Source organism: Miscanthus floridulus, chromosome 16 (assembly GCF_019320115.1).
Source record: "Miscanthus floridulus cultivar M001 chromosome 16, ASM1932011v1, whole genome shotgun sequence".
Lineage (NCBI taxonomy): Eukaryota > Viridiplantae > Streptophyta > Magnoliopsida > Poales > Poaceae > Miscanthus > Miscanthus floridulus.
In genome coordinates, this window is record NC_089595.1 from 5,331,303 (window position 1) to 5,402,558 (window position 71,256).

Below are 71,256 nucleotides of genomic sequence, written 5' to 3' on the forward strand. Positions count from 1 at the left end.
TCCTAAATGCATATGCAATGAGTTAGAGCATCTAGTGGCAGTTTGATAACCGCATTCCGATACGAGTTTCACCTCTCTTAATAGTACGGCTATCAACCCTAAATGTGATCACACTCTCTAAGTGTCTTGATCACCAAAACAAAAATAGCTCCTACAAAATATACCTTTGCCTTGAGCTTTTTGTTTTTCTCTTTCTTCTTTTTAAGTTTAAGCCCTTGATCATCGCCATACCATCACCATTGTCATGTTATGATCTTCATTAGCTTCTCCACTTGAAGTGCGCTACCTATCTCATGATCACTTGATAAACTAGGTTAGCACTTAGGGTTTCATCAATTCACTAAAACCAAACTAGAGCTTTCAGCCGGGACCATGAGAGCATCTATCTGAGCATGAACCTGGCCACCAGTCATCTTCTGAGGTGCAGGGTCGGTCCCCGTGACACCTTTCATGAAGTTCTTGGTGTCTTCTCTGAATGGATGGTCAAGAGGGAGGAACTGTCGATGCTTGTCGAATGACGAGAACTTGCCACCCTTCTTCAACCAAATGAACTATAGAGCTGCATTGCATACCGGGCATGGAAACTTCCCATGGACACACCAGCCGGCGAATATCCCATACGCCAGGAAGTCATGCATGGAGTACAAGTACCAAACATACATTTTGAAGTTCTTTGTAGCTCGGTCGTAAGTCCATACGCCTTCATTCCAAACCTTGATCAATTCATCATAAACTGGCTCCATGTACACACCCATTTTATTTCCTGGGTGTCTAGGAATTATCAATGTCAAGAATATGTTTTGCCGTTGAAGTAGGGCCCCGAGGGGGAGATTGAGGGGGATAGCAAACATGGGCCAACAAGTGTATGGGGCCGACATCATTCCATAAGGATTGAACCCTTCCGTTGCTAGTGCAATACATACATTACAGGCCTCTTCATCTTTGCCATGATGGTTGCCATTAAAGCTTTTCCATGCTTCACCATCTGCTGGATGTACCATCTTGTCAGGATTGTATCGAACGCCATTCTTGTGACATGTCATCTGTTTTGCGGACTCCTCGGACATGAATAGCCGTTGGAGCCTTGGTATGATCGGAAGGTATTGTAGGACTTTCATGGGGATCCCCTCATTCTGCTCCTTCTTGCCATCACCTTTGTCTACCTCCACATACCTAGAGGATTTACACTTTGGACAGTACTTTGCATCCTTGTGATCTTTCCTAAATAGGACGCACCCCTTCGAACAACAATGTATCTGCTCATACGGCATCTTCAGTGCCCGAAGGAGTCTTGTTGACTCGTACAAGCTGTTTGGCAGATGATGACCCTCCAGAAGAAAATCCCCAATAATTGCCATCATAGCATCGAAGCAGGCTCGAGTCATGTTGTGCTGGGACTTCAACCCCAGTAGGCGCCCAATGGCATCTAGTTGAGAAACCGTTGTCTTCTCATGTAGGAACTTCTGTGCCAATTCCAACATGGCCAAGAACGCCTTAGTGCTTGGCTCTGGCTCCTCCTCCTCATCCTCCTGCTCGACCTCCGGAGGTCTTTCAGCGAACATCGCATCGTCATAGTCACCTAACCATCCTTCTACCCCGCCATCACCATCAAATGCCTCCAAGCGTCGTCTCACGACCTCCTCTCTAGGACGATAGGCTTCACCATGGTACACCCACCGGGTATAGTTTGGCATAAATCCAAACTTGCAAAGATGCTTCATCATGACTTCCTTTGTTTTTCTTTTCTTGTTTTCACAATCGCTGCAGGGACAGAACGTGTCTCTCGCTCCCTTAGCTTCCTTAAATGCATGGTCCAAGAATTTCTCGGTCTTATCCATCCATTCACGGGTGATTTGAGCCTGACTTGGGCGTCCCATGTACATCCACTCATGGTTCTCCATCCTCTAGCATATACACATAACGGAGCAATATCATATACACATAACGGAGTAATATAACCATTAGTTGCATCTGCACGGCATGCCTGCTGTCTAATAGGTGAGGATAGGTCCTAATCCCACCTGCGGATGCGTAGATGAGGTTAGTTTCCATGCTCTACTGTGATTCGGGACAGAATTTCGGCAGCACCTCCCCGCTGTTCTCCCGATACACATCCTGGAAGGGAGAGTGTGTATCCGGAGAACAATAGGAGGTGGTATCGAAACTCCGTCTCAGATCCGAGCAGAACATGGAAACTAACCCATCTACGCATCCGTAGGCTGTCCAAAAAACGTGGACAATCCGAAACAGATACGGTCATAGATATGCAAAGATCCGCATACCTCCAACCGTATCTGTTTCAGATAGGAGATGCCTAACTGGGTTACGTACGACAACTGTAAGCAAGAGAGGTCAATTATACCTAGGGTGGCGGTGGAGAAAGGCTAGCGATGCAGTGGTGAGACAAAGCAGTGCAGGCACGACCGCAGCGCCAATGAAGACGGTCGAGATCGCCGAGGTGCTCCGGGTCCCCTCCGACAGCTCCTGCTCTGCAAAAGAAGAAACACATCACTATTACTTGAAAAAATCGGCAGAACCTCCCCTGTATGGGGAGGTTTCCAAAACCTGCAAGAAAAAGCCGGCACGATGGTCGACATCCACATTTGGGGCACAATGGCCCACACATACACAAACCCGGCACGAAGGCTGTCAACACATAAACGGCACCAAGGCCGACACCCCTGGAGCCTTTACCTTTTCTTCGGCAAGGGACGGGGATGACGGCGTGGATGAACGGCGATGTGCGGGGACGACAGAGTGGACGAACGTCGTCGAAGAATGGCGTGAACGGTCATCGGACCGAGGTCCGTCTCCTCCTCCCCTTCTCCTTCTTCTTCCTCCTCCTTCTTCTTCTTCCTCCTTCCTCCCTTCTCCTTCTTCTTCTTCCTCCTCCTCCTCCCTTCTCCTTCTTCCTCCTCCCTTCTCCTTCTCCTCCCTTCTCCTTCTCCTCCCACCTCCCTTCTCCTCCTCCCCTTCTCTTTCTCCCCTCCTCCTCCTCTCTACAAGGACGGCTAGGCCGCGGGCAGGGCACCGTGGCTGGGCTCCTCCTCCTCTCTGCAGGGACGGCCGGGCTAGGGGCAGGGCCGGCCGCCAAGGGGCAGTGTGGGGCCGGGGCGTCGCCGAGGCGGCGGCGTGGGCCGAGGCCGGCCGCCGTGGGGCGGCGTGGGCCGGGGCGGCGAGGCCGGGCGCGTGGGCCCTTATTCCAGAAGGGAATTTTTTTTCGAAAAATCCTTTGCCGAGTGTTGCGGCCTGGCACTCGGCAAAGTATTTTTGTTTTTTTTTTAATTTTGATTTCAAATTTTTTTGTAGACCTTATCTATTGTTTACAAGCACATGTTAAAATTTGGGGCATTTTTATAACTTTTTGCTATATTTCTTGAATTAATTTTGTTTACTTGCATTTTTTTCCAAAAAAGTAAATTTGAACTGCAGGTGCATGAAATAATGAAATGTAGCCATTCAAAAAATGATAGTCATATTGTAGAGTATATTTTGAGGCCGTATGCAGGAACTCACCCAAAATTTTGAACGCCTTGTTCTCCAAACATGACGACCCGCTTGTGGTCGGAGCGTATTTAAATTATAGAAAATGCAAACGAAGTCCGAAATTCACGAAACTTATCGAGGTGTCGTGTGATCACATGTGGAGGCTATGATAAAAAATTGAGAAGGTTTCGAGCAAGTTGCGACGTCGGATGCCTAAAACCCAGACATCTAGGTCCAAAATTTTGAACGCCTTGTTCGCTAAACATGACGACGTCGCATATGGAGATGTCTGGGTTTTAGGCATCCAACGTCGCAACTTGCTCGAAACCTTCTCATATTTTTATCATAGCCTCCACATGCGATCACACGACACCTCGACAAGTTTCGTGAATTTCAGACTTTGTTTGCATTTTCTATAATTTAAATACACTCCGACCACAAGCGGGTCGTCATGTTTGGCGAACAAGGCATTCAAAATTTTGAGTGAGTTCCTGCATACGGTCTCAAAATACACTCTACAACATGACTATCATTTTTTGAATGGCTACATTTCATTATTTCATGCACCTGCAGTTCAAATTTACTTTTTCGAAAAAAAAATGCAAGTAAACAAAATTAATTCAAGAAATATAGCAAAAAGTTATAAAAAGGTCCCAAATTTTAACATGTGCTTGTAAACAATAGATAAGGTCTACAAAAAAATTTTGAAATCAAAATTCAAAAAAAAACAAAAATATGTTGCCGAGTGCCATGCCTGACACTCGGCAAAGAGGACCTTTGCCGAGTGTCAGGCCGCAGCACTCGGCAAAGGGCCTCTTTGCCGAGTGTCAGGTTAAGCGCTCGGTAAACATTTTTTTTAAAGATGGTAATGGTGTGGGCGGGGTAGGCGGGCAACTGATGGGCATTTTACCGAGTGCGTTTTTTGCCGAGTGTTGCGCTCGGCAAAGAGTGCCTTTGCCGAGTGGCGTGCTTTGCCGAGCGCCGGGCACGCTGCGGCACTCGGCAAAGCCACTCTTTGCCGAGTGCAATTCTTTGCCGAGTGCAACACTCGGCAAAGAGTGGCTTTGTCAAGTGCCCTATTTTCAGCACTTGGCAAAGCATGCGGCACTCGGCAAATTTTGCTTCTCCCGTAGTGAAATTACTTTGGGTTATTGGGTCAATTGAAAAACTTGTTTAAATGAGCTAGAATGGCATTTTACGTAGTTTAAATGAGGAAAGAAATAAAGTAAATTTTATTTGACTGTAATTTGTTATTAGCTGAACCAAAAAGACACCATTAGGTAAGGCAGATCTAGGAAGTACTACTAGATGGGGTTTTTCTCATCACCTTGTATCTCTAATATCTAGTTTTAATCTTTGTAGAAGGGGCTTCGCATTTCGAACTGCGGTAGGAAGGCTCGAGCCCAATCGACCCGGTGCATGTATGGCGCAGGTTTTGGTCTTGATGGTTATCTCAGCAGGTTAGATGGCTGACTAGGATTACTGATTATTAAACCATGTTATTAAATGGACTGTACGTACTGGGCTAAGTTTTGGCATTGCTGATGGAAAAGACAAACAAGAGCGCACCAACCGACCAGGTTTCATTTGTTTGAGCTTCTTCATCAACTAACGATTCAACGTCTCAGATTCTCAGTATCTCACGCTATAAAAAAACATGTTTTGGACACTCCTTCGATCGATGGCAGCACAAGACATGTTTATATGGAAGCGTGTCGAAAACGTTTTTTATATATACAATTAGTTTTAAATTAACTAGTGATGAAGCAATGCAAGCTGGTTTCATATGCTTAATACTACTATATTGTTAGCTCGTGTCGGTGAGTACGGCCACGCGCTTATAATAATAAAAAACACTCTAACAGCACGTGTATAGTTTGGAAATCTCCTGCTTGTTAACTGGCAGACAGTGATGTAACTTGTACCTAGCTACTTCCTCCATTTCAAAATAGAGGACACTGTTTATTTCTCGGTGCAATAATCTGATTTATATATATATATATATATATATATATATATATATATATATATATATATATATATATATATATATATATAACTAATACATTTTAGCTAGCTACAAAATAACATATTCTGTAGCCGAGTCAGAACTCGAGCCCGAGCGTCACCCAGCTTCGTCCATTCACCCACCACACTAGTAAAGACGGCATCAGTAAAGAGAATAAATACTAGTCCATTAATTAACCCAAAAATTACGCTTATTTCCATCTCTCCAGAGAAAAGTCTAGATTGGGTCCTGTTCAGATACGTCCGCACCATCGCAGATCGTGGCCCTCGCGGCCTGCCTCCTCTACTGCGCTGCGTCGTCAGCGACGCTGGCCTCCGCCGGCGCCGAGCCGACGGACCTCGGGGCGCTGCGGGCGCCGTGCGACGGGACGCTGGGGCAGTGCGCTGTGGGAGCGACGAGGGCAGGAGGTGGGCGGCAGCTACGCGTTCCTGCGGCAGGCGCTGGCGCAGCGGCAGCCGACCAACCGGTACACTAGGCTCCGCCTCAAGCACGAGGAGCAGGGGAGGTGCGGTGGTTGCCGTCGAGCACGAACTGCTCTCCCTGCCGGCGACACTTAGCCGGCGGCGCACCCTCGATCTGTGCGAACGACGCGCTTCGACAGTCGCGGCCCGCCCTCGATCTATGCGCACGACGCGCTCCGGCGGTGGCGGCGCATCCTCGATCCGCGTGCACGACGCGCCCCAGCGGTGGCACCGCACCCTCGACTCGCCGCACATGGCACGCCCTGGTGGTGGCGGTTGCAGCGCACCCTCAACTCGCGCGCATGGCACGCCCTGGTGGTGGCGGTTGCGGCGCACCTCAATTCGCGCGCACGACACACCCGGTGATGGCGCGGCACGTCCAGTGGAGATGGCGGCCCCCGGTGGTGCGGGCGGGAGGCGAGTGCGATGGCGTGCGCCAGGTACACCTCGGGATGTCGCCTGCAGTTCTGCACATCCAGCAGCAACCGATGGTGTATAGCCTAGTGGCGGCGGTGGGTCCTCATCGGCGGCAGGTCTCGGTGGGGTGTACCCAACAGCCAGGCCTGTCCTTTTGTTCCGGCGGCGCTGCTTCGTTGACAAGCCCGTCCGCACCTTCACCGGTAACTCCCTGATGTCGGGCTCAAGCAGTAGCGCTCTGATGACTGATGTAGGCGGCGGCGGCCAGAGGTTCTATCTTCTATGGTGGCAAGATCCTGTGAGACGATGTCCTGTTTCTTTCTCGTGAAATTGGAGCATGCATCCAATCGCTCTCGAGTAGCAATTCTCGTAAATATTATTAGTGCAAATTCTTCTAAATAGTATTAGTATTGTTGTAAACATAATTTTCGTAAATATGCAGTATTATAGTAACTTGTTCATGAAATTATGGTAAATCTTTTCTTAATGCTAATTTTGTCCGAGACATTCAAATTATTTTAATCAGCTTATGACAAAATTGGTTTAGTCACTGTGCTCAAATTCTTGTAACACATGAACAATTACATTAGTTCAACTTGTATACTACTCTTCAGTTCACTACCGGACTCCTTGAGTTTGCCGAGTGCCCGAAACACTCGGCAAATGGTTCACCGAGTGTAACACTCGGCGAACAGCACTCGCCAAAAACAGTGACGGCAAAGCCAACTTTGCCGAGTGTCTTTTATCGGGCACTCGGCAAAGCCTTTGCCAAAGTTGAAACCGAAAAAAATCCGAAAAAATGGGAATTTTTACCAAAAAAAATGGAATTTTTTTTATCGATGGAGGCCCCCACCGGCCAACGCCTACCCATCTACGACATTTTTCGCGTGAATTTCATGGCTACGCGGCCGACGCGATTCGAACCCGAGACCTCCTGCTGTGCAGGTACCTCCTCTACCACTACACCACACTCTAACTTGTGTCTGGATTCCATTTTAGTTCCCAATATATTATACTAAACCGAGTGTAAATTGCATGTTTGAGGCCCTAAACGAATTCAAATAAAAAAGTTGTAAACTACAAAGTTTCATAACTTTTCGAGATCTACACTTTTAGTTTAGGAAGTTTTTCGATCCGAGGTCGTTTACAAAATTTGAATTTTAAAATTTTGAAATTCAAACACAGTTTTGCATGACAAGATGTTTTCAAATCAAAAAGTTGTAAACTACAAAGTTTCATAACTTTTCGAGATCTACACTTTTAGTTTAGGAAGTTTTTCCATCCGAGGTCGTTTACAAAATTTGAATTTTAAAATTTTGAAATTGAAACACAGTTTTGCATGACAAGATATTTTCAAATCAAAAAGTTGTCAACTACAATGTTTCATAACTTTTCGAGATCTACAGAGTTTATTTTGGTTGTTTTTTCATCCGAGGTCGTTTGAAAAGTTCGAATTTTAAAATTTTGAAATTCAAACGCAGTTTTGCATGACAAGATGTTTTCAAATCAAAAAGTTGCCAATTACAAAGTTTCATAACTTTTCGAGATCTACAAAGTTTATTTTGGTTGTTTGGTCATCTGTTCATCCGACATGGTCGTTCTAACATTGTTCACAAATCTTATATATCTCTCTTGTAGTTTCATAAACTACCAGAGAGATATGTTAGATTTATGAACAAATTTATTTTCACTTTATCGTATGAAGAAAAGACCAAAACAAACATTGTACATCTTGATGAGTTATACAACTTTGTAGTTGAAAACTTTTTTATTTGAATTAATTTACTGCTTCAAAATGTGCTTTAAAATTTTCTTTGCCGAGTGTCAAAAAAAAATAACACTCGGCAAAGAGGCTCTTTGCCGAGTGTAAAAAAAACACTCGGCAAAGAGACTCTTTGCCGAGTGTTAAAAAAAACACTCGGTAAAGAGCCTCTTTGCCGAGTGTCACAAAAAACACTCGGCAAAGGCGTCTTTGCCGAGTGCCCGAAAAACAACACTCGGCAAACCACCTGGCACTCGGCAAAGAGCCGGTCTCCGGTAGTGGTTAGCCCATATAGCATGCATGTAGAGTATTCTCGTAACCCATTCCTATTTACTAGAATATATTCTTTACTATTTTTTCGCGGACAATAGTATTCTCGTAACCTTACTATTTTAAGGTATGTTGTATTCTCGTAACAAGAATATTTTGCATACGGTATTCTGGTAACTACCTAAATATCTTGTCTATTTACCATAGTCCATATACAATAGTTTATTGCACGGTGCATGCATACGCTAATTCACTTGTATGCTCTCGGTACGGTAATTCATGTATTCTCGTAACCACTCATTCCACTATATTTCTTGCATGCGTGCACACGGCAGCTCGCCAGATCCAAAATCACGCCGTGAGGGGGGTGGGGGGGATCTACGTTTAGTTTCCAAAAATTTTCACCCCAAACTATCACATCGAATCTTGCGGCACATGCATGGAGTATTAAATATAGACGAAAAAAAACTAATTGTACAGTTTGGTTGGAAATCACGAGACGAATGTTTTAAGACTAATTAGTCCATGATTAGCCATAAGTGCTATAGTAACTAACATGCGCTGATGATGGATTAATTAGGCTTAATAAATTCGTCTCGTAGTTTCCAGACGAGCAATGTAATTAATTTTTTTATTAATATCCGAAAATCCCTTCCGACATTCCCGAAATATCCGATGTGACGTCCAAAAATTTTCATTTCGTGAACTAAACACAGCCTAGCTACCGATCCGGTAAATGCTCGCGCGCTTGCGTCGGTTGGCAGGATGGATCTGTCTGATGCGGTAGCTTGGTCTGGCTACAAAATAAGCTACCCTATAGCTAGCTACAGAGTATAATATATATATATATATATATATATATATATATATATATATATATGGAGAGTATATTCAGTAGCCAGCTACAAAATAAGTTATTATATAGCCACATCCATTTACGATAATTTTATATACTAATTTACGATAATGTCAATACATATTTACGATAGTTAGGTTACTATAACACATGTGGATATTTACCATAACGTTATAGTAAACCACTTAGCAAGGAGTTACTATAATCTCGTAAATTAATATAGTAATTATCGTAACTCAAAGTGGCTATAGAATAAGTTATTTTATAGCCAGCTACAGAGTAATGGTTTTATATATATATATATATATATATATATATATATATATATATATATATATATATATATATATATATATATCACATGGTTTCACTGTACTCATACGTGCTTCCGTGTTCCTCCGGTGTACAGGAGCAGAATAGAAAAACCATTCCTCTCCCAACTCGCCTCCCCCTATGTCTCCTCTCAAATCCCCGTCTTCTTCCATAGCGCATCCCAAATCCGTTGAAAATCAGAGTTACTTGTGGAGCTGTGGGACTGGATCCAAAGGCAAAAGAGGAAGCTAGTGCCGGTCGCAGAAGGGGAGGGCGATTCAGTACTACGCGCGCGAGTCTGTCCATGGATGCCGACGACATCCATGAAGCCGCCACTACGGGCCACGCCGGCCGAGCGAGCTCGACGACGGGCTGGAGTGTCAGAGGCAGTGCTTGTGGGAAGCTCGGTGGCCGTGGTGGTGGGGAGCTCGGTCATCGTCGGCGCAGGTCAAAGGCAGTCCGGAGCGTGAGCGTGGGCACGCCGTCGAGCCGCCGGTGGATAGAAGAAGAGGACGGGTGGTGATAAGGATGCTGGGTAACGCATAGTTTTTTTTTAACATGAGTTCCTGTAGATGGTTCACTCATTTAGCCTATTTATTTGTTGGTTCGGTGTTTTCCTCTCATAATAAACCAGTATTGACCGAGCTTATTAGCCAGAAACCAAGAGCCAATTGATTTCCCGTGTGTTTCTTGCGGGAGCACCGTACACATACTGACACGGTATTCAGAAGATTTGCAGAGGTTCTCAGGCTTCATACATGATTATCGAATGCGAGGCGCTAATTTTTTAAGGAAACACGGAACGAATCTTCGAGCGAATCCAACGTCCACCGGTTCGTGCGCAGCTACATCCGGTAGCAGGAAATCCACAATACACACACACTGAACGTCGCTCTGCTCGTAACAATAAATCATGATCACATCACATCAAAATACTTAAGGCCCGTTCGGCTTACCTTAAAAACAGCACTATTTAGTTTTTTTTAGCCGAAACAGTATTTTTCTCTCACAACAATTCAGCCAGAACAGTATTTTTCAGCCAGTTTCAGCCAAGATTCAGCAAGCCGAACGAGGCCACTTAATTATTGATACTAGTTTGTACCATAAAATGAGATAGATAAAATGTTGAGGTAATTGTAGATCAAAGATTATAATACTAATTAAATAAAATTCAAAAAATTTAGTAATGCTAACAGCTAACTTACTTAGAACTTACCCAAGCCTCTCATTCTGCAATTTGACCTCAGCCTCTTTGCACTTCACTCAACACTTGATCTTGACATCATGCCTCTGTTATTACAAGAAGGAGAGAATCTTTCCAATGTGTGGAGGTATATAAATGCAGCTTCGTGCCTATTCCATATATACCAGAAAAAACGTTAAAACTATTTACAACAACACAAAAAGATGTTTGCATAGCATGAACACGCTATCTATTTGATTCAATATCAAATCCCTCTTGGTACCAGCTGACTAATAAATCGCGAGAAATAATGTCATGAGATTGGACAAACATAATTGTCTAATAACTACAAGACTAGATAACGCAAGCGTTTAAATATTTTAGGAGCCATGTAGAAAGTGCTCAGCCCATGTGGTGACTTCATTAATTTTTTAGATTCGCCAACTAAATCTTTTGGATGTGCTCATAGAGATAGGATGTATACACACGTTCATATCGCGATGAGTGTGGATGCATGTTTTATGAGTGCTCGTGTTTTATAATGTGATTTTTAAAATAATACCTAACTATATATAGTGTATCCTATTGTATATAGAGGGGCACATACAATGATACTCCTAAAACAATTTTCACTGGTGTCCTTTTTTTACAGGAGTGGTAGTGGTAATTGGTTTCCACAAGTACAGTAAGCTAGAGGGGCTCTCGTCAAAGCCCACTACTAGAGATAGCTTTCTAGAAGCGGACGACATAGGGCCCTGTTCACTTGAACTTATCATTAGGCTTATCAGCCATACTTCAGCTTATTATCTCTCACAGAACACTATTGAATCAGCCAAAAATCAGCCGTGAAATGTACCAGCCAAACAGCCCCCATCGCTAATGAAAATGTCCCTATTTCTAGCAGTGGTTGACATAAATAACTGCTACTAAAAATGGGCATTTTCGCAGGCAATCGCTTCAGAAGACCGACCGCCATCGGAAATGGATGCATTGTCAGATGCAGTCGCTTATGTGATCCACCACTGAAAACCATTATCACCAAACATTCAAAAGAAATGGTTCTCATAATGATATAAAAAAAACCTAATGGTGGGATGGTAAAGATGGCTTAAGCGAGAGAAGCGGTCCTAGCTTTGAATTCTAGAAAATGCACACGCATTTATTTTCACAAGAAAAATTGCCTGACTTGCTATGCGTGACTGAGAGGTTGCTCGGTGGGAATTACAACACACTATTTAAATGGGTAGATCTATCTATATTGGAATTACAATCGCATTTTGGGATAACAATTTCAATTCGGGACATTTAGTGGAAATAATATTGTGGGGCTCAACCGATTCTGTAACTATAACATATTAGGGTCCTGTTTCATTAGAACTTTTCTGCTTTTGATTCTCAAAGGAGGTGATTACTTAGCTGAAAGTGATTCTCAAGGATAATGATTAAAAAGTGACTCTGTGCAGAAAATGAATGAGAGAGCTAATATTTCATTTTAGATATAATTGCTTCATGATAAATCACCGTATACATTTGACAAAGATCCTCTTGGAATCGGCCTCGGAGCTGCTCTGAGCTCTGCCAAATAGGCCGTTAGTACTACATTTCAAAAGATTTAGAAGACATAATCATAGCATTTTCTGCGGAAGGAAAAAAAAGGCACGTGTACTTGAGAAATTCAGAGAAGGGGACTAGTCTATCTAGTGTGTGGTACATGCAATATTATTTTGGCCTTGTTCGCTTCGCTGAAAAAATTAAGCTAAAATACTATTCCGATTAATTTGTTGGGAGAGAAAAATACTATTCCGACTAAAAAGATAAGTCGAAAAGTACGAATTATAACCCAAGCGAACAGGGCCAAAACAAAACATGATCGACGCCCCCAGTTTGGAGCACCTTATTTTTTATCATGAAGCTCCAATCGCGGCGGCAATGTTGGCGCCGAACAGCCTCACGACGCGCTCGCCGCCGTCAGGGCAATCACCGCCGTCGTTGCCGCTGCAGCCGCCGTCTCTCCTCTTCTGCTTCCTGCACTCGATGAACATCCGCCGCTTCACATCCATAGTCTCCCCGTAGGTGATCGCCGCCTGCGACTGCGAGAACGCGACGGTGTCACCGGCGGCAAGGCCCTTCTCCCTGACGAAGCGGCTCCAGCCCCGGGTGAGCACGTAGCTCTGGCTGCTGGTCCAGTACGAGTACCGGAACCGCCACACCTTCCCGCCGCCGACGCCGACGTCCTCGAAGGCGAGCAGCACGGGCGCCGCGTCGGCGGCGGCGCCCTCCTGGAGCGGCGGGAAGTGCTTCTCGGCGTGGAGCTTCGGCACCACCAGCCGGTTGAGCCGGCCGACGTCGCTTGGCGTCACCGCCTTCTCGAACAGCGCCACCCGGGGGAGTACCACCAGACCCAGGGAGGAGCGGTCACCGCCGCTGCCGCCGGACCGCAGCGCCTGCCGGAACTCGTCGTCGTAGGTGTGCTTCCGTAGCATGTCGACGACCTCGGCCTTGGGCCGCGCGGAGAGGAACGCCATCTCGGCCGCGTCGGCGGGGCCTGGGAAGTTGGCGGCGGCGCCGCGGCCGCGGAAGCGGAGCGCGGCCACGTCGTAGGCGCGCGCGGCCGCCGCCTCGTCCGCGAACGTGCCGAGCCAGACGCGCGCGTGGCGCTCGTAGATCTGCGCGCCCCACCGCCCGTTGGGCTGCGGCACCACGCCCTTGTACCGCGACGACGGCGGCGCCCGGGCATGGGGCGACGGCGACGCAGCCGTGGCCTCGTCGCCCTCAAGCAGCCGGCCCTGCGCAGTCGACACCGACATGACGGCGAGCTCAATGCTCAGGCATGCCACCGGGGACGCACGCAGACACCACTGAGGAGATGCTTTCTTGCTTGTGATCGATGACCTACTGGCTTGCATCGGTGCTCTCGGCGTCGGCGGCAATGTCAACATGTACTAGCAACTAGCGGCGTGGAAGCTGGGGTTGCGCGTTTCACGTGCCGTATTTGCACACTAAGTTTACTAAGGGCAGTTCCAATAAAAAAACCAGTAGTTTCTATAACATAGGATATCGTATAAAAAAAGTATTGCTTTCCAATCTATGGTTTCTATGAGTAATAATTATTTTTCTCTTTCTCTCTCCCAACTTTATCTTCTTCCTCCAATGGTAGTGCGACACGAGCCCCCTAGAAACTGGTAGTTTCTCCCCAATGGCGATTTCATGGTTTCTTAGTGCATTGGGTAAGAGAAGACCTGATTTTTTCATGAGGAAACCATTTCTAGGATTTTTGCTCTCTTTCTTCATTAATTACGTTGCCATGTCAGCGTTTCGCCTACGTGGCAAGTCATTTAATGAGGATAGAAACCATCATCAATACACCATTGGGACTGCCCTAATAATACTAATAAGGCCTTGTTTAGTTCCAAAAACTTTTTCCAAAAAGTGCTATAGTAGTCATTACATCGAATCTTGCGATACGTGCATGGAGCATTAAATGTAGACGAAAAAAAATAATTGCACAGTTTGGTTGGAAATCGCGAGACGAACGTTTTGAGCCTAATTAGTCCATGATTGAATACTAATTGCCAAATAAAAACGAAAGTGCTACAGTAGCCAAAATCCCAAACTTCACCCAACTAAACAAGCCCCAAGTGTTCTAAGTTTCTAATACACATTTCCCGAGGTCCATTCTCCGGCCAAAATATGATCTGAGCAACCCTTATATAAAAAATTAATATTATGGATAAATATTTGGAGTTAGCAACCCTTGTAAAAATTCAACATTATGGATAAATATTTATAAAAACTCAATATTATGGATAAATATTTATAAAAAAATCAATATTATGAATACATATTTATAAAAGTTCAATATTATGGATAGATATTTTCTGAGGTCAAAACCTTATAAGAGGTCAGCCAGGCACACTTTTCTTTTTATGAACAAAGAGAGAGAACACTTGCCGTTTAAAGTGACAGTCCTGCTCACAAGTTTACTAGGAAGATAAATGCGTTTCCATTAATTAAATTGTTCTGGAATTAGTTTGTTCTCCAAATATATTAAAATTTTGAAATTGGGGTCAAATTTTGGATCTTTAAGGATTGCAGCCAGTGCCTAGAGGTGACAATTGTTTGTGACTGCAGTTGGATGGAGTGTAGCACGATTGTCATGCAAGCTGTATAAGTATGCAAACTGGAGTTACCTCAAACCACATAAACTTGACACCAGACATTTCTGAACTTAACTAGTGCATTAATCTAATCGGAGCACGACACGGTTGCAGCGTGACTTCATTTGTCATACATAGCGTTAGGGACACGCTTGGTTCAGAGTTGCAACATACAAGGTAATAGTCCTAAGCAAAATGCACCAGGTTCACTGCACTTCCAGTTTACTCCAAAATAGAATAACTATTTGGTTAGGACCTCCATCCATTCAGCATGAAACAATGGCGTTGAAGTCAGCGGCTTCTCTTGCCCTTCGTCTTGCTCACGTTACAAAGCTTCAAAGCAAACCGAACTCCTTCCACCATATTTGCTTTTCGACCCTCGTCATAGTTCCACAGCTCAGGGAATGGATCCTTCCTGCTGCCATTGCCGTCCTTCAGTTCCAGCAGCGCCTTTGTTACGGCAGCATAGGGTTCTTTACCCAGCTCCTTTAGTTCTCGGAGCTTCCTGTCATCCTCCTTGAGTACTTCCTACACAGGCACGTGCAGCACCAATGCTCCATTATAAACAATTCATACCAATATAGATACATGTTCAACAAAAGGCAAAGATTCCATCTTACCGATGCTTTTCCATCAACAATAATAACCTTGAAAGGCTGCCATTCTGGATTTTCAATTTCATTCTGCCACTTTGAACAAAGACTAGCACTTTCAGCTTCTGCGTCTGCTGCTGGAAATTTCCGCTTGCACAAGCTTAGAAACACACTGGGGTCAAGCTCACCAACTTTCTTGACGCCTATGTGTGTCCGGCAGCTTGTGGTTCCAGGCAAACTCTGCAGAGACTGCAATTGGACCAAACATGAGTTCTCGTAAACAAAAACACTCATTGAAACTGAGCAGTACACTGGTATGACATAAAAATGATCATACATTTATCAACGCTTCTCGAGCTTCTCGCAACTCATCACTGATCTTGCTTTCCCTACTGATTAAAACTTGGCTCCAGCTTTCCGCATCTTTCAGTTCTTCGATCTTCTCATTGAGCTCCTCCTTTAGTTTATCTATTTTCACTCTGGATTCTGGATCTTCATCACCTGGCTTGAGATCCATCACTTGCAGTTTCCCACTCAGGTGCTTTATTTCCAATTCAAGTTTCTGCTTCATCTCCAACTGTGTGTTCAACCTCAAAAAGTCGTCTAGAATAGTTTTTGTTTCTCTCTGCAGTTTCCACATAGTACAAAGCGAACAAGACGAATGTCATTCAAAAGAAAACCACATGCAAGCACGCCAAGGGAACAGGGGCTAACCGTTTGTTTATCCACAAGCTTTTGGACATTTTCATCAGCTTTCTCCTGCTCCAATGCAGCCAACCTAAGATGACTGGTCCTCATTGCATTCTGTACAGCAGAAGTCAAAAGTACGTTATACAAGTTGTACAAATATTTCAGCATATAAGTGGCCTAATTTCATTCAGCCTTCTGCTATTATTTTGCCCGGTAAGAACAAGAAAATTGATTATTTAATTCATTCTATATAATAACACCAACAGTAGGAGACTATTTTGACTAGGATACAATTCCTTAAATTTTACAATAGATTTGAACAAAAAAAAAGTCATATACAAATACACCTCTTGCAAATTCACCCTAATAGAATTGTTCAACCATCTCGCAAGTGGCAACTAATTGTAGAATGATCTGTCTTTTCATACCATAAAATCACCAAGTAACAAAAAGATTTCATTTTCAAAGAAATAGCAATCAAAATTATTTATCCTTCTTAGAAGACATACATGACTAGAGGATTCTAATTACTGTAAGGAGCAGAAAACTACACTGTATATACTAATCTCCAAGCTATTACATAATTCTTATTGATAAAACATTTTGCCTCAGATGAAAGCAATTGCCCACCTTTAGCTTCTCCTGCTCAAGATTCTTTTTGTCATGTTCCGACTCCTTAATTTGTTTGTTTCTTGCATCAAGTGCATCCACCATGTCCTGGATATCGGACCGTAGCTTCCGGTTCTCCTCAACAACTCTTTGTGTGTTTTGTTGACCAAGCTGTCTCATCTTTAGGATTTCTAGTAAAAGTGGGGAAAAAAACTGTTATTATAGTCATAGATAGCACAACATGATTGAAAATGGATAGTAACCACTGCATGTATTTAGTCACTCCTAAATGTATCATGCATAAATAACCAGAATATTGCCATGTACCTTGATTGTATGACTGGAGTCGTTGCTCCCTCTTCTGCATCATTATGTTAAGTGAAGCAGATCGCTTGTTGTACTCAGACTCAAGTTGCTCTAAATAAATTTCCTTTTCTTTAACTTCGCAGGCCAAATTGGACAGAAGTTTTTCAGTTTTGTTTGCCCCTTCACTCCCAATATCTTTTAATGTCTTCAGGTCACTATGTTTTCTCAGTAGTTCACCTATTGCCCCTAGAGAATTGTAATCATCAGCCCTTGCCATCCACCCAACAGGCTCTGTACCTTCACACTTCATCTCCTTCCAGCAATCTTTGCTGTACCCTTTCTTCGCAAAGTGAGCATCAAAGGCCCGTGCATTCCTAAAACTACTCCAGTCATTCCCGAACTCAATAACAGCATCACGAGTGGGACGACCTTTGCTATATACAGGATGCACCTTCACTGGATGGAAAGATGAGTAATGCTCCTTCAGCCGATTCGCACTTTTACCAAAGAATTCATTTGGCATATTGACTAGGATAGCCATCCACGGCCAGACAAATTGCTCATCTTGGGTATGCTCAGAATCCTGCACATCGGTAAGCATTGGCTGCAAAAGTGCGCCAGATGATTCAAGAGGCTTACCCTTCAAATGCCTTGCAATAGCACGGTGGTCCGCCTTCTCTTTGGCTTCCCGATCATGTGCAGCCCCTACACCAGAGGCATGCTGCAGCAGATCATTTAGACTGTGGTCCTTCTCATCATCTGAACAAAAGGGGCATCGGTACAAGCCTTCATCAGTCATCACTTTTAAATCTCCTGATTCCAGAAGCTCAAAAGTGCCGGATACATAAGCTTCGACCTCAGAATCTCCATCCGATGTGTAGTCCATTGCTGAAGGTAAGGGAAATGGCAAACAAAGTATGAAAAATGATGTTACCATTTGTCAGTAGTACAATATGTTAAAGAAGCACACATAACAGAGAAATACTATAATGACGGATAATATAAGTTTATACAGGACCAGTTGAAGAAATGTTGAATCAGTAAGTAGAGCTCAATCATATAAGCTGAGCATAGATTGAATTAGTAACAGAAGCTCAATGACATACATTTCTACCCCCTAGAGGGTGTTCCAGTATATAACTCAAAACTTCAGGTGTCCCAATAATACTACAATCTGATAAACACCTTATACATGATAATATAGCATCTAGTCTGGCAGTCGTGCCACTGTTCTTGGTTCCAACAAGGTTTATCCTGTGAAATTAAGTTATACGAGTACACATGGAAAGATAAAGGTTAAGGTACAGCACGCCTCAGGGCTTGTTAAGAGCACGAGAGCTCGGGGATTGGGGTTTTATATCCTACAAAAGCGGTGACCTCAGGAACAGAACACCAAGAAAACCAGAGCACCTTGGAATCACGTGCTTAAGAGCACTAAGAAAACCAGAGCACCTTGGAATCACGTGAAGCTAACTCAGCAAAGGTTGCGCGTTGATTTGTTTTTTTAATAACAAGGTCCAAGAAAACCCCAAAATTGTGTTGGTCACCTGTAAAACCCTCTTCCACCAACACCAAAATCGATTTTGAGGAGCACACGAGCATTCATCCCAGGAAAAGGGAGACTGGACCCAAGAATCGAAGTATGAACGAGAACGGAGGTACAGACGAAAAAGAAAAAAAAAAATGAAATTTTGATAACAAGCTCCAAGAAAACTCCAAAATGTGTTTTTTCTTCCTCTTCTTTTGCAGCCGACTCCACGCCGCACCGCAGGACACGCCGCCGGTGGAGAGGCCACATTACCTTCTTTTTTTTTTTTTGAGGATAAACAAAAGGAGGGGAGAAAACCCCAAAACAAAGCTAGCATTCGAGGGCTTTGCTAAGGGGGCAACGGAATTGGGGGAGGAGGGAGAAGGGTTTGCTCCGGCGCATTCTCACCTGCAGCGGAGCCGGAGCGGGGGAGAGCGGCTGCGTGCCCCGCGCTCCGGCTTGCTTGGTTTCAGGCGACGATCGCTTGGCTTGGATTTGGGTACTTGAGTCAGCCGCGGCGAGCGCGAGGTGAGAGGGGAGAGGAGCCGACGGGGAGAAAAAGGCGAAATGAAGGAAGAGGAGGCGGCTGGCGTTGAAGTGCGGAGATGGCTGGTGCTTTTTCTCTGTTGAAAAATGGATATATACACTCTCTCCGATTAAAATTACAAGGTATATTTTAATTTGAGGGTAAGCTTTTAATCAAAGATTTTCTTATTGATATGTTATTTTTATATTATAGTACAAACTTGATACCACTAGAAAGGCCCTGTTCGCTTTGCTGAAAAGATAAGCTAAAAAGTACCGTTGACTAATTTGTCGTGAGAGAAAAATATTATTCCTTCGCTGAAAAAATACGACTCATAAGAAAAAACGAACGGGGCCTAAGTACAACAATAAATGTGTTTTATGTCCACGACAAACCATCACCAAACAAGCTTAAAAGATCAAGCATACAACAACTTGTCTCTTAGCTATAGATTTAAAGTATTTTTTATTTCTTATGGGCCTACATATTTTGTTTCCAACCTGGCGCATCCCATCGGTCCATGGACATTCACGACCGGATATAGATGGAGGTTATGGTGGGCCCAATAGCTGTATTGGAGATGCTGCTGCAAGCAACGTAGGCCTATTCTTGTGACTAGCCTATTCTCTCCAAGTATTCTCTCTCTCATCCATAATATGATTTTGTTCACCTATCTTGGCTATTAGCCAAGCTGATATGATTTATTGTACTAGCTCTTATGATTTAAGGGTTTCTCCTACTTTTGAGAGGTAGCCCCCAAATTAAAACCGTTATTTTTTAAACATACTTATCAGTCACATTATTCTTATTATTTTTATTTTCTCCCTCTCCTATTCCCTAGTTCCCATCCCAGCCTACGGCGAGGAAGAGCATCTCGCTAGGGAGAAGGCAGGACGAGGGGCTCACTAGGAGGGAGGCCTCGACAGGGAGGAGTGATCTTAGGTTTGGGGGCGGCGTGGTAGAGAGTCGGGACGAAAAAAAGATGTCTAAGAGAGAGTTTGTGTGAAAAAATTTACGAAAAAGAATTAAGGAGCTCCCTACGCACCCTTAGGAGATATGATTTTTATGACCGTACCATCATGGCCCATATTTCATTATTAGGAGGAGGTAGTGTTAGAGAAGGGAGATCATAAAGTAGGGACTCAAGTTAGGAACTTGTTGAATTAAGTTGTTTTGCCTTGGACCAAAAAATATAGTGGAGCCCTCTTCGGGATCCCTATTGTGGAGATGCTCTTATTTATATTGAAAGCTATGAGATTATGAATATGATTTTATATCACATAATTGATATAATAATAAAGCAATTGTCGACCAAAGTACTGTTCTAATGAGATGAATCTCTACTACTATAAGGAGCGAAAGAGCGACATCCACACCCTTTGTCCATCGCTCCTCGTCATCTATACATACATAATATTAAAGAGGTAAAATTTCTTCCTCTAAATAAATTTTGGTCCATTGCACTCTTGAAAGCCCTAGTTTGGTTTCGGATAATTGATGAAACCTTAAGTACAAACCTTTTGCTCTAAGTGTTATATGAGATAGGTTGGTACACTCCGAGTGGTGGAGCCAAATGGCACTCAAGTGAAGGAGTTGGCCAAGTCATGATGATCAAGTGCTCCAACTTGGAAAAGAAGAAAGAGAAAAACAAAATGGGCCCAAGGCAAAGGTATACACCATAGGGCCACTTTGTTTTGTCGATCAAGACACTATAGAGAGTGTGATCAGGTTTAGGATAGATAGCCGTACTATGAAGAGGGGAAAATCATGGTACTTGCAGTTATCAAGTGCCACTAGGTAATGTCATTCATGTATATGCATTAGGACCTAGTGTGTGCTAACTTGACCCTTGAAAAATGCTTTGAAAAATGCTAACCCACGTGCACAAGTGGTGAAACACTTTGGTGTTAGCACATGGAAGCAAGGGTGGAAGAAAGGAGTTGAAAAGGAGGCGTTTCAAGGCGTCAGACTCAGGCTTGGGAAGGGTCTGGACCATAGTGCATGGGTCCGGTACTTAACCCTAGCTAAGTGCAATAGCGGCATAGGCTCCGGACTCTGCTCGGGCAGAGGTCTGGACCTTGGTGCCTCGGTCCAGTGGTGACACGTGGCATAGCGAGAGTTGGCATGGGAGGTTCGGACTCTGGTGCTTGGTCCGGACGACGGCGCTGGACTCTGGCCGGAGGCATTTTTGCTCTCGGGAAGCTCTCTGGAAGTCTCTGGACCCTAGTAGAGTTTGGTCCGGAGGTGGCACTATGCGCGTTCGGAGCTTAAGTCTGGAGCGTGTGTTAGTAGCCGTTGCGCGAGGCAATGGTCGACTGAATTTGACTGGGACATGTGGCGGCTCGTGGTTCGCTGTTGGCACGAACCGGACCCTGGGCTCTTGGTCTGGAGCCCCCGTGCTCCTGAGTCCAGAGCTCAGTCCGGCCATGTCCAACGGTCACTTGGACACGTGGCACATGGAGGTTAAACGCGAGAAGGGTCCAGACCTGGGAGGCATGGTCCGAAGCCTCCAACGCCGGGTCCGAAGGACGGGCCCGACGGCGTTTCGAGAACATAACGGCCAGTGAGCCCTTGAGGCTCTATAAATAGAGCTTGGCCGGGCTTGGCTCACGCTCTTAGGCATTTTTACATGTGATAGCATCCTTTGAGCTAAACCAACCCTCTCCCACTCATCTCCATGCTTGATTATGCATTCAAAGTGAGATTGAGTGATTCCAAGTGCATTTGCTTGAGTATGCATCTAGTGGCACTTGGGGATCGTTCTTGCTGTGGTTTTCTTGTTATTCTTGGTGGTTGCCGCCACCTAGACGGCTTGGAGCAGCGGTGGAGCCTTGGCACGAGTTGGTGATTGTTCGTGGCCATCTCCGACATTCTTGTGAGGGGTTCTTGGGCTTATTCCCTAGTGGAGCGCCAAAAGCCACTCTAATGAATTGCTCGTGGCGTTGAGTGCCCTCATTTGTGTTAGTTCTTACGGTGCCCAAGTGTGGGCTAGGCGTGTGATGCCTATTAGCATGTGAGCCACCAAGTGAATCGACCATCACAACGGGGACTAGCTTGCCGGCAAGCAAGTGAACCTCGGGATAAATCTTTGTGTCCACTTGGCATTTTTATTGTGATTGATTTATCTTTTGTCGGCTCGGTATCACACTCTATCACTCTTGTATTACATTCTTAATATGCATGTGTTGTGGTAGTTGTACTAAATAGAATAGCAATTAGTTGAGTAGCTAGTTGTAATTAGTTCTAACCTTCTCCCTTGCTAGCTCACTAGTAGTAGAGTAGTGAGTTAGCCTCTTGCTTGTCTTAGAGATCATAGCTCACTAGCTTTGTGGGTAGGTGGCTTGCAACACTCTTGTAGAGCTAGTGTAAAATTGTTTTTCGCCATTTAGTTGTCTAATCGGTTGTTCTAGTGTTTTTGTAGAAATTTTTATTAGGCTATTCACTCCCTTCTAGCCATTTAGGACCTTTCAACTCTCTCTCCACGTTCGTGTGTCCCTCCACTCTCTAGGGCATAAGAGTTCTAGTCGTTTTTACAAAGAGTAGTGCGTGTGTCCCTTCACACTTTGGAGTATAAGAATCATAGCTAATTTTACTAAGAGTAGTAGTACATGATGAATTATAAATTAGAGTCCTAATTGATTTATTGTCTCATCCATGACCCTAACTTTATGACTAATGCTCATGCAAGTTAGAATAGCATACATCCAACCACGGTATTTCCAAAACATATTAGAACATATGATGCAAGATGTAATTTTTGTTGAAACGCACGAACATGTTTACTAGTAAAAAACAACAAAAGGACTAGAACACCCCTTGCCTAGCTTGCCTCCCCACCACTCCCCTGCCGCTACCACTGCCTGGAATACCCATTTGGGTTTTGGTAATTAAAAAACAACATTTGTGGACTAATATGTTTGATGTGAGCTGAAAGGTCAAGTTTAGTCCACAAGCTAGAGTTGAGCAACATGAGGCCATGGTGGTGAAGATGGCAATGACCATGAGGGTGCAAAGGCTCAACAAGCTCAAGAGTAAAGATGATGGATGCTAGAAGAGCAAAGGATGCAAACAAAGAGAAGGCAAAGGTATATATGTATAGGTTTTTCTTACCAGCCATGAGATGATTAGAGATGTTGAATGGCCGAGTTGATATGATAGATAGCCATTTGAGTGATCTAACATTGCATTTGCACTAGCATCGAGTGGCCTACTGAAAAGCAAGTGAAAACCTTTGAAAAAAGTTTTGAAAATGCTAACTCGGTGCTAAAGGTGATGGTCATCATGTAGGAGACCTATTGGTGTTAGCCATTTGAAAGGTTCGAAAAAGAGCTTGGTGGACGGTTTTTACCCTCACTAGAGATCTGTGATGGTCATCGGAGCATAGATCACAGACCTAGCACAACATTGAAAAAACAAACCCTAACTTCTAGTGCCACTAGAGAGCAGGGCATCGGAGTTTTGGTTAGGCAGGTTGGCAGTGCACGACCGCGTGTGGGAAGTTTGAAAAGGGGCATAGCAGCCCTCCAATAGTGTCACTAGAGTTTAGTTACAAATAGCTATGTTTTCGCATGTGGCGGCATTAGATCTCACAAGAAATATCAAGTGATCACCAGAAACATAGCAACAGAGCTTAGAGCATGGCAACAACTAGTTCTGGTAGTGTGTCCGTGACCATTAGGGAAACTCAAGTGGTAGTCTCCGATGACCCACCAGAGCTCTCCGATGGTGTCGTTTTTAGCCCACCAAGTTGGTAACGACTAGTTTATTAAGAGGGACTGTAAATTGAGTGTGGCCAAGCAAGTTAGAACCCTTGGGCTTCCATATTAGAGCTCAAGAAACATCCCCGCTCTCCATTCCTTGCTAGAGATTGCATTCTCAGTGAGATTGGAGTGATTCTAGTGAATTTGCTTTATGAGGTTGCATCTTGTGGCAGATCATTATGGTTGTGGGTTTTCTTGTCACTCTTGGTGGATTCCACCACCTAGATGGCTTGGTGTAGTGAGTCTCCGTTGAAGCACTCCATTGAAGATTGTAAGGTGCACCAAAGTTGAGTGTGATGGGCTATTGGGTTCATTGCTGCTGGAGAGGCAAAGAACAACTCTAGTGGAATCGAGCCTAGGATAAGCACCTAGTGATTGAGCCAGCTCAAGATCAAGCGCTCACATCTAAACCAACCTCCCGGGGTTGTTGATCTTGATAGAGGAGTGGTGATCTTTGGGCTTACCTCAACGTGGACGTAGGTAACCGGCAAGTCAATGAACCACAGGGGGTATATCTTGTGTCTTCCTCTTGTGCTATTCATTTGATCACTATCTCTTGCATTACTTGTGCTGTTCAATTCCTAGTGTAGAGATAATAGGACTTGTCATCCTAGGGTGCAAACCGAGCTAGCTCCTTCAATTCTAGTTAACTTAGCTTAGTGTTTATCTTTTTACTAGAATTGTGTGGGAGTTGATCACCCTAGGCATGCAATACATATATAGTAGTGCTGGTTATTAGGTCCTCCTATGTGTCTAACAAGTTTGCCTCGTGTTGTGCCTTACTAATTTTTTAATTGGGCTATTCAACCCCCAAATCTAGCAAAGTGCTACTGCCCCTATGCTATAGAGTCCCACATGGCAAGCCGAATGGGCATGATCCAACCACAAGAAAGGGAAGTAGGCTATGGATTGGCCATTAGGCTAGCCCACTTAAGGAGCGCGCCGATGGCAAAAGGTGAAAAATTGACACTAAAACTTAAAATGTTCTCTTTCTGTCACCTATTTCGTCTTTTGTTCCCTATTTGACACTTTCATCACTTTTTGGATGTAACGACGTTAAGACTAATGAAGCATGCATAACAAGGATTGTAGCAAACTTCTGGCACTTCATCATGCACAAGGTTCATAAAAAATGGTAGGTACTTCTGTGACATTAGCGAGCTAGTGACAGGGGACAAGTTCAGAAACCTTAGAGTGTGGGAGAACCTAAGGATCAAAGATTACAAGATGCCAGATATGGTTTAGAGCTAGCTCTAGCTTAATCATGTTAGGATTGTACAAAGACAGATGAAATATAGGCTCTTCCAACCCAATATATGGTTTAGTTTAGTTTAGTTTAGTTTGTAATGTCCTTATTACTCCGATGACGAGACACATAATCTATATATTGCATGCATATCATTTGGGTCAGTATTGGTTGTTCTAAGTATCTCGTATCTAGAGAAAGAAGTTTTTTTCGCGTACAGGGACCTCTTGCTTCGTGTCTTTGGCCCCTAACCACTCCACCTGCAAGCTATTTGTGTCCAAATGAGATTTTCGTCCTAGCTATTTTATGTTCATCTGATTTTGAAATGAATATTTGGGACCCTAAACGAATTCAAATGAAAAAGTTGTCAACTACAAAGTTTTATAATTTTTCGAGATCTACAACTTTTATTTTGGTAGTTTCTCCATCCAAGATCATTTACAAAATTTGATTTTCAAATTTGAGAAATTCAAATGTAGTTTTCCATGACAAGATGATTTCAAATGAAAAATTGTAAACTACAAAATTTCATAACTTTTCGAGATCTAAAACTTTTATTTTTGTTGTTTGTCCATTCGAGGTCGTTTAAAAATTTTAAATTTCAAATTTTTGAAAATTCAAACATAGTTTTTCTTGAGAAGATGATTTGAAATCAAAAAGTTGTTAACTACAATGTTTCATAACATTTTGGGAAATATAACTTTATTTTGGTAGTTTCTCCATCCGAGGCCATTTACAAAATTTGAATTTCAAATTTTAAAAATTCAAACGTAGTTTTCCTTGATAAGATGATTTCAAATAAAAAAAGTTGTCAACTACAAAGTTTCATAACTTTCCGAGATCTACAACTTCTATCTTGGTCATTTGGTCATTTACTCATCCGACATAGTGGTAGTAACATTGTTCACAAATGTTACATATCCCTATTATAGTTTATGAAACTATAAGAGAGAGATGTAAATTTTGTGACAATGTTAGTACCAATTTATCGGATGAAGAAATAACCAAAATAAAAGTTATAGATCTTGATAAGTTCTATAACTTCTATGTTCATGACTTTTTCAGTTGAAATCATTTAGTGTTCCAAAATGACGTTTGAAGTTGCCATTTTTTGAAATTCAAAATTCAAATATATAAAACACAGTCACATGAAAAGATAGATAAAATAATAGCTATAACAAAATAATAAATTGATAGAGCATGATTTTAGAAATTTTTAGGAAAAAATCATCAAATTTAAAGTTAGTATGAGGGAGAAAGACTAGTTACAAATTTTAGCCAGAGATTAAAAAGACAAATTAGAGTTCTTCAACAATTTCAAAATTTAATTTTAATCAATATTTTGAAGTAGTAAATGATTTCAAATGAAAAAGTTGTCAACTATAAAGTTGTATAACTTTTCGAGATCTACAACTTTTGTTTTGGGCGTTTCACCATCCGAGGTTGTTTGAAAAATTCAAATTTTAAATTTTAGAAATCAAACGTAATTTTCGTTAGATAGACGATGATTTTAAATGAAAATATTTTGACATCCAAACGATCTCAAATTAAAAAAGTTTTAACTACAAAGTTGTAGATCTCGCCGAGTACTACAACTTTGATATAAAGTTCGTCTTCATCGAACATCATATGAGAAACTTATGAAGTTTTCTTGCAGCATATCACTGTCGGTTCAAGCCATGAACCGACAGTGATAGTATCATTATCGGTTTTTTGCTAAAACCGGCAATGATGACCCAATATCATTGCCGGTTCTTAGTTAAAACCGACAGTGATATGAATCGACAATGAAGACCCGAATATCAGTGTCGATTGAGCTATCAGTGTCCTATCACTGTCAGTTTTAGCCAAAAACCGACAGTGATGGGCTATCACTGTCAGTTTCTCAAAATCTAGCAGTGATGAGGTCGATAGTGATGTCCAATTCTGTAGTAGTGTAACAAAGACGGTAGAATTGGGAGGGCTGCCTCTGTTAATTAATCATTAACAAGTCAATGTCTTAGTGATGTCGTCTCTGTTGCATCTCCAACGGTATCTAAAAAAATACTCCCAAAAACAGGTTTTTCAAACCTTTGCAAAATATATTGGGAAACATAAAAAAGCTACAACTCTAACGGTTTACAAAATCTCGCGTCTAAAAGATAGAAGATAATTTTACATCAGGAATCCTAAACAATTTCTAAATCATACTAACCACTTTTATGCTTTATTTCTCTCTATACATTTGCATCAGAAACCCTGTCCTACTTTTTTTTCTTCCTCACGTCCTTTCATCTCCGATTGAGGCGACGATACACGCGCGTAACTTTACGCGCGTGGGGGGTGGTTTTTTTTCAAGTGCCAAAAGATTGGGATGTGAGTTTGGTAGTCGTTAGAGATGAGATTTTTTCAATCTTGTCAAAATTCCTATATTAGGAGACTCTTTTGGGTAGTCTTGGGGATGCTCTTAAACATTACCAGGCAGGCCTCTGTGGGCCGCCATCTCTGTTAATTGGGCTACCCGACCGCCTATGGAAACGTGTTTTGACCGCTTTGGTACTCCTTCCACTAGCAATGCTCGTTGAACAAATCTATTATCTATTATAATCCACCAACAGTGCGTGACATTCAACGATTCCCCTCCTCCAAAACTCAATTGTTGCTTTAGTTATGTTGCTGAACATTATGTTGTGCTTGTACAAAGAAAACTAATTAACTGAAGAAATATAGATGCCCACATCAGCTCAGCATCGCAACTGCAGAACCAACAGAAAACCTAGCTAGTCGGTCATTTGCATGTTGCAGTCCATCAGGCAGGAATGGACCATGCATGCCGGTGCGTAGCGGCTAAATGCACCGCGGCGCCACAGCCCCACTGCCGGTAAGCGGGAGCCGCAACCGGCCGAACTGCTCGCACCCGTCAGCGCTAATCTCGGTGAACGCCTCAACGAGCCTCGGCACGATGCCGTTGAGCGCGAGCCTCAGTCCTGCCGAGCACGGCCGCCGCCCGCCCTCCCCCTCCACCGTGGCGCGGGCCTCGGCGTCGAGCGTGCCGACAGGGCAGCCCTGCAGGTACGCCTCGCACGCCCGGAGCACGAACCTGCCGCGGCGGCGGAAGTGGCCTGCCACGAGCGCCTCGTACCCCGCCGGCAGCCGGCGCAGCAGGTGGAGCATGGTCCGGAGCGTGAGCACGTAGGCGTTCTCGGCGTAGGGGAGCGCGTTGCGGGCGCCCTGCGGCGTGCCGAGCTGGTACGCGTACTCGGACTCGTTGTAGTAGGCACTACCGGAGACTGTGTAGAGTGCCCCGACAATTACCTAGTGTCAAAAGTCGGGGCACTCGAAAAAAAGTACTTACCGAGTGCCAACACTCGAAAAACATAAACACCTGGTAGTCAACCGCTTTACCGAGTCAGCACACTCGGTATATTCAGACACTCGGTAAAACTACAAGTTTACCGAAGGGGTGCACTCGGTAAAAACGGCCACTCGGTATTGACGTGCCACGTCACCTAGGATAGCAACCGTGCCCAAACGGCGTCAAGGCATGACATGTTTACCGAGTGTTATGATCATACACTCGGCAAACATGAAAATTTTACCGAGTGTTGGGCCAATACACTCGGTAAACACTATCTTTTACCGAGTGTATTGGCCCAACACTCGGTAAAATTCAACCAAATTTCTTGTTTTTTCCTTCATTCTTTTTCCTCTATCCACATATGATATTTAGTACTCCATTCCAAAATATGGTGTTTATTTCGATTTATTTACTATATTTCACAAAATTTTCATTCTTTATGAAAATTAGGAACATATCGTGTGAATTTAATTGTAATAATTAAAATCAAACTCGATAAATCACAAGATTGGAAGAATTAACATTGAAGCATACATCTATGTTATAGAAAAAATTTCATAACGTTTTGGAAGTATTTTTACATTCGTCGCTGCCGAACCGGTACATCTCCCAAAGAGACGCTAAACATTCACAATGACGAGTAGGATTTCTATTAAGAGTGAAATTCAACATTATGATTTGAACTTGGAATTTTTTAGATAGTAAATAGATGACATGAAATAGTTCATGTGAAAGTTTGGTGAATTTTAGGATTAAATTGGCATTTTTTTCTTTTTTGTTTTGCATGAAATAATGGATACTTTTACCGAGTGTGACCTCAAACACTCGGTAAAGGTTAGCCACGGCCCACCTGCCTGCCACAGTGGGCTGCCATGCTTATGTTTACCGAGTGCCGTAGATCGGGCACTCGGTAAACATGTACCAGGGCTGCGGTGCTTGAGTTTACCGAGTGCCGTACATCTAGGCACTCGGTAAACAGAAGCATTCAACAAGCCGTTTCTCCCTCAAATCGTTTTCTACTTTCACACACACACCGCACACGCCTCCCCACCGCCGCGGCCGCCTCCTCCCCTCCACCACCGCCGCCACCGGGCGGTCCCCCACAGCCGCCGCCACCGGAGAGACGGAGAGAGAGACAGCGGCACCGGCACACCGGACGACGATCCCCTCCGCCGACGCCGCCCCGTGCTCCCTCCTTCGCTCCCGTTCCCGCGAGGTGGGGTGGGGTGGGCCCCAGCAGCAGCGGCGACGGCGAGCACTCTCTCCCCTCCCCTGACCGCGGCCTCCCCTTCCGTACGTGCTCCCGCCGCACCGGTGGACGGAGAGAGAGACAGCGGCACCGGCGCACCGGACGACGATCCCCTCCGCCGACGCCGCCCCGTGCTCCCTCCTTCGCTCCCGTTCCCGCGAGGTGGGGTGGGGTGGGCCCCAGCAGCAGCGGCGACAGCGAGCACTCTCTCCCCTCCCCTGACCGCGGCCTCCCCTTCCGTACGTGCTCCCGCCGCACCGGTGGTGACAAGGGACCCCTGCCTGCTCCCGTCGACGCCAGGTACCTGCCCTGTTGCCCACCTCTCCCCTCCGTCTGGTGGCGCCGTGATGCAACTAGTATTAGTAGATGGCTGCAAACATCATGGCAAGTATATTATCTTTTCACTGAAAAACGAGTGAAGAATTTTTCAAACGTATATGAATAGCGTGGAAAAACTTCAAGGTTCCATGAATAGTGTGGCAAAACCTCGAGGTTCCATAACTCAGTTAAGTGAATTGTCTACCCTTCTCCATCAATTTAAGCTTCTAGGATAAATTGGTTGGTGCAAGCAACTCAATAGATTTAATGCTTTTCATTTGATTGAGTGTCCTTTTTTTCTAAGTAGGTCATGATTTGTTCAACCTGAATGTAAGGAACCTTTGTTTACAACTACATGACACAACTGCTATATGTTCACCACTAAGGCCTGATTTGATCAAAACAAAGGACAGGTGGGGAAATTTTAGAGGATTGGAACTATAGGAAAATTTCCTATGAAACTCTTTGGAACGAAGGACGGGGTTCCTACAAATCATAAATTCCTATGGAATGCTTTGTTCCAGGTTACTGGAGCACGAAATAATCTTGTTGGCTAAAAACCGATAGAAAATGCCTGAAAACCGTCAGAAATTACATACATTCCTGACGACAAACTATTAGGAACTTGCCAACAGGAGCGACTCGACTTCGCATCAAGGATCATGCCCTGAAGATATTAACTTGCTTATGGAGTTGATTGTTATTTATCTGTAAGAGCCTAAGCTCAATTAACCCGCGTAGTAGCAAAGATAAAACAGCCTGTGCCTAAAACGGCGTGGGTGTTCGTGTTCCAGCTGCATGCCTGACTTCCCGTGCACCTGGAGATTGGCGACTTGACTACTGCAAATGGGAGCTTGTTTAATCCCATCCACAGATTGCCCCGAACGTTTCTTGACACTGCCAGTTTGCAAGTTGCAGCACTTTTGACTGTGTGTGATTCTGATAAGGGCTTTAGTAGAAGTACGCTGTTAATGAAAAGCTAAATGTTGGTAGTAACTGACAGTGGCGCGTCACAGTACTTTGATAGGCTTCTTTTACTACCTGTTGGATGGATAAGCTCCTTCCGTAAGAAGATGAAGGCAGGGAGAAGAATCTCCCATCGAGAAACTTCTCTTTGTCCTTTTTTTTCTCTCCAGCTTCTTGTCGTGTACCTAAGCGCTGAACTGAAGCTTGCAAGCACTACTAGTAGTATAGCAGTAGTACTTACGGCTTGTACAGAGCAGTCAAATTAAGGATACGATGAGCACAATTCGCAACAAGAAAAGGCTGCCCTTATCTACTGCCATTTTTTCTTCTAACTTGAAACCTTGACAAGTTTGACAACTATATATATATATATATAGTTAGAGCTAAACAGCTTGTTCGTTTGAGGCCGAAACTTAAACGAAACACACACACGCTACTGTACTGTGCCATCACGTTCCAGCGTGCACGGAGCTTTGTAAATAAATTTGTATACTACTGCTACTACTAAACCACCTAGCGAAAGTAGGTAGGTGCTGGTGTGGTGTGTCGATTAGCTACTAGTGTTGCTGCTTTATTATCTGCATTATTATCGCAATCGAGACGGGGCACTAGAGAAAGAGAAAAGATTTAACTGTTTGCCTGTCTTTGTTAGACTGTATTTTTCCTGCACTAATTGGAACATAAACCTTTAGGTGATGAACAAAAGCTTTACCTATAGAAAGGTGTTGTTAGGATACACATAGATATTCCACATATATATTACTAGTTTTTTAGAGTTCCAGGGACAAAGCCCTAGTCCATTGCATTGCATCAGGACCAGTAAATTCAGCGTTATTACAGCATAATCAAAGTGCATGCCCTCTGGCTGAACATCCAGTACAAAACGTTGAGCAATGCCATAGAGTTAAGCATCTGCGAGTTTCAGACTGGCTTTTGTTTTCCTCGCAAAGTTGACATCTGCACAATATTGCAGGAATCCACATCCTCTGTTGATGTTGTATTCTTATTTTTACTGGAGGAATTGATCTTATTTCCAGTTTTATTGCTCTAAACTGCAATATCGTCTATATGTTAGGATGGATGACCGTCAGTGGATGTACACGGGCTATCAGAAGAGGGGTCAATACACAAATGAATGGATTGAGAAGGCCAATGATTTCATGACGAAGGCATTTGCAAACGGACAGCGACATGCCTGGTGTCCCTGTAGGAAGTGTAAGAACAAGGCAATGAAAACATATGAGGAGATGACTAAAGATCTTGTCAACAATGGATTTGTAGAGAACTATACCCGGTGGACCATGCATGGTGAACGCCATCATGCGAGAGAAGAGGTCGTGAGACAACGGATCGAGGAGTTTGATTCTGAAGTCGGGGTGGCAGAAATGTTAAATGACCATGACATGGCTTTCGATGAAGGAAGTGCAGAGCAGGAGCAGAGCAAACTGCAAAGGCGTTTTACGCCATGTTGGATGCGGCACAACAACCCCTTCACGGGCGCACCAATGTTTCTAAACTGGATGCCATTGCACGTCTAATGGCTGTGAAGTCCCAGTTTAGTTGGAGTAGAGAATCCTTCGATCAACTGTTGACAGTAGTTGGCACCCTACTTCCGGATGATCACGTTCTGCCAAAGAACACGTATGAGTCAAATAAAATCCTTCGTGCACTCAAGATGTCGTACGAGCAGATACATGCTTGTCCGAACGGATGCATCTTATTCAGGGGAGAACATGCTGACGATAAGTACTATCCGAAGTGTAAGGCATCTAGGTACATTGAGTTAGAATCTGGTGATGGTCGGAAGACGCAAACAAAAGTCGGCGCAAAGATCCTGAGGTACCTTCCTTTCATACCGAGGATCCAACGGCTTTTCATGAGCGAGGAATCTGCAAAACAGATGACGTGGCACAAAACTGGACGCCGATACACTGACAAGATGATACATCCGTCCGATGGTGAATCATGGAAAAGCTTCGATCGGAAGCATACCGACAAAGCTGATGAGGCTCGTAATGTACGCATTGCACTGGCAACTGATGGGTTCAATCCTTATGGAATGGGTTCTTCACCATACACATGTTGGCCCGTATTCGTCATCCCTCTCAACCTCCCACCTGGCGTCGCCTTTCAACGGTAAAATATTTTCTTGTCACTTATAATTCCAGGACACCCGGGGGCTAATATGAGTGTGTACATGGAGCCTTTGATAGACGATTTGGTCCGTGCATGGGACGAAGGGGTAGTGACATACGACCGATTCACAAAGACAAACTTCAGAATGCATATTTGGTACCATTATTCCATGCATGACTTCCTGGCTTATGGGTTATTTTGTGGCTGGTGTGTTCACACGAAGATGCCATGCCCGATATGCAAGTTAGCTGTGGAGTTCTTTCGGTTGGAGAAGGGGGGCAAGTTTTCTTCGTTTGACAAACATCGACAATTCCTCCCTCTTGACCACCCATTCAGGAGAGACAAGAAGAACTTTCGAAAAGGTGTCACAGTGGAAGACTCTGCACCGGAAATGATGACAGGTGCCTAGGTTCTTGAGATGTTAGATGGTCTTGTGGTCGACAATGAAAAGGGGGGCTTCGTGGGATATGGAAAAGAGCATGCCTGGACACACAAGTCGTGCTTGTGGAAGCTTCCTTACTTTAAGGACCTCCTTCTTCCACATAACATTGATGTAATGCACACTGAAAAGAATTTCGCCGAGGCGGTCCTGTGCATGCCCGTTGGTGCTATCCAATTGAGCGATGCCTAAAGGTTCTTAGAACAAAATGCAAAAATAAATGCAAAATTGAAGCTTCCTGTGCAGAGGCATCCATTGTGGAGGAGGTGTCATACTTCACAACAAGATACTATGCCGACAACCTTCCTAACGTGCATAATCCACCCCCTCGTTACAATGCTGCCGACAATCAGTCGACCCTCAGCCTTTTCCGAGGGCAACTCGGAAGTGCAAGTGAACCTACCTTGAAGATGTTGAGCCTAGAAGAGTGGCGCTCTATCCAGCTGTATGTGTTGCGGAACCTTGAAGAGGTTGGCCCGTACATTGCGTAAGTTTTACACAAACTTGTTTCTTTTCTTGTCAATATTTCGCATGCACCCATCCAACCCTCTTGTTAACGGCCGTTACAGCAAATTTGTTCTCCTCTACCATCGTCCATCACGGAGGGAACCCACCGAAGCGGAAGTTGAAACCCTTCTAAGACATGGCGCGGGAGAACGAAATCCCACTTTTATTTGTTGGTTCAAGGAGGAGGTACTGTTCAATTTCATTTGTTGTTTGTACTTAACTCTCAACTTGACAAATATATAACGAATCATCCTACTTGAACTAGCAGGCCAAAACTGACATGTCTATGAGTGCCGAGTTGAGGCAAGTTGCCAATGGATTTGAATTTAGGGTCAAGTCATTCTCTGTGTATGATGTCAATGGATATCGCTTTCACACAACTCGGCACGAGCAGAGTCGGCCGAATCGAAGAACCACAAATACCGGTGTTTTCACGCCAGGCACAGATGGGTTGGACTACTATGGAATAATTGAAGAAATATACAAACTCAAGTTTCCTGGTTGTGTACCTCTTCATCCTGTCATATTCAAATGCCATTGGTTTGATCCCAAAGAAGTGATAAAGACCCCTGAGCTTGGGTTAGTCGAAGTTCTAAAGTCATCCGTCTTGTTAGGAGACGACGTGTACATTGTGGCCCAACAGGCCATGCAAGTTTATTATCTCTCATACCCGTGCCAAACCAAAGACCGTCTTAAGGCGTATGATGTTGTGTACAAGGTATCGCCGCATGGTAAAGTACCCGTCCCAAACGATGATGATTATAACATCGATGCAAACACATATGACGGAGAGTTCTTTCAAGAAGAAGGATTAGAAGGGAGTTTTGAGATTGTCTTAGATGTAGATCTCGCAATGGAAGTAGACAATGATACGATCATTGTTGACGGGAATGATGGAGAGGAGGTTCACAACGCGAAGGACTTGTTATTACTTGAGCAACACCATTCAGGCAGTGTCGCTAGTGATGAGACTTTGAGAGACGATCATAATTACGTCGACAATAGCGATGATGAGATTTTTGGCCCACCTATCGATGATCTTGATGATTATTTCTAGTACATGTAAGATCTGTAGTACTTATGGCAATTTTATACATGTATGATACATTTACTTATTTTGCATCTCTTTTATACATGTATGATATATTTACTTATTTTGCATCTCTTTTATACATGTATGATACATTTACTTATTTAGCATCTCTTTTATACATGTATGATACATTTACTTTTGTATATGCGTACTGATAGTTTATTCCTTTTGTTGCACGTGATTGATGGTGGGCGGTGGAATCAGGAAGCTTAGGTCGGTTATGACCTTACTGGCTGGTGGCGAGGGGTCCAGCCAGGGTGGAGGAGGAGGGCGTGCACAGACTGAGGGTGGAGGGCGTGCACAGGGAGGAGGAGGACGACGACAACGAGGGCGTGCCCAGGGAGGTGGAGCCCAGGATGGAGGAGCCCAGGGTGGAGGAGGAGGACGGCGACGACGAGGGCGTCGAGAGCCGACACCTCCTCCACAGGACGACGACGACGAGTTCGTAGCGGCCACGGAGGAGGATGAGGAGGAGGAGGAGACCAGGGAGGAGATAGCGGAGGCGGTGGAGGAGGCACGGAGGGAGGATGAGGCCGAGCGGGCTGAGCGCGAGGAGGATGCCGACTTGCTGGCAGAGGAAAATGGGGTGCCTACGGTTTGGCTGCGAGGGTCGTCGCGCCTCCCAGACTTACCCATACAGAGACGGCCAGTGATTCGACCATCCGGAACTAAGTAAGTAATTTTTGCATGTTAACACTAATTCACAGGTTTTTAAGTTATAACAGAAACTAATATTCAATCTCAATAACTTTGTGCAGGGATTGGGAAATGGTGATCCCAGGGAGTCACTCTCGACGAGTAAACGGGATCCTGGGTCTTCTGTGCAGGCCAAACTACCCCGGGATGGTGAGGATCGATGGTGTTGTGCAGCCCGCCATGAAGTGGTCCCACTGGCACGCCGCCAGCGATCAGACTGATCGAGCTGGCAGGTGTTATAACAGCAAGGCCGACCGGGTGATGAAAGAGCTGTGGGTACGTGTTCATCGCACTATGCTGATAATAACATCACATTAATTGTATATTACTGATTGTATTTGCTTGTAGGATTACTACACCTTGGCGGAGGGAGTACGTAGGGAGGACGCGGATGACGTGGTGAACAGAGTCTGTGTTCACCGAGTGCAGGACCTCTTCTACGAGACAAAGCTCCTGTGCAGAAGAATTTACCATGGCCGCAGAGGACACAGAGTCACCAGAGCACAGGCAGTGCACCTGCCCCTAACTAAGGAGCAATACTTGACGGTAAACATGAGATTACATCGTCTGTGATTAATTGCACTGAAATTGATTTATGATTTGTCATGTGCTCGTGTACGTGCAGGTGCCTCCTGCTTGGTGTGCGGGGATGGACAACTGCTGGGAGGCCATTGTGGACAAGTGGTTGAGTGAGGAGTATGAGCAATATCACGCCGTACGCTCACGTTGCCGTGCGATGATGCAGGGTTCCTCGCACAAACAAGGCCCCACTACCCTCAAGGAATATGCAGCCAGATATGTACGCGGATTTCATTTCGTTGTTGCTATGCTAACTTCTGAATGCATAATATCTTATTGTTGTGCTTCTTCCTGCAGACGCGGTTCCACCCCGGCCAGGAGTGCGCCTCGTTCAAGGCATATGCCTTGGCACACAAGGGCAAGGCAAAGGACCCCGACCTCGTCTACAACGCGGAGGACCCGCCCGAGGCATACAGCAACCCGAGCGTGCACATGCGCCTCAGCGAGTACACGGCGATGGCGAGAGAGATCCATGGGTCAGAATTTGATCCGAGCACCGCTGACCTCGAGGGTGACATCGTCATGAGGTTGGGACTAGGTAAGCCACACGGGCGGTACTATATGGGCAACAGCACCATAGACACGGCCAACACTCAGACACTCGCCCAGATTAGAGCCCGGAGCACGAGTTCGAGTCCGGCCATACGCCCACGCTCACAGCCCCAGGTGGTAGCACTCCAGGTTAGTTCTGTTGCATTCGTTGTCCATTCATTTTCTACTCGTTCTTTATTTGCATTCTAACTATGTGATAAATAATTGTAGGCCCAGATTGAAGCCCTGCAGGAGTCACAGCAGGCCTCACAGAGCCAGCTTCAGGCCCTCGAGCTGTCGCACCAGGCCGAGTTGGCACAGGAGAGGGCGCGAGTGCAGGCCCAGCTTGAGGCCTTCCAGCAGGCGCACAAGGACTGGTACGAGTACATGGCCCGTTTTTCTCAGAGCATGGGCCAGCCTCCACCGCCTCCGCCGCCGCCGATGATACCGTTGGTGCCTCCACCTCCGCGCGACGGCACTCCTGTGAGTCACTTAGATGCACTCTTCACTTTCGTGTCACATACCTTCGACTTATACCTTAGTTTGACCTACCATAGCTTAGACCTTAGAATTTGCTTTGATCCAGATAACTCACATGTGCAATCTCATTCTAGGGACCTTCTACAGCTGGATCGAACAACGATATGCAGGGTGATCAAGACCTGGACTTGACTCCGTTTCTCCGCAGGCCTCCGACCACGTGACAGGCCATCCGACCTTGTTTGATGGGTTTGTATGTTGAACTGTGGACTTGGTTGAACTTTGTGGACTTTGGACACATGTTGATGGTGTTTGTGGACTTTGCATGGTGCTTGTCGACATATGTTGGTTATTGTGAGTGGATGTGACATTTGTGGACATATATGTGATATATATTGCCTATCTGTCATGTTATTATAATTTTCTGTGATTTTGTTGCTTATTGTGACTGGATATGCACTGAAACAAACAAAAAAAAATTCTGTGGACATATTTTACCGAGTGCAGCACTCGGTAAAACAGAGTTTCTGTCAGTTTTACCGAGTGCAGCACTCGGTAAAACAGAGAACAGAACCAAATTGGTTCTGATTCTATGAATTTTGCCGAGTGTGCCATTTTTTACCGAGTGCCACATCGCCACTCGGTAATATTTGACTACTTTTTACTGAGTGGGAACACTCGGTAAACATTATTTCCCGAAGTTTATTTGCGGAATTGTTTTAATCACGAAATTGGTTATTCTTTTACCGAGTGTTAGGATCTACACTCGGTAAACATTATTCAAAAAATTTATTTGCGGAATTGTTTTAATCACGAAATGCTAATTTATTTACCGAGTGCTGCTGGTCACACTAGGGTAAAAGTCGCCGTTAACGGTCAGTTTGGAGGCTAACGACCGTCAAGTCATAATTGTTTACCGAGTGTCGTTGCAGCACTCGGTAAATCTATGTTCCGAGTGCACCGATATTAGACACTCGGTAAAATAACTTCACCGAGTCGTTGTTTGCCGAGTCCACTTTACCGAGTGTGACACTCGGTAAAGAGTTTGCCGAGTGTGTATTACTATTTGCCGAGTGTTACTCACACTCGGTAAATACACAGTATCCCGTAGTGAGGGCTGCGCGGTGAGCACGAGGCCCTGGAAGGAGACGACCACCTGGAGGACACGTACTGGAGCTGGCCGGCGACCAGTATGCTCGGGCCCCTTGCCGGCGTCGAGCAGGCTCAGGCACACGCCGCCCATGTCGTCCAGGTTGGGGTTCAACCTGAGGCCGAAGGAGTGGTAGTACACTAGCGGCGGCACGGCCGGGTACGATGGCGGCAACTGCATGTCGAAGAAGAAGAGGCCGTCGTGGTATGGCGTCCCCGCCGCGCCCGCCATCGCCGCCCGGTGCAGGTCCATGCGGTCCTCGAACGTCCGCACGTAGATGGTGTCTGCATGCATATGCATATATACATTGTGAGACACGTTTAGATCTTGGCACAAATACTTATCTTTGTGCATTTTTAATAACGTAATATATACTTATTTTATATGGATATCGTCTGTCGCACAATGTACCTGGCAGGTTGTTTTGTAGAATTTCCCATTCCTTCTGTACTCTCTTGGTCCATTTCCTCACAACATCACCGGTGCCCTGTGTCAGTGTATGCATGAAAATCTTTAAAACATATGATGAACATAACATGTACAGTTGTGTATAAGTAGTAACAGTCGGTTTCTCCCAAAAGTGAAACTCAATCTCATATAAATTCTAACGATTCAATTATAAAGTATGTGTACCTATGATTCATATTTCATCTCCTTACTTACGCAAGCGATCGAGTACATTTTTCTCAAAGACAATATACATAAAAATTAATTTTATCTTACTATTACTAATTCGAGACCTAATAAAGTCACTGTTAATTCTCACGACGCCCTAGTAGAACAACAAAAGATCATTGCTACAAATTCTCACAAAGAAAGATATATAGGATTCAACTCGGTAGCCTTGTCACATCTATATTATGTTTTTTTTTTCTAAAAGCTTACCTAAATTTGTTAGTATGAAATTAAATTATTTACCTATATATACCATTACAAATACAAAAAGATAATGTATACAAAGTAACCCAATATACCATAAACAAACTTCTAATATACTTCCCGTGTCCCAAAATAAGTACACATCTCGCAATTCGAAGAGTCAGTTAATATTAGTTTGACCAAAATACATGTATTTTTATAGTAAAACTATTTAGAGATAAATATTAATACTATTTTCTATAAATATAGATCGGTTAACTCCTCGAAATACGAGATGTATATTTATTTTCGAACAGAGGGAGTACTTATGTATTATAAGATTCTATCACGTGCAAGATAATGGATTGGCAGAGATCATGGACTATTAATTAGTACAGAAATAAGCTATACCATCGGTTGGGAAATCCCTTCAGTCCCGGTTTTCCAACCGGGAGCACGAATCCGGGACTAAAGGGCCCCTCCTTTAGTCTCGGTTTCTCGCCCGGGACTAAAGGTCTAAAGGTCCACCTTTAGTCTCGGTTGGTAATACCAACCGGGGCTGGCCACGTGGGCCGGCCCTTTAGTCCCGGTTGGAATTACCAACCAGGACTAAATGTTTTCTTTTTTTTTCTTTCTATTTCAATTGATGATTCGTTTTGGTTTTCGAATAGGTTTTCGAATACGCATTCTACGTTGCTAATAATATACGTATTCTACACGCTTATAATGTTCGAACATTTTGTACAAACTAAAGTATGAAACTAACGTATATATTACATGCATATACATATATTGTACGTTATTTTATGTACATATAATATGTAATATATATATATATTACAAATAAAGCTTGCATTGTATATTCTATCATATCCTTGGGATAACAAATTCACTCCATCTGGTTTGGCTTCCATGTTTCGTTCATGTCATTGTAGAACTCGTCGGCGGGGTTTAAGACCTGGTCATTAAGAAATCCTGCTATGGTCTCTTGAATTGCTTTCAGTTGGTCACGTCGTATGACTTTTTCCTTCAACCATAGAGTCTTCAATAAAAGTTAAAGGAAAAGTATTAATATATATATGTGTGTGTTGGTCACGTGATTACTTATATATATGAGCAATAAAAGAAATTGTGAATATATGAATATATTTATATAACGTACTTTGAGGATCTCTTCAGGAGTTCTTTTTTAGTACGCCATGATGAACTCGCAAACATAGTATCCGCAGTAGTTGGTCCCCTGTTCTTGCCTCAGAACCCACTTTTACGAGAAAAAAGATCCGGTGAATTGAAAGCATGCATGGTGTTAATTGAATTATATATATATAAATGTAGCTAGTACTTACTTTGTGTGCGATTACATCCAGTGGCGCTTTGCAATGTTTCATGTGGTGTTCCTCAATGAAACTTTTCCAAACACTGCGCCCAATAAAATAAAAAATTAATTTGGCCTTTAATAATTGTTGCAGTTAAGAGATCGGGGTATATATAGTTGCTAGAGAGACCAAATTACCCTTGGATAATATCTATCATGTCTTGGTACTCTGTTTGCTCTTTTCTTAACGAGTCTAAGATGCTCAACCGACTATTGGCCATATCGATGACCATCAATATCCAGTGATTGCTGCATATGTTTTTATACACAAATATGATCGACATTAACTAGAGTCAACATATATATATGGGAGATAGCTTAGCTAGTAAGCAAATAATTGAACAAATATCCATATGATCGACATTAATTATTTAACACTCACTTGAAGTTGTAGGGGAAGAGTATGTCCTTGTTTTGTTGGTTCACTAAGAACCTCATGAGATTTTTCTCGAGTTCAGCTTTCCATTCAGGCGGGGGATTAGGGTGTTTGAATAAGACATTTGGATCAACGAAACCAACATCATTATCCTTTCTCTTTCTGAGTTCTGTCATCTCATATCTGCATATATAAAAATATAGTGTGAGGATATATAATTTATATATATACATGTAGCTTTATATATATACACTTTAATAGTAGAAAATAATCACACTTACAGACAATAGCAGCTAATGAGACTTTTGTCGAGAGAGTCCAGGTGGCATAGTTGGTGTAATTCTAAAAACTCGACATATATAACGTCATCGCCACGGAAGTAATGTTGGTTTCTAACTCTGACAGAAACAAAGGTCTCTCTCCCGTTCACACGCCGCCATGTACCACTTGTTTAGCAGGTACATTTGCGTACCCAGTTCACCTAAGGCCTCAGGGTTGTATAGACTCTTTCCATGTTCAAATTTCTTCCAAGGATCCACTTTCGGAGCAGATGGTCCTTCAGCGAGCACTTGGGCAAGGTCCAAACCAGTATCCTCGTAAAACCGAACCAGGTCCTCAAAATCGACGTCCAGTAAGTCTAAGTTTGAACCATATTCATTACGAATGACAAGAGGGGGGACTGATTGTTGCGATTGTTGTCCGAGTTGTGCAACACCTTTCCCTGCTCTAGTCTTTTTCTGCGCCGCCTCAAATGACTTGGTGAGAGAGCGGTCGTAGTCCGATTTTGGCAGGGTCTTTTGAGATTCCCGCTTTTTCTGGTCCACCTTCTTTCTTAGAAGATCTGGAGGTAGGTAGAAGTACGGTTTCTCTGGGTTCTCCCTCGCTTCTCGTTGCTTTCTTACTTTTTCGAAGAAACTGTTCACATCTTTTTGTACTGCAGCATTTAATTCCTTTTCACTTTTCTCGTAAGATAGTTTTTGGGGAATAACTGGATTAGAGGAGGCTTTCTTCTTTGCCGGCTGGTGGGCCAACGGCTTCGTTTGCGGGGCGGACCTCTTAGGAGCTGGCTGCTTCTTGGTCATCAAGGGAGGCGGGGCAGCCGTTGGAGACCTCCTTGGAGGCGTTGGAGACCTCCTTGGAGGTGGCGGCGGTGGCGGCGTTGCATAATCATTGCTCCGGAGCACTATGATGATCTGAGATTGAATAATTGGACTTAGGTTGGCGGAGGCCCTGCTGTGTGAGTACAAAAAGAATAATTAGGTATAAGAAATTGTTATTATTAATCATGCATGTCAATAGAAAATTAGTGAAAAAATTGTTTCGTTCACTTTTGTCCGCACCTATTGTCTGGCAGTTGAGGAAGCGGCGGTGGACTAGAGACCCCGGGAATAATGATGTAGCGCTTGCGCCATAGTATGAATGTCTTCTCTGCTTCTCCTAGAGTCTTCTCCCCATCACCTCCTGGAATGTCAAGAGCCAGATCACTAAAACCTTTGTTAACTCTATCCACTGAGACGCTAACATATCCAGGTGGTATTATTGCCCCATGGATTCTTGGTGTCTTGGTAGGATCTGGAGGAGAAAAAACACCGAGAGCCACCATGATTGTGGCATTCCCTTTTGGAATATGTAGCTCACATGATGTAAACGGTGCAGTGATGTCATCCACGGGGAAACGTAGCATTGCGTCATCTTGATTTGGCAACTCCGTGGAAGCGCAGCTGCTTTTCAACTGATCAGGGGGGCTAATATTAATGTTGATTCCTAGATCTGATGCCTGCCTTTGGGCACTCATTGCTATTTGCACTTGCTTTATGATTTCCTCCTGCATTCTAGCTTGCATGTCTTTTTCGCGCTCCTGTGCTTGAAGCAACGCCTCCCGTGACTCACGAACATATTCCTCCAACCTGCTGATCCGCGCTGCTTCCTCATCCTTCCTTCTCTGCCGGCTTCTGTAGGTATCTCTGTCGTTAGGGAAACCATGCTCCCAAGAAATGTTCCGTCCTAAACCTCTCGTTCGGCCACTGTGTTCAGCAGTCCCGATGGCATACGTCAGTTCATCCTTCTCTCTATTGGGCCTGAACGCACCAATAGCTTTAGCTTGTAGAGCATAAGAAAATCTTTGTGTTGCTCTTTCGAGTTTTGGGCCATGAACCAGCTTCCCGGTCTCTAGGTCCAGTCTTCCCCCATGAGCGAAAAACCAATTCTTCGCGCGTTTGGGCCAATTGAGTGATTCTGGTGTGATACCCTTGGCAAGAATGTCCGCTTCCATTTTTTCCCACTTGGGAATGGCAGTCGCGTAGCCACCTGATCCCATGCCATGGTGGTATACCTTCTGTCGGGCATTCTCTTGGTTCCTTCTCACCCGTTCCTCACCCTCTTTCGATGTCTTGTACTGTACAAAATCATTTCAGTAGGGCCTCAACTTCGCGAGCGGGCCCCTAGTATTGAAATTGGGCGTTAGGTTCTTCTTGACGTATTTCGTGTATAGGGATTTCTTCCAAGTCTAGAATTGTGTGGCCATCTTCTTCATAGCCCACTTTCGAACTAGCTCCTTCAATTCATCATCGTTGATATCATCATAATCATCCGCTTGCAACGTGAAATGTTGAAGGATATCATCCCAAATTAAATTCTTATCAAGATCAGAGACAAAACTAACATGAGGCTCGTTGATCTTTTGCTTCCATTCACGGGCACTGATCGGAAGTCTGTCCCTTACAAGGTACCCACAGTGTTGCACGAATTTCCTTGCATGTGGACCAAGTGGTTCGCCTGTCTCGATATTGAATTCCGATATTATGTAGCGCCCCTCCAATGGCTTTTTCGGGCCTCGAATATTTTTGCTTTTCGCCAGTTGTGGTCGTCGATCCAGAGGGCTACGTATAAAAAAAGAATAAATAAATATCATGTGTACACATAATAGATGATAGATATTCAAATATATATATATAATATTCAAATATATATATAAATATATATACCTCGCTAGTATTTTCTTGCACAATATTTTCTTGCTTATTTTCAAGAGCCAGGTATTGACTCCCGTCATCTATATCCTGCTGGTCACCATCGGCAAATTGAGTGCCGGTGTTGATAATATCCATCATTTCTTCATCCATGTTGTCTCTCGGGGCAGCCATCTAGCTTTTACACCACTAGATATATCTATAAAAAATAAAAACCATATATCTATAAAATGGATCGAGTCATGTGCTTAAAATTAATTAAATAACTACACTCGAAATTCAAGTCTCCAAAGCATAACTTTGATTTCTTATTTTCTAGAAATATTTATTGGCAAGTGATATATATAACAAATTTATATATATAACAATATAAATTTAAAACTCTCTAATATGTATAACAATATATATATATAACAATACAAATTTATAACTCTCTAATATGTATGTATAACAAATTTATATATATAACAATATAAATTTATAACTCTAATATATATGTATAACAAATTTAGCTATATAACAATATAAATTTATAACTCTCTAATATAGATGTATAAAAAAATTATATATATAAAAATACAAATTTATAACTCTCTAATATATATATATATAACAAATATATATATATAACAATACAAATTTATAACTCTCTAATATATCTATAACAAATTTATATATATCAATACACAGTACGTTGGGGCCGGCGGCGTTGGTGGCATGTGGGGCGGCCAGCGTTGGGGCGGCCGACGTTGGGGTTCCAGTCGAGGCCGTGCACCTCCCGCGCTTGCTCGCGGAGGAGGCGCACAGGGTTCTACGGCGGCGGGAGCCGCGCGGAGTCGAAGAGGCGCACGGAGCCATCCCCGGAGGCGGCGGCGTAGAGGGAGTCGTGGGACTCGGACCACGCGCAGTCGAAGAGCGCGTCGGAGGTCAGGAAGGAGAGATCGGCGCCGGGTCCGGCGGCGGTGAGGGTCAAGGACGATGAGGTGGCCACGGGCGACGGTGACGAGGGCGGCGGCGGCGACAGTGGCGATGGGCGACGAAGACGAAGAGTGAGGAGGAAGAAGAAACGACCGCCTTATATAGGGGAGGGACCTTTAGTCCCGGCTCCTGTAAACACCCAGGACGAAAAGACCTTTAGTCTCGGCTGGTATTACGAGCCGGGACTAAAGGTGTATTTTGGCGGGCCGCAAAAAATGCAGCCCACCTTTAGTCCCGGGTGGTAGATCTACCCGGGACTAAAGTTGGGCTGCAGTTTCACTTCCCGCCCGTTTCAAGCTCTATTTGTTTTTTATATATTTCTTTCTATAAAATGTTAAAGTCTTGTTAATTGCACAGTAAATTAAATACAAGGCATAAAATTGTTTTAAAAGAATATGGATTTACTTTTGCTTTATTGCACACAGGAAAATTGTGTGACCTAAAGTTTTTTGTTTTTTCTTATAAATATTGAAACATAATGTCATTAATAATTACTATTTCGTTAATGCAAAAATATAGTGTTTAATTTAAATCATTAAAACTTTTGTTTTCGATTGGAAATTTGTTTTCACATCATTTTAACGTAAATCTTTTCATTTTTTCATCACTCATTGTCCAAAAGCGACATGGAAATCCCACCATCAAACACAAATTTAATCTGAACATAGAAAAAAGGAAACACCTAATAAACATCTCTGAATTCACAATTATTACATAATACCTCTAATACACACTATTAAACATCACTATATATATCAAGCGGGCACAGTAGTGAACTTCTTCTTAACGTATATCCCTTGGTTATGATCGCGCCGTAACCATGGAGTGTCCTCATCATTTAGCTGGATGCTTGGGTCTTTGTTCACTGTGAAGGGTGGAATTCGGTCATCCTTTTCATAATCTTCTGATATGTCTGACTTGTCTTCAATTCCGACGATGTTTCTTTTCCCTGAAAGAACTATGTGGCGCTTTGGCTCATTGATTGGGTCGTTGTTGTTTTTCCCTCTCTTCGGTTTTGTAGACATGTCCTTGACATAGAACACCTGATTCACATCCTTGGCAAGGACGAACGGTTCATCTTTGTACCCAATATTGTTGAGGTCCACGGTTGTCATTCCATACTGGTTGTCGACTGCTACCCCGCCTCTAGTCGCCTTTACCCATTGGCACTTGAACAAAGGTACCTTAAAAGTAGGTGCATAGTTTAGTTCCCATATCTCCTCTATGCGGCCATAATATGTTTGCTTATTTCCATTAGGGTCGAGTGGCATCTATGCGGACACCACTATTTTGGTTGGTGCTCCTTTTATCTTGGGCTACTGTATAAAATGTATTCCCATTTATCTCGTACCCTTTGTATGTGAGGATATGCCACGATGGCTGCCTAGCCAACAAATACAGTTGCTCATCAATACTCTCATCACCCTGACATTCTTTTCGCAACCTAGTCGCTGAAAGTTTCCATGTGCTGACTGCGTAATCCAAGCTTCAGACTTCCCTAGAAACTCGAATCGGAGCAACTCTTTATGTGTCTCGATATACGGATCCACCAAGGAGGAGTTTTGAAGAACTGTGTAGTGTGCTTTATTAAAATAATTGTCCTGCGTACCAATATATGGTTTCTTCCCTAGTGTCCCCTTTCCACTTAGTCTCCCCTCAGTGTCGTGATTCAGGAACACCAATCGGGTCAAGGTCGGGAATAAAGTCAACACAAAACTCAATGACCTCCTCTGTTCCATAGCCCTTGGCGATGCTTCCTTCTGGCCGAGCATGGTTGTGAACATATTTCTTTAGGACTCCCATGAACCTCTCAAAGAGGAACATGTTGTGCAGGAACACAGGATCGAGAATGCTAATCTCCTTGACCAGGTGAACTAGGAGGTGTGTCATGATATTAAAGAAGGAAGGAGGGAACACCAACTCAAAGCTGACAAGACATTGAACCACATCATTCTGTAGTTTAGCTAGATCCATTGGATCGATTGCCTTCTGAGAAATTGCATTGAGGAATGCACATAGCTTCACGGTGGCTAGACGTACATTTGGAGGTAGAATTCCTCTTAATGCAACTAGAAGCAATTGCGTCATGAGCACGTGGCAGTCATGGGACTTTAAGTTTAGGAATTTCTTCTCTGGCACATTTATTATACCCTTTATATTCGAGGAGAATCCAGATGGTACCTTGATGCTTGCTAGGCATTCAAACATGCTTTCCTTCTCTTCTTTGCTAAGAGTGTAGCTGGTAGGACTTAAGTAATGGCGTCCATCATCTGTCTTCTCTGGATGCAGGTTGTCTCGTTCTTTCAAACACCGTAGGTCCTGTCGTGCTTCAAGTGTGTCCTTAGGCTTCCCATACACACCCATGAAGCCTAGCAGGTTCACACAAAGATTCTTCGTCAGGTGCATCACGTCGATCGCGCTATGGACCTCTAGGACTTGCCAATAGGGTAGCTCCAAAATATGGACTTCTTCTTCCACATGGGTGCAGTGACCGTCAGGGTCATTCGGAACAGGTTCGCTGCCATGTGCCTTTCCAAATACTACTTTCACATCCTTGACCATATTGAGTACATCCTCACCAGTTCGGTTGCCCGGCTTGGTCTGGTGGTCTGCCTTACCTTTAAAATGCTTGCCTTTCTTTCTTAGGGGGTGATTCATAGGAAGAAATCGACGATGGCCAAGGTACACGACCTTTCGACATTTTTTCAAGAATATACCTTTAATGTCATCGAAATAGTGCGTGCAGTGCATTATATCCCTTGTTTGATTGTCCTGAAAGATTACTTGGAGCAGGCCAATCATTGATTGTTATGAACAACAATGCTCGCAGGTCAAAGTGCTCCTGTTTGTGCTCATCCCACGCACGTACACCTGGTCTGTTCCATAAAAGTAGAAGTTCTTCAACTAGTGGCCTCAGGTACACATCGATGTCGTTGCTAGGTTGCCTTGGGCCTTGGATGAGCACTGGCATCATAATAAACTTACGCTTCATGCATAACCAGGGAGGAAGGTTGTAGATACATAGAGTAACAGGCCAAGTGCTATGACTACTGCTCTGCTCCCCAAAAGGATTCATAGCATCCGTACTTAAAGCAAACCTTAAGTTTCTTGCGTCATTTGCAAACTCCAGGAATTCTCTATCGATTGCTCTCCACTGGGACCCATCAGTAGGGTGTCTCAACATATTGTCTACCTTACGGTCTTCTTTGTGCCATCGCAACAACTTTGCATGGTCTTTGTTTTTGAACAGACGTTTCAAGCGTGGTATTATAGGAGCATACCACATAATCTTGGCAGGGATTTTCTTCGTGGGACGTTGCCCTCAACATCACCAGGGTCATCTTCGCCTGATCTTATACCGCGATGCATGGCATACCGGGCATGCATCTAACTTCTCGTACTCCTCGCCACGGTAGAGGATGCAGTCATTAGGACATGCATGTATCTTTCTGGATTTCTAATCCCAAAGGGCAGACTACCTGTTTTGCTTCGTACGTAGTGGCGGACAATTCGTTATCCTTCGGAAGCATCTTCTTTTGGATTTTCAGTAACTCCCCAAATCCCTTGTCAGATACACCATTCTTTGCCTTCCATTGCAGCAATTTCAGTGTGGTACCCAACTTTTTCTACCCCGCATCACAAGTTGGGTATAGCAATTTCTTGTGATCCTCTAGCATGCGCTCGAACTTGATCTTCTCCTTTTCACTTTCGCATTCTCTTTGTGCGTCATGAATGGCCTGACCAAGATCATCAGCGGGCTCATCTTCTGCCCCTACCTCTTCTTCAGCTTCCCCCATTGCAGTATCATTGAAGGCACCATATTCAGCAATAATGTCATCATCGTCCCATTGTTCTTCTTCACCTTCTTCCATTACAACCCCGATTTCTCCATGCTTCGTCCAACAAATATAGTTTGGCATGAAACCCGACTTCAACAAGTGTGAATGAAGACTCCTTGAGATAGCATATTCCTTCAAATTCTTACATATGGCACATGGGCAGCACATGAAACCATCACGTTTGTTTGCCTCGGCCACACGTAAGAAAGAATGCATGCCCTCAATGAACTCTTGGGAGCGGCGATCAGCATTGTACATCCAATGCCGGCTCATCTGCATTACATGACATACATACCATATTAAAACCTAGAACATAATTAGTTAATTATACGACATGCATGCCACCACACAAGGTATTAATTTATGAAAGTCTCGCTACAATGTAGACAATCCCAACTACCACTAAAAAACTAAAGCTAAAATGCACTTCAGTAGCATAAGGATTTCAAGACTAATCCTAACTAAAACAGACAGATCATGCGTTTGTTCAACATCTATGGGCTTCTTCCGCAGGATCACTACCTCATCAGCCGCCGTAGCCACCTGTGCAAGAGAGTTTTGCACGTGTTCAACATACTCTTCCTTCCAGTACTAGCCTGAACATCCAGTGCCATCCCACTGAAATTAAAACAAAAAATTAGAACTTTAATCACAATCATTATGAAAATAAGTATAAATTAACCATAATCATCAAATGCGACAAAATAACTCACATTGCGATCCGGACACTTGTAGAATATACGGCCCTTGTTGGGACACTCCTTCCTCACCCGGTACTCCAGCACAATCTTCTCCTCACACTTGCCGCATGAAATGAGAGGGAGGTCCGGCCTCAATCGCTTTGGAACCCGATGAGAGGCCGAGGACCCGGAAGCAGTTGCCATCTACTCTCTATACTCATTTTTAATATAATATAAATTTCTCATTTTATAAACAAATAAAATTAAAAAAACTCTAAAATTCTCTATATCTCTAAACCATGAAGTGTGCTATGCATGTTAGAAATGAAAGTTGAATACTAGTTTTGAATAACTACTTTAACCTTCATCCAAATATGCAAACTTTAAAGTGATTTTGAGCTTAAATGGCTTACAAATAAAAAAATCCACCATAAAAAACCACATATATCTAGTCCACAAAATGAGATATGCTACTAATGAAACATGAGAGCATAAAGTTGGTAACCTTTAGAACCGAAGAATCGATGGAGGATTCAAAGAAATCTTGTGATTACCGGCGATGAGGAAGAAGAGAGGCCGGCGATATAAAGCAAGAACACTGAGGTTGAAGTGGCTCGGACTCAGGGAGGAAGAAGGGGTATATAGGAGGGGACCTTTAGTCCCAGTTGGAGACAGCAACCAGGACTAAAGGTCCCTTTCTAGTCCCGGACGGAGTCTTTAGCCATGAGTAGACTTTTACTCCCGGTTGGAAGGACCAACCGGGAGTAAAAGTTAACCTTTAGTCCCGGTTGGTAGCTCGAACCGGGACTAAAGGTCCCCTGCAGCAAAAGCCTGTCGCAGTAGCTATTGGGCAGGGACCTTTAGTCCCGGTTGGAGCTACCAACCAGGACTAAAGGTTTCTCTAGTCCCGAACGCGAAAAATACCAGGACTAAAGCCAAATTTCGAAGTGAATCAAAAGTCATTTCTCTACTAGTGTAATAACCAAATCAATTATGCATGCGCACCTGCTCCTTGTCATGGAGGAGGAAATGGTGATCAGGAGGGCACTGGGTGACGTCGAACTGCCGGAAGTGAAACGAGTCACCACTGGCAACATTAGCTCCGGCTGCCTGCTTCTTAGTGGAGCCATCACCATTAACACCCACCCCCTTCGCCACAGCTCGCCGGGCCAGCAACAACCCCAGCGGGCACGTCGTCGACAGTCTTCATCATCTCCATTGCTGCCGGCACTAAGCTTGCTGGTTCCAGTTCATGGACAGAGGCACTGTCGATGGCAGTAGCAGAACCATTATCACCACCGTCACCTTCGCCACCGTTCTCATTGCCCTAGTAGGATCAAACGTAAGATTGCCAGTAGAGGATTTATAATATGATGCACACATTGTATATATATACTAGAGCACATTGAGATGCATGTAAATTTTTTTGAAGAGAGACTGGAGGACCGGGGCCGAAGCCCCTACATACAGAGTCTGATACTGGATGCATACTTTGACTGCAACGGTAGCGGCAGGTTCTTCTCCTTCACTACTGGAAACAGGCCCGTTGCCAAGAGCCAGCGTCTTTGCCGAGAGCCAAATGTCGGGCTCTCGACAAAGAAAGGTTTGCCGAGAGTCGGCCCTCGGCAACGGTAGGCCGTCGGCAAAGAATTCCTCTCGGCAACCAGGCCCTTTGCCGAGGGTCCGGCCGTCGGCAAAGAAAGGCCGTTGGCAAAAGTTTATCTTTGCCGAGGTCCGGCTCTTGGCAAAACATGGCCGTCGGTAAACCTGTGACGGCAGGCAAACAGCCTTCACCTGCCATCTGTTTTGCCGAGGGTCAGAATTTGGCCCTCGGCAAAGAATTACTTTGCCGAGTGTCGTTTCTGTGCCCTCGGCAAAATATTTTTTTTGCTTTTTTTGCTTCCAAATTTTTTCCCTGGGTTTACTGTTGTACCTTAAAGTACATATTAAAATTTGGAGCTTTTTTTATTTTATTAGCTATATTTAATATGTTTATTTCATTTACTTGAATTCTTCCCGGTAATTCAAATTTGAACTGCAGGTGCATCGAATATTGGAATTGAGTGATTCAAAAAATCATATTCATGGTATTGCATGTGGTGTGAGACCGTATCCAGTGACAGATGCCAAATTTGGCGCATCGTTTTCACAGTTGATCACATGCGGAGATGTCTGGGTTTTAGGCATCGGACATCGCAACTTGCTCGAAACCCACTCTATTTTTATCATAGCCTATACATGCGATGAAATGACACCTCGACAAGTTTCATGAATTTCGAACTTTGTTTCCATTTTATATAATTTAAAAATACTTTACACGCAAGTTCCTCGCCGTGTTCCGTGAAAACGATGCGCCAAATTTGGCATCTATCACTGGATACGGTCTCACACCACATGCAATACCATGAATATGATTTTTTGAATCACTCAATTCCAATATTCGATGCACCTGCAGTTCAAATTTGAATTACCGGGAAGAATTCAAGTAAATGAAATAAACTTATTAAATATAGCTAATAAAATAAAAAAAGCTCCAAATTTTAAATATGTCTTTTAAATATTATTGTTAGCCACCAGAAAAAAATTGGAAAAAAAACAAATTTTTTTTGTATTTGCCAAGAGCCTCAAAGGGCTCTCGGCAAAGAGTTTTTAAAAAAAATAAAAAAAAACTTTGCCGAGAGCCCGGATCTGGGCCCTCGGCAAAGGCCCAGTCCACATAGACCACTCACGGCCCACTCAACCTTTCCTCTCGCCCGCGCGCCCCGCATCCCCTTCCTCTCGCCGTCGCATCCCGCCGCCGCCGTCGGTCCCCCGCGTCGCCGCAGCCTCTCCCCCGCCCCCGCCCCGTCACCGCGCCGCCGTAGCCCGCCCCCGCCCCATCGCCGCGCCGCCGGAGGCGGCCCCTGCCCCGTCCCTGCACCACCGGAGCAGCAGCCCGGCCCGCCGAGCACCGTCGTCGTCGGGGCCGCGTCGTCCCCCGCCTCGCCCGGTGGTCAGGCACCACCGCCGCCCCCCGGCCACACCCGCCGGTGGCCCACCCCCATGGCCAGCGCATCCCCAGCCGGCCCCGCGCGCCCCCGGCCACGCTCATCGGTGGCCCACCCCCGCGGCCAGCACGTCCTCGGCCAGCCTCACGCGCCCCTGACCGGCCCCATGCGCCCCTGCCGGCCGTGCAGAGAGCATTTGGAGGAGGAAGGGAGAAGAGAGAAGGAGAAGGGGAGAAGAAGAGGAGCAGGGGAGAAGGGAGGAGGAGGGGAGAAGAGGAGGAGAAGGAGAGGGAGAGGAGAAGGAGAGCAGGGGAGAAGAGGAAGGGAGAAGAGAGGAGGGGAGAAGGAGGGGAGAAGGAGAGGCCGACAACCGTCATGCCCCCGTGTCATCGCGTCACGCCGAGCGGTTGTCGCCGTTTTCCCCGCGTCTAGCCGAAGACGAGGGTGGTCCTAACTCCGCGTTGCCCGACTACACTGCCACCCAAGGTAAAGCCCCCCTCCCGCCTGTTGCTGGCCTTCGTGCCATTTCTGGATTAGTGGGCCTTCATGCCTTTTGTGGATGTGTTGGCCATCGTGCTGAAATTGTGGATGTTGGCCATCGTGCCATCTTTTTCCTTACAGGTTTTGGAAGCCTCCCCATACAGGGGAGGTTCTGCCGAAATTTTGAACTTATAAATTGTGTTTCTTGTTTTGCAGAGAAGAGCCCGATGGAGGGGACCTGGAGTACCCCGAGCGTCTTCCTTCGGGTCTGCCTACACCGCGTCACCTCTCCACTCCACCGCCACCCTAGGTATAAGCCCTTTGTCCGTAACCCTAGCTAGATCACGTAAACCAGTTAGGCGTCTCCCGTCCGAAAGAGATACGGTCGTAGGTATGCGGATCTCTGCATATCTGCGACCATATCTGTTTTGGATTGTCCACGTTATTTGGATAGCCCACGGATGCGTAGATGATTTAGTTTGTATGGTCCAGTCCGGTCCGAGATGGGGTTTCGGCAGCACCTCCCTATTGTTCTCCGGATACACACTCTCCCTTCCAGGATGTGTATCGGGAGAACAGCGGGGATGTGCTGCCGAAATTCTATCTCGGATTGGAGCGGAGCATGGAAACTAACCTCATCTACGCATCCGTGGGTGGGATTAGGACCTATCCCTACCTATTAGATAGTAGGCAAGCGGTGCATATGCTATTGATGGTTATATTACTCTATTATATATATGGTAGATGATGGATAACCGTGATTGGATGTACACGGGCCGCTGTAGTTAGAATCAGGTCACTCGTGAGTGGATACAGAAGACTGAGGATTTCTTGGACAAAGCATTTGGTGTGGGTGCTCAAGCAGCGATAGAGGTGTGGTGTCCCCACAGCGAATGTGCAAACAGGAATAGGAAAACCAGGAAGGTCATTGAGGAACATCTTTGCAAGTTTGGGTTTACGCCAGACTATACCCGGTGGGTGTGCCATGGTGAAGGCCATCGTATTAGAGATGAGGCATTGAGGCCACGCTTGGAGGAGTTTGATAGTGATGGCGGGGTACCAGACATGATGGATGACTTCCACCAAGCACACTTCGGTGAACGATGTACGGACGAAACCGAGGAGCAGGAGCCAGAGGAAACCGCAAGGGCATTCTATCGCATGATGGAGTCAGCTAAGAGGCCCCTTCTTGACAAGACAAATGTTTCTCAACTCGATGCCATTGGACGCTTAACGGGGTTAAAGTCCATGCATAACATGAGTCGAGACTGCTTTGATAGTATGCTGGCAGTTTTTGGGACCCTGCTTCTGGTAGATCACGCACTGCCGAAGAACATGTACGAGTCAGTGAAGCTCCTCAAAGCTCTTAAGATGCCGTATGAGTAGATACACACTTGTGAGAACGGGTGCGTCCTCTTTAGAAAGAACACGCGGAAGCAAAGTACTGTCCAAAGTGTAAGTCCTCTAGGTATGTGGAGGTAGAATCTAGTGATGGGCAGAAGAAGCAGCTTGAAATCCCCATGAAAGTCCTACGGTATCTTCTGTTCATACCGAGACTCCAACGGCTATTCATGAGCGAGGAGTCCACGAAACAGATGACATGGCACAAAAATGGCATCCGATACAATCCTGACAAGATGGTACATCCATCAGATGGTGAAGCATGGCAAACATTTGATGGCATTTATGCTGACAAAGCTCTAGAGGCTCGTAATGTGCGTGTTGCATTTGCAACAGATGAGTTCAATCCTTTTGGAATGATGGCGGCCCCATACACTTGTTGGCCAATCTTCGTTATCCCCCTCAATCTCCCCCCCGGCGTCCTTCTTCAACGTTAGAACATATTCTTGTCACTGATAATTCCTGGTCACCCGGGGAAACATATGGGTGTGTTCATGGAGCCTTTGATTGATGAGTTGATCAGTGCATGGGATCACGGGGTACTGACATACGACCGTGCTACAAAGAGGAACTTCACAATGCACGTTTGGTACCACTACTCGATGCATGACTTTCTGGCGTATGGTCTATTCAGCGCCTGGTGTGTCCATGGGAAGTTCCCATGCCCGGTATGCAAGGCAGCTCTGTAGTTCATTAGGTTGAAGAGTGGTGGCAAGTTTTCCTCATTCGACAAACATAGACAATTCCTCCCTCTTGACCATGCATTCAGACGAGACATTAAGAACTTTACGAAAGGTGTCATAGTGACAGACCCTAAACCGCAGAAGATGACTGGCGCCGAGGTTCTTGCTCAGATAGATGGTCTTGTCGCCAAGGAAGACGGAGTTGGTTTCATGGGGTATAGTGTTCAACATATGTGGACTCATAAGTCGGGCTTGGAGAGGCTTCCCTATTTTAAGCACCTGGCCCTGCCACATAACATTGATGTAATGCACACTGAGAAGAATGTCGCCGAAGCTCTCTGGGCAACACTTATGGACACTGACAAGTCAAAGGACAACCCTAAGGCTAGAGTGGACCTAGCAAGGCTATGCGATAGACCACACCTAGAGATGCGACCACCAAGAGCCAGCAAGACATGGAGAAGGCCTAGGGGCGATTACGTCTTGGAAAAGAAGCACAGGACGGTTGTAGCCCAATGGATCAAGGACTTAATGTTTCCTGATGGGTTTGCAGCGAATCTTAAGAGGGGGGCCAACCCATCTACTGGCCGAGTCTTAGGGATGAAGAGTCATGACTTCCACATATGGATTGAGCGCCTTCTTCCGTCGATGGTTCGAGGCTTCGTCCCTGATCATGTCTGGGTCGTGCTGGCAGAGTTGAGCTATTTCTTCCGCCAGCTTTGTGCCAAGGAGTTATCTCGAAACATGATGGCTGACTTGGAAAAAAGAGCCCCTGAGTTGATCTGTAAGTTGGAGAAGATATTTCCACCCGGCTTCTTCCTGTTGATGCAGCATTTGATTGTGCACCTCCCGTACGAGGCACGAATGGGGGGGCCCGTGTAGAACCGCTGGTGCTATCCAATCGAGAGATGTCTAAAGACTATTCGCAAGAAATGTGGAAATAAAGCCAGAATTAAGGCTTCCATGGCAGAGGCGTTCATTAACGAGGAGGTGTCAAACTTCACAACAACATACTATAAGGGCAACCTTCCTAGCGTGCATAATCGACCGACTTGTTACAATGAGGACGAAAATAAATCTACCCTCAGCCTTTTGAAAGGGTCACTCGGAAGAGCGAGTGCATTGAGCCCAAAGACCTTGAGCAATGAAGAGTGGCGCAGTATCATGCTATATTTGTTGGCCAACCTAAATGAAGTGGCGCCGTATATCGAGTAAGTTCTCAACGAACTTGTTACTTACACCATCACTATTCTGCATCCAACCCCGTCATGTTTCTTGTCTACATAGGGAATTTGTTAATCTATTCTGGCGTCAATCAAGGCAACCTCGCCCTCATGAAGTTGATACCATTCTTAAGGAGTGGGATTTCATTTCTTGGTTCCAAAAGAAGGTACCGTCCAACTTCCCCCTTGTTTCTTGATTTCAAGTTGGTCGTTTGTGTGAATAACATAACGCTCTAGCCTGACTTTGCAGTGCTACAGGGATGCGTCTATAAGTGTCGAATTGCTACAGGTTACCGATGGCTTCAACTTTAGGGTCATGTCATGTAACGTTTATGACGTCAATGGGTATCACTTTCACACAACAAGCTACGAGCAGAGTCGGCCGCATCGAAGGACCACAAATACCGGAGTTATGACTCCCGGAACTGATGGCAAGGACTATTATGGGATACTTGAAGAAATATACGAACTCCAGTTTTGTGGAGCCAAACCTTTTAGTCCTGTCATATTCAAATGCCGGTGGTTTGATCCTGAGGTATCGAGACAGTACCCTCATCTTGGGCTAGTCGAGACTCGACAGGATTCCGTCTATGAAGGTGATGATGTATGGATTGTGGCCACACAAGCCAAGCAAGTCTATTATAGTCCATATGCTTGCCAAACCGAGGAAAACCTTAAGGGTTGGTATGTTCACACAATATCGCCGCACGGTAGACTACCTCTCCCAAACGATGAAGATTACAACTTGAACCCAGAAACACATGACGGAGAGTTCTATCAACACGAAGAGGGGCTACAAGGGAGCTTTGAGATAGACTTAACCGGGCTAGTCGAAATGGAGACAGACATCGAAAGGGTTGTGGACGAGGACTCTGGAGATGAGGTGGAAAATCCAAAGGACATAGTGTTCCTTGACCGATTACACTTAGGTGTTGATAGTGATGATGAGGAGGTAGATGAAGATTTGGACATGGTTGATAGCGATGACGATATGTACAATCCAGCTAATCCCGATCGTGGAGATCGTTTCTAATACATGTAATATTATCTGTTTTTGTAATTATATTCATTTTGCATGTAATTATCTTCATTTTGCATCTCTTTCTAATTATGTATCGTTTATATATGCTAATTATTTTGTTCTTTTTTAATGCAGGAGATGCCACCCAGGAGGTCCATCCAGTCTCTTTACGCCAGCCAGGAGGAGCCAGAGGCGTCGGTTCAGCCTCCGGAGCCGGTGCCGAGGCAGAGGATCCGCAGGCGTCCGAGCAGGACGCAGCCGACTACCCCTCCGACCGTGGAGGAGCCTACGGCCATGGAGGAGCCTGCCGCCGCGATGGAGCATGCGGATGCAGGGGGTCCTCCTCCACCTCAGGGGACGAGGTGACTGCAGGGGACGAGGCGACTGCAGGGGGATCCACTTCCTCTGGTGTGTCGACGGTGTACTTGCGTGGTCCCGCGAAGCTCCCGCGTCGACCAATACCTAAAGCGGCCCGCCCGCTGATCACACCCTATGCGGATAGGTAAGTAACTTAAGATGTGCTCGAAACTTCCTCATTTGAAATGTTGAAAATCAAAATACAAACTAATACTTTTTGTAATCACTTGTGCAGGAACTGGAAACTTGTGGAGACTGGAGCCAAGGCACGCAAAGTGAATGGCATCCTAGGAGGTCTGTGCAGGGAGCACTACCCTGGCCTGGTGGAGGTGAGCCCGGACATGTTCGAGCCGGCCACTCAGTTCGACCACTACGAATTGGCCGCCGATGCCATGGATCGTAGTGGCCATAGATACAGGAACAAGGAGGAGCGGGTCATCAGGGACCTGTCGGTAAGTCTTTCAGGCACACATTGTATTCTTTTAGCCACAGATACATCGTATTCATTGGGCATTATTCTAATAAGTAATTGATACCTCGCGCCTTTATGCAGGATTTCTTTAGAATCGAGGAGGGCAAGGAGCACAGGGCGTACCAGGTGGCGGTCGCTTCTTGTAAGAAGCGCGTCACGGACATGATTCACGATGCGCGTCATCAGGCGCACATTTGGCACTACACGAAGGTCAAAGGGCGTAGCATCAAAAAGGACGAGGCAAGACAGGTGGTGCTGACCAAGGAGGAGTACCTTGCGGTAAATACGGAACATTACTATTGATTTCTTCTAAGATTAAGTTTCCTTAATTTGATCTTCTGATATATCGTTTGCTTGATGGCCTGTAGGCGATTCCAAACTGGTGCAATCGGCATCCGGATGCCTAGGAGAGGATTGTGGACATGTGGCTCAGCTAGGACTGGAAGAAGGAGCATGATGAAGCACGCGAGCGCCGTTTGCTGATGCAAGGAGTACCACACCATCAAGGCAGCCGCAACCTCTCCGAATTCTCAGAAGCTTGGGTAAGGCGAAACCATTTCTCTAACCTAACACTCAATTCTACAACAACTCTAACAATGTTATTGTCTTTCTCATAGTCGGCGTCACATGGTGGCCGCCCTTGTGGTCACCTCAAGGCATATGCCTTGTCCCACTTGGGCAAGGCGACGGCCGCCACCGACTGGACCCCGGAAGTCCCTGCCGAGTCGTTCACCAATGCCAGCATTGCCCCTCGCATCTCTGCGTACACAGAGATGGCAAGGTTAGTCCATGGGCCAGACTACGACCCGACCACCGAGGAGCGGCTTGATCTAGAGCTCGTGATGAGGGTGGGGCAAGGCAAGAAGCACGGGCGGTTCTGGCTTGGCGATGGTGTCCTCGACACGACCTCTGTTCCTCCGCTGCACCAGATCCGAGCAGCGAGCACGAGCTCAATGCCGGCCATATGCCAGCGCCCGACCGTGGTGTCGACACTCCAGGTAAGTGTTCTCTTCCATTCCTAGTTCTTTGACTTTTACATACCTTAGCTCCACAATCTTGAAACATTGGCGTCAAATGTTGCAGGCACAGCTGCAGGCGATGGAGGCCGAGTAGGAGCAGCAGCGGCAGAGGCTGGCAGCTTTGGAGGCCGAGCGAGAGCTCGAGCGGCAGAGGCTAGCAGCTTTAGAGGCCAAGCAGGAGCAGGATCAACGGCAGATGGCAGAGGTGCTCTCCTACGTGCGGGGTCTTGCGATGACCCAAGGTGGAACGGTCCCACAGTTCCTGCTCGGTCAGCTGCAGGCTACACCTCCACCTCAGCTTGATTCTACTCCGGTGAGTATGACAAATGTTTTAGTTTCTCTAAATGTCAAACCTAGTGAAACCTAGTAAAACCTAGTGAAACCTAGTGCTAGTGGTGATGGTGGTGGGTGGTGGTGGCGGCGTGGTTGGTGGTGGTGGTGGCGTGGTCGTGGTGGTGGCTGCGTGGTTGGTGGAGGTGGTGGCGTGGTGGTGTGGTTGTTGTTGGTGGTAGTAGTGGTGTGGTTGTGGTGGTGGCGTGGTGGTGGTGGTGGTGGCGTGGTGGTGTGCTTGTTGGTGGTGGTAGTAGTAGTGTGGTGGTGGCGTGGTGGTGGTGGTGGTGTGGTCGTGGTGGTGGTGTCGCGTGGTTGGTGGTGGTGTGGTCGTGGTGGTAAAAAGTACATGTAGTGCTTGGTTATCTATTTATGTTGTCTAACACGTTCTGCATCTTCTTTGTTTGTGTAGCGTCAGTCGGCGGCGTCGAACGACCCTAACCTTCTCCTCGTCAACTCCCCAGGATCGCACGCGGCGCCTTCTCAGCCCGGACCGTCGCCGTGACCAGTTTGGCGCCTCCTATGCCTCTTGTTTATGTTGCTTGTCAAACTTTACACTTGTGGTTGTCTATGTGTCGAGATTTGTTTGTGACTTCGAACTTCGAGACTTCTATGTGATGTGGATGTGAATTATGTGATGTGGATGTGGTTATTGATATGTGGATGTGCTTATTGTGATGTGGATGTCATATATATGTCATATATGTTTATTTGTTGACTGGAAATGCAAAAAACAAAAAAAAATTAAAACTGGCTGTGGCTTTGCCGAGGGCTATGGTCATGCCCTCGGCAAAGCTGGGAATTCTGGAACACACAGAATCCCAGCTTTGCCGAGCGCATGACCATAGCGCTCGGCAAAGAGGAAGCCTTTGCCGAGAGCTGAGCCATAGCTCTCGGCAAAAAAATGTCAAAAAAATTGTCAATATTCTTTGCCGAGAGCTCTTCTGACAGACGCTCGGCAAAGTTTTTTGGAAAAAAATTCAGAAATTCTTTGCCGAGAGCTTGCTAAGGCTCTCGGCAAAGACCAACTTTACCGTGACCTCTCGCCATCACAGCGAAAATTTTTGCCGACGGCCGGCTAACCCTCGGCAAATCCTTTGTCGAGAGCCCGAGATGCGGCTCTCGGCAAAGTAGCCTTTGCCATGAGGTACTGTGCCGACCGGCCTTTGCCGAGAGCAACTCTCGGCAAAGCCTTTGCCGAGGGCAAAGGCTTCTTTGCCGAGCGTATCCGGCCCTCGGCAAAGAACCTCGTTCCAGTTGTGCTTCTTCTTCAGGCATGTCCTCCTCCGCTGCCTTGTCGACGACGTTGATGTCCACGACGGAATATGATTCCACTAACTCTACCTCATGAGGCAACACCTGAAATTTGCATGTCCATCAACTGAAATCACTACCGGAATCCTCAAATTTACCGAGTGTTTTTATGTTTGCCGAGTGTATTTTCTCGGACACTCGGCGTACAAGTTCTTTACCGAGTGCTGCTTTTAAAAACACTCGACAAAAAAAAACACTCGGCAAAGAGGGGGTTTGCCGAGTGTTAAAAAAACACTCGGCAAAGAAATAAAAATCTTTTTTTCTGGAAAAAAAGAAGATGAAAAAAATGAAAAAAAACTTTGCCAAATGCTTAGATCTAAAACACTCGGCAAATGAAAAAAAGCCCGCCTCCCTCTCTCCAAATCCGCGCACCCGGCTCGTCCTCCCTCTCTCCAAATCTGCCGCCCTGGTCTCTCCTCCCTCTCTCCAAATCCGCCGAGCTGCTCCAACGGCGACCGGCGCGCCCTCCTCCCCTGAGCTGCTCCACCAGCGGCGGCGCAACCCCGGCGCACCCTCCTCCCCCATCTCCTTCTCCGATGACCGTGGTGGTCGGATCCGCGACCGTGGTGGTCGGATCTGCCGCTCGTGGGCGGATCCGTGACCGTGGTGGCCGGATCTGCGCTCATGGTGGCCGGATTCGCCGTTGGTGGCCGGATCCGTGCCCATGGTGGCCGGATTCGCCGGTGGTGGGGCCTGAGCGGAGCAGGCGGGCTCGACAATCCCTCTCCATCTCTGCTCTCCATGCGGGCGTGGCTTCGATGGCGGCGGATCCAATGGCGCAGGTGCAGGCGAGGCCTCGGCGGCGGCGGATCCAGCGGGTGCCCCTCCCCTCCCCCTTCTTCTTCCCCGGCGGCTTTGGTGGTGGTGGTGGTGGCGGCGGCGGTGGTGGCGGCGGCGGCGTGGTGGTGCTGCCGGCGACTTGTTTTTTTTTTTTTTCCGAAAAATGTTTGCCGAGTGTTTTTTGGGACTCGGCATATTCTTTGCCGAGTGCCCGACGATTGACACTCGACAAAACAGTCTTTGCCGTTAAAACCTACGCCGAGTGTCGTTTGCCGAGTATAACACTCGACAAACGTTTTGCCGAGTGTTTTTGGGCTTTGTCGAGTGGCACTCGGCAAAGCTCCTGTATCCGGTAGTGAATTAGCGGGATAATTTGTCATTATCACGTGAAAGTTATGTAATAGCTCCAACGTTTAATATTGAGAACTACTCCCTCCGTCCCAACTTATGTCATTACAACTTTCTTGCAGAGTCAAAACATCATAAGTTTGACCAAAATTATAAAAAGAATTACAAAGATTTATAACATGAAATAGATATATTATGAAAACATAATTAATGAAAAATCTAATGATACTTATTTTATATCATAAATGTTATTATTTTATTATATAAATTTGGTCAGACTTGAGATGCTTTGACTCCAAAAAAAAGTTATAATGACTTATAATTTGAGATGAAGGGAGTACTTGTTCTGCTATATTTTATTTTAATATATATTTACTATTGCCAAATTAGGTTTTGCAGTAGACTATGCCGATATCCAAAAAATCAAATATTTATGATGGAATCGTAAGCATATGGGCTTGGACGTAGGAGGCCTTTCTTTCTTTCTTTCTTTGTCAACTTGGCATCAGGTGGATCTTTTAATTAAAATCGATCTTTGAAATACCTCTTTAGGAGGTTACAATATTGTTTATCATCTTTCTCCTACCACATTTAGAATGTTACAATAATACTAGAAAAGATCGCGGCGTTGCCGCGTATGGCCAGTGGACGTGCCCGTTGTACTATAGATGGTCCTGTTTTGTGTACAAACAAACATGTGAAAACAGTAATTTTCTTACTCGATCAACGATCTAATATAAGGGGGTGTTTGGTTGCCCCTCCTAAATTTTAATCGCTGTCTCATCGAATGTTTGGACACATGCATGGAGTATTAAATATAAACTAATTACGAAACTAATTGCATAGTTTGTGACTAATTTGCGAGACGAATCTTTTAAGACTAATTAGCTATGATTTGACAATGTGGTGCTACAGTAAACATGTGCTAATGACGGATTAATTAGGCTTAAAAAATTCGTCTCGTGGAGTACTGACGAATTATGTAATTTGTTTTTTTATTAGTATCCGAACACCCCATGTGACATCCTCCCGACACATCTCCTAAATTTTAGTCACAGGATCAAAACACCCCCTAAATATGGTACCATCATGTACTCTGGGCTTAGTGAATGCAGGGGCATGATAAAATTATCCATATTAATTAGGAAAAATGGTGTTCTTGCCCCTTACATAGATGTGCAATTGTGATTTTGCCCTCGTTTTTCTAACTTTGTGATTTTGCCCTTAACTGTTCATAAGTCAACACGATTTTGTCCCTGGTCAACGCGAATTTGCCCCTGTTTTTTTCCGTTGACCAGGGGCAAAATCGCGTTGACTTATGAACAGTTAAGGGCAAATTCACAAAGTTAGAAAAACAAAAACAAAATCACAATTGCACATCAAAATAGAGGCAAGAATGCAAGAGCCCCTATTAATTAAGTAAAAGAAGGTGGAATATGATGGTTTTCTACTGCCATCTTAGGGTTAGATTTTTTTTTTGTCTTAAATGGACTTAGGCAGAGCGGAACAACAGTTTTATTGGTCTTGTCCTCTCTCCATGGCTGACCAAACCAAATAAAGTTTTATTGACATATTAATACAACGAGTACATTTAACTCTTTGCAATTATATGCATATTGAAAATTACAAGTGGCGGATATATTATTGCATACTAAATTTACATGCGACGAAGCTATACTTTAGAACCCAATTGAGGAGCATAGGTCATGATTGACCTTCAAATTGTGCTACATGCTTATTTATGGGCTTGTTCGGCTGACCCCAAACCCGGCTTGATCCGCTTCTTTTTTCATCCAGAACAGTATTTTTCTCTCACACATTCGGTCGTGAACAGTAAAATTCAGCCGCTACAGTGTTTTTTTTATACCAGCCGAATGCTTTTCTCTCCCGGTCTCCATGTTGATGAGCTCAGATCGGAAATGCGAACATAGCTGCTACATGTAAGACAGGGAGTATGTACAGAAAAATAGATTCATCTTAATAATCTCAGCAAGCTTGTATCATTCTCCCTCGCATTGAAGCAGCCCGAAGCACCTCCATCAGCTACAGTGATGGTAAAATCCTACCCAAATGCTTGTCCTGCATTTCATCAAGCAGGTCGAGGGTGTCCAGATTCTAGAAATCAACTGGCTCAAAATGGCACTCAAGATGTGCCTAGTTTTTCTAACGAACGAGAGGCCTTGCGTGTGCTAGCATACCTCCGCAGCACCAAGACAGTGGCGTCTTCCACGGGGATGTGCCGCCGTTCTTCAACGCGCGTCGCCGGAGTATTTGGAGCGTCGACGTCGAGATGGGACGAGGCGGATGCTCGGTGGCGTTGTGCGTGGGCTTGGCGTGGCCAGGGACCAGGGCCACCGTGCCGGGAGCCGGCGCCGCGTCTGGATGCCGCAGCGTCTGGAGCCCGCTGCGGCGCCTGGAGCCCGCTGCCTCGCCAATTCGCCGGTGGCAGGGACCTGCGTCGGTGGCCTGCCGCGCCAAGGGAGCTGAGCCGATGGCTTGTGCGCCGCCGCTCGCGCCGGCAACTCATGGCCGGCTGTACCCACGCCTTGACCGGGAGCCGCCGCACCGAGGGCACGCCGCCAGATCCCCGCCTCGCCAGCCTGCCGCGCCGGGGGCCAGGCGGCAGCGCCAGCTCGCCATCGTGCCATTACGCTTCGCCAGCTCGCCGGTGACCGCGATTCCAGCCCTCTCCGGTGGCGCGGCAAGCGGAGGGCGGAGTGGAGAGCATGGGGGCGGCGGAGCAGGCGGAGGGGACGAGGAGGAAAAGGTGAGCGGAGAAGCGCGTCGTGCGGCCCGTGAAGCGTCGCGATGCCTCGGGTCGAGAACGAAGTGGGTATGAGACCCGAACCGATCCGTATCGGACGTACCAGATTGTTTTGTCGCCCTATCTAACAGCTAGAGGGTTAGAGGGCGACGTGGCCCTATCCATTAGCCCGCTTTTGGAAGCAGGATTCATATATAGAGATTGTTTATCATCTTTCTGATGGTATCTAATTCTACATTTATCTTTGCATGTGGTTGCCTCCGCTCCATCTCCGATCCATCTCCTCCAGTAGTTACAGACAGCGTCACCGTGCCACTACACCTGCTCGGTGTCAAGTTTATCCTTTTCTTTAATGTACCTCTTGATTTCAACATGCCTCCCACCCACACAATTGCACACCCCAATCCACCCCAATGGACAATCTCCCATATCTCCTTTGTCCTCTCTCTAAGGGCTTGTTTGGATACACATGTATATACGTATATACATATATACATGTATGTACCTCAACTCAATAATTTCACTGTAATCCACTCTAACACATGTGAATCGAGTGGATACATATACATCCAAACAAGGCCGAAGGTCCCTCACGGCAAAAAAAAACCCCTTCTCCGATAAAACCTTATTTGTTCGTTTTCAAGCTATTGAAATGTACTCACTTCGTTATTAATAATGCACTTTGACTTTATCTTAAGTTAAACTAATTTAAAAAAAACACATTTACGAGTTTAAATAAATCATGTATCAAAATATATTTTATGAAAAATGTAATGAAACGAATTTAATGTTCTAGATATTTGACTTAAAATCAAAGTAAGAAATTTGACTTATATATAAGACAGATTGACAAAAACCAAAGTGAACTAATAATTTGATAAGAAGCATGACTCGCCTTTTTTATGCAAGGGCTAATTGCTAGCTAGTTGAAAATTAGCGTAAATTAGCTCTAGTTCGTCCAAACAGGAGAGCTAATAGGTGGCCTAAATTTTTAGCCCAACTTACTAGCCATGTATATCAAACAACACCTTAAATAATAACAAAGGATTAATAATATATACCACATGCATGAGATGAATTTTTAGCTAACCTTTGACGTGTTGGCTCTGTTCGCTTCTCTTGTAATTCGTATTTTTCAACTTGTTTTTTCCAGTCGGAACAATATTTTTCTCTCACATCAAATCAGTCGGAACAGTGTTTCGGCTTGTTTTTTCAGCGAAGCGAATATGGCCGTTGCCGTCTCCCCACTTGACCAGGACATGTGAATCAGATACATCAATAACGTGGCTGACCCATGAAAGATCGGCGCCGGCGGCATCCGCTGCTGCTTCTGCTTCCGTGTCGTCGCCAACAATGCGTACGACAACATCTCCATAGAAGACGCCGTGGTCGTATCCCTGGCCAGATCGTACGCGCTCACCACGGTCGTCTCGTCCACCACCTTGGGCGTGGGCTCCTCGCCGCCCGGCACCGGGCTGCTGAGCCACGACACGCGCACGGTCTGGTCCTTCCCAGGGGCGGATCCACCAATATGGCATGGTCTGGCGGCCGCCAGACTTCCCCGCCGGCGAGCCCCCCTCCACCTCCCCCCGGCGCCTGGACCTGGCAGCCATGGCCGACATCTAGTTGCTTCTCTATTTTTTTTCGCGAGTACAGAACTCCAACTCTCCGAGGAAAACGACGAGCGTCGGGCGGTCGAGTGAAAGGCCGAAGAGGTACCGCTGTTGCCTGTTGGGCTTATTTGGGCTGCGTCAGCGTGATGGAAGCCCACGCGCGCAGGGCCCAGGCGGAAGGTGAAAAGCTTCCGATTCGTGTTCGCGGTTTCGTGCTTCCAAGTTTCACCGTCTAGTGCAGCACGCCTCCACCACGATAAACTAGTCACCAGTGCAGCAGCGTGATCAAGTAGGATGGACAGTGATTTTGCTGCAGCACAGATAGGGAAAAAGAACGGGAATGTGAAATTGATCCCAAATTATGAAATTGATTCTCCTTGCTTTTGTAGTCCGGCAATTAGTTGATGTTTTAAACTTCAATTTACAATATTTTTTAAATGTTAGTTGTAGGTTTGAAGGCATATTTTAGCACTATTCTGCTTTGTCACACAACCTAGTAGTACAAAGTTTGCCATAGGTGGATTTTTATCCCGGATCCGCCACTGGTCCTTCCAGTGGACGCCTCTCACAATGCCGACGCGAGGCACCGCCGTCGCCGCAGCCGCCGGTCCATCGTCTGCGGGTGCGAGCTCATCGACGGCGTCCAGGCTGACGACGCGCTGCCCCGCGAAGAACTCCTCGGTGTGGCTGTTGAAGTGGACGAGCGAAGCCGAGGGCACGCCGTGCCGCCGCGTGCCGTCCTGCCACAGCACGTCGACGGTGGTGCGGGTGTCCGTGACGACCGACATGGGCGGCGTAGTAGCGTCGGCGTCGCGAAGGAAGCAGCGGTCGCCCAGGCCCCAGAAACAATGGTCGTCGGAGCAGAAGAAGGCGAGGTCGTGAGCGCGCTGCTGCGGCGGCGGCGCGGACGCCCGGACGACTTCCTGCCGCTTGGTGCCACCCAGGCGCGCCGACGCGACCGAGCACGTCCGCCAGCTCCACCCTGGCGACGGTGCCGCCGCCCTCGGCGTGGGTGCTCTGCCACTGGCCGCTGAGCCACCGCGCGGCCTGGAAGTCAGAGGCGTCATCGGCGCGGACGGGCTGCCCCGGGTAGAAGAGGCTGTCGCAGTACGCGTCCGAGCGCATGCCGCTCCTGTGGCGCTTCGTCACGGAGGGGACCCTGCAGACGGCGCCGTCGTCGAACCGCACGTCGACGTCGACGGACACGTCGAGGACCCGGCCGAGCCACGGGCCCGACGTGACGAAGTCGCCCTCGACGAGCTCCGTGACGCCCCGCAGCCGGGACTGCGGCACCCCCCTGGCGAGCACCACCACCTTGTCGGAGCCGGACGAGTCGGAGTCGACCAGGTCGACCACCGCGTCCACGCCCGTGACGACCCCGGCCTGGCCACCGGGGTCCGAGGCGGACGCGACCATCTGGCCGGGGTGGAAGAAGGCCCTGTCCACGACGGTGAGGTCGTCGCGCTCCGCGTGCACACCACGGCGCCGCTGACGCACAGCACGGCGAGCTTGCCCTCGGGCGTGCCGGGCCGTTCCACCACCAGCCCTCGGTCCCCTGCTAGTGCTTGGGAGTTGAAAGTCACGAGATCCCCAATGTCAGCTGAGGATTTCTTCGACGTGCCGTCGTCCGCCATTGCTTAATCAATGTAGTTCAGCTAATCTAATTCAAATCTAATCTAAGAAAAAAACAAGCAACGATTTTTGACAACGCATTGTTCATATTTATATAGTGCATCATGGATGATCTTGTAGTAGTCAATCGGGGCTCCGGAGCTGGAGTTTGTAAAATTTCCGTGTCCAAACGGGGCAGGTACGGTCCTTCCATAATTCCACAGGCACTGAGGCGAAGACGGGTCAGCACATGGTTCCCAAATAAATAATTGGTAGATCGATGAGTTTTTCGAGTGGCTAAAAAAAGTTCAGAAGCATATTCGTTGGTTCCTCTAACAGTTTTCAAAATAACAGTCTTAAACTATTTTTAAATTATCCTAACAACTTCTACACTTTCTTTCTCGCATATATTTGGATGAGGATCTTCTTTCTACTTCCTATTCTTTGCTACGTCCTTCCACCTTAAAATTGGCCGATGGATCCCGTATCGGTAATGCTCGCACGCCTTCAAAACAGATATGACTGGCCCAACTCCCCTCACGGCTTCTTCATATTATTAAAAAAAATCTGGACGCTTCCACCGGGATGGAACCACCTTGCGCCGCGTGCCCCTGTGCCTCATGCCTCACGTCAGACCCGCCTCGTACTGCACACCCCGCCCGTACCTCGCGCCGCGCGCCATTCGTGCCTCGTGCCTCGTGCCGCGAGCCGACCGTGTCTCGCGCTGCATTCCCCAGCGAGCCTTCATTGGGTGGCAGCAATTAGATGAGCACATGTTGCAACCATATGTTTCGTTTCAGAAGTATGTTGCATATGTTTCATCTGGATGTTGCAAAAGTAGCAGATCTGGTATTGCATATGTTACAACGGCTATACACGTGTGTTGCAAGTGTATATTTCAAATGTTTTAACTGTTTTAAATGTAAGTTGCAAGTGTGTTTTCTAAATGTTTCTGCTGTTTTATCTAGATGTTGCATGTTTTCATCTGGATGTTGCATATGTTGTAATGGCTATACACGTATGTTGCAAGTGTATGTTCCAAATCTTTCACCTATTTCAGGCATATGTTGCAATTATTTTGTTTAGATGTAGCATATGTTGTAGTGATTATACACATATGTTGCATATATGTTTCAATTGTTTCACCTGGTTTTAGTATGTTTCAGCAAGTGCTGCTCACCACATGCTTTGACTCGCGGGCACGCACGCGCTGCGCGCACCCATCCAGTGTTGCCTATCTGTGTCATGCAAGCCAGCTCTATCAGTTGGACGTGCACAAACAAACGAACGGCGCATGCAAAGCGTCAGACGAGCACCCAACGGACACAGAACTAGGTGCCCCTGCACCACTAGGCTTGGCCCCCCATGGTGGAGCATGCAGCTAAGGTCAACACATGGGTCTGACTCTTCGCACTTTGCTCTCTCCCTCTCTCTCTCTCGCATTGGTCTCTCTCTTATTGTGGCACGCGCGTTGTGTTCTCTCTCATTGGGGTACGCGTGCTGTGCTCCCTCTCTCTCACATGCAGCTGGCCGGGCCCACGTACATGCTCTTCTAGGTAGGCATAGCAGTAACAGGAGGCGCAGGGCGCAGCAGCACGTGGGCAGGCGCAAACAGTATGCGCCAGCGTCCGGACACGCCTGTCTATCTAGACATCCAGACGCTACCCATCCTGTATATATCCATGCAATTTGGTTGATTTTTGCAAGTGCAGAAAGATTGGGATTAGAGAATAGTTTTTTTCAATCTTGCCCAAAAATATCAAGATTGGGAGTGGATTTTGGGAACTATTGGAGATGCTCTTAGCTTGTTTCGATAGTATAGCAATCATATTTTCGCGACCTTGTAAACATGTATTTTTTCATTAAAAGGGAATTAATGACGGTACATATTAGCAACCTCAAGCTTACCAAACACTGAGAAAAAAGATAGAAAAACAGAAAAAGGCAGACAACACCCGAGTGACCGGAGAGGAGATGACAAACGGCGCCCCAGTTAGTCAGATGGGCTAGGCCAAGTGGAGAATAGGAGTCTCGGCCGGTTTGGGAGAGAGCACAAGAGAAATAAAATGAGTTGGGCTCGGCCAGAATATATTTGAGTCCCATACTTTTTTATATATAAAAATTAATTCGAACGAAACCTACCGAATTTCGAAATTAGAATTTTGCACTATAAAACACTAATACTGTTAATTGAGCGTGAATACGACAAACGAAATTTCATAACAGATACCAGACATTTATTTTGGCAAAAAAAACATATATAATTAAATGGTCAGCTATTAACTAAATCTTGGAAAAGTTTTAGAAATGTGCGGAACCATTTTTTTAACACAATGTGAGAACATGATCCTTCCTGCAGACCGCTTCTCGGGCCTGCTCCATTCACCACGGCATACACGGTTTATTAAAAAAAAAAGCAACGATATTTTCCCCATTCGCATCCGCCCATCCGCCGCGATGTTTTACACCCCGGACCAAGGCCGCCCCGACTCCTACCCCTGTTCCGCGCGTCCGCCCGGCCACTCCTAACGCTGCTCCCGGCACTGCTCTTGCTCCACGCGTCCGCCCTGCTGCTCCTGCTCTGCGCGCCCGCCCTGCTGCTCCCGTTCCGCTCGCACACCCCGCTGCTCTTGCTCCCCTGCCTACGTCGCCCGACGACGCCAACAGCCACTGCCAACACAAGGAGAAGCATCGGGCCCTGGCACAGAAACCCTCCGACCTTGCCTCCTGCTAAGGTTGCAGCGCGCTAGCGCTCCGATGCAGACAGTGAAGGAGGCCGCACCGGGATACGATGCATATTGCAAGTGTACAATTCAAATATTTCAGATATTTTAGAGGTATCTTGCAAGTGTTTCATACGGATGTTGCAAAAGTAGGTCAGGATGTTGCATATGTTGCAATGGTTGTACACGTTTGTTGCAAGCGTCTATCCTAATGTTTTATTTGTTTTTTCGGACGTATGTTGTAAATGTGTTTACCTGGATGTTGCATATGCTGCACACTTATGTTGTGTGTTTATCGGATGTTACGAATGTTTGTAATGGCTTTTCAAGTATTTTCAAGTGTTTTTTTTGCAAGTATTTCAGACATATTTTTCAAGTGTTTC

At 45.6% G+C, this 71,256-nt stretch overlaps 4 protein-coding genes and 1 long non-coding RNA gene across 6 annotated transcripts; 2 read left to right on the forward strand and 3 right to left on the reverse strand.

Moving 5' to 3' along the window:
- Positions 1-12,680: 12,680 nt before the first annotated feature.
- On the reverse strand, positions 12,681-13,715 carry LOC136513730 (putative AP2/ERF and B3 domain-containing protein Os01g0140700). The gene has a single exon (XM_066507686.1). It carries the CDS (start codon positions 13,713-13,715, stop codon positions 12,681-12,683), a length of 1,035 nt encoding a protein of 344 aa, XP_066363783.1.
- Positions 13,716-15,032: 1,317 nt separating this feature from the next.
- Positions 15,033-19,215, reverse strand: LOC136513729 (factor of DNA methylation 1-like). 2 transcript variants are annotated; one of them, XM_066507685.1, is made up of 7 exons: positions 19,068-19,215; positions 17,153-18,019; positions 16,847-17,016; positions 16,241-16,330; positions 15,864-16,151; positions 15,554-15,775; positions 15,033-15,461 (listed from the first exon to the last, which is right to left on the reverse strand). In XM_066507685.1, the coding sequence occupies exons 2-7, from the start codon at positions 18,015-18,017 to the stop codon at positions 15,225-15,227; spliced, it is 1,872 nt and encodes a 623-aa protein (XP_066363782.1). In that variant the 5' UTR covers positions 18,018-18,019; positions 19,068-19,215; the 3' UTR covers positions 15,033-15,224. The 2 variants fall into 2 exon arrangements, with proteins under 2 accessions (XP_066363782.1, XP_066363781.1); XM_066507684.1 differs by lacking the exon at positions 19,068-19,215 and having other exon boundaries at positions 17,153-18,068.
- Positions 19,216-28,017: 8,802 nt separating this feature from the next.
- Positions 28,018-39,177, reverse strand: LOC136510179 (probable ubiquitin-conjugating enzyme E2 23). Its single transcript, XM_066504726.1, has 3 exons — positions 39,084-39,177; positions 38,641-38,956; positions 28,018-28,450 (listed from the first exon to the last, which is right to left on the reverse strand). The coding sequence occupies exons 1-3, from the start codon at positions 39,175-39,177 to the stop codon at positions 28,018-28,020; spliced, it is 843 nt and encodes a 280-aa protein (XP_066360823.1).
- LOC136513693 (uncharacterized) lies at positions 33,902-34,490 on the forward strand. The gene is made up of 3 exons (XR_010773424.1): positions 33,902-34,123; positions 34,206-34,329; positions 34,412-34,490. It is a non-coding gene; the product is annotated as an uncharacterized lncRNA (long non-coding RNA).
- Positions 37,060-37,811, forward strand: LOC136513692 (mediator of RNA polymerase II transcription subunit 15-like). The gene is made up of 3 exons (XM_066507650.1): positions 37,060-37,192; positions 37,274-37,525; positions 37,657-37,811. Exons 1-3 carry the CDS (start codon positions 37,073-37,075, stop codon positions 37,744-37,746), a joined length of 462 nt encoding a protein of 153 aa, XP_066363747.1. The 5' UTR covers positions 37,060-37,072; the 3' UTR covers positions 37,747-37,811.
- Positions 39,178-71,256: the final 32,079 nt, after the last annotated feature.

Bases quoted from the DNA above. Each gene is read 5' to 3' on its own strand.
- LOC136513729 (XM_066507684.1), bottom strand. From the start codon at position 18,068: ATGGTAACATCATTTTTCATACTTTGTTTGCCATTTCCCTTACCTTCA. The intron at 15,776-15,863 runs GTATGATCATTT...GTCCAATTGCAG, and splicing joins CTCGAGAAGCGTTGATAAAT to TCTCTGCAGAGTTTGCCTGG. The intron at 15,462-15,553 runs GTAAGATGGAAT...GTGCCTGTGTAG, and splicing joins TTGTTGATGGAAAAGCATCG to GAAGTACTCAAGGAGGATGA.
- LOC136513692 (XM_066507650.1), top strand. From the start codon at position 37,073: ATGGGCAACAGCACCATAGACACGGCCAACACTCAGACACTCGCCCAG. The intron at 37,193-37,273 runs GTTAGTTCTGTT...AAATAATTGTAG, and splicing joins CCCAGGTGGTAGCACTCCAG to GCCCAGATTGAAGCCCTGCA. The intron at 37,526-37,656 runs GTGAGTCACTTA...ATCTCATTCTAG, and splicing joins CTCCGCGCGACGGCACTCCT to GGACCTTCTACAGCTGGATC.
- LOC136513730 (XM_066507686.1), bottom strand. From the start codon at position 13,715: ATGTTGACATTGCCGCCGACGCCGAGAGCACCGATGCAAGCCAGTAGG.
- LOC136510179 (XM_066504726.1), bottom strand. From the start codon at position 39,177: ATGCATACACTGACACAGGGCACCGGTGATGTTGTGAGGAAATGGACC. The intron at 38,957-39,083 runs GTACATTGTGCG...ATATGCATGCAG, and splicing joins TCTACAAAACAACCTGCCAG to ACACCATCTACGTGCGGACG. The intron at 28,451-38,640 runs GCCCTCACTACG...AGTCTCCGGTAG, and splicing joins GGCCTCGTGCTCACCGCGCA to TGCCTACTACAACGAGTCCG.